The sequence below is a fragment of the Lepisosteus platostomus genome, chromosome 5 (genome assembly GCF_059453375.1).
Source record: "Lepisosteus platostomus isolate fLepPlt1 chromosome 5, fLepPlt1.hap1, whole genome shotgun sequence".
In the NCBI taxonomy this organism is placed as follows: Eukaryota; Metazoa; Chordata; class Actinopteri; order Semionotiformes; family Lepisosteidae; genus Lepisosteus; species Lepisosteus platostomus.
The window spans coordinates 25597744-25669233 of NC_142615.1; the positions used below are offsets into that span (position 1 = coordinate 25597744).

General features: G+C 41.6%; 3 protein-coding genes, 1 long non-coding RNA gene, 1 other non-coding gene and 1 pseudogene across 12 annotated transcripts; 3 read left to right on the plus strand and 3 right to left on the minus strand.

Annotated features, from left to right (window-relative positions):
• Nucleotides 1-1631: 1631 nt before the first annotated feature.
• Nucleotides 1632-19418, plus strand: LOC148665453 (uncharacterized). Its single transcript, XM_088631599.1, has 2 exons — nt 1632-2314; nt 14298-19418. Exons 1-2 carry the CDS (start codon nt 1735-1737, stop codon nt 16286-16288), a joined length of 2571 nt encoding a protein of 856 aa, XP_088487725.1. The 5' UTR covers nt 1632-1734; the 3' UTR covers nt 16289-19418.
• Nucleotides 19419-19707: 289 nt separating this feature from the next.
• Nucleotides 19708-19795, plus strand: trnay-gua (transfer RNA tyrosine (anticodon GUA)). Its single transcript is given in 2 exon segments — nt 19708-19744; nt 19760-19795. It is a non-coding gene; the product is annotated as a tRNA-Tyr (tRNA).
• A 3772-nt stretch (nt 19796-23567) lies between these two features.
• LOC148665455 (scavenger receptor cysteine-rich type 1 protein M130-like) lies at nt 23568-35094 on the minus strand (annotated as a pseudogene). The gene is made up of 18 exons (XR_015937119.1): nt 35068-35094; nt 34427-34862; nt 33543-33860; nt 32995-33027; nt 32829-32867; nt 32129-32443; nt 31390-31691; nt 28839-28910; nt 28297-28611; nt 28081-28113; nt 27856-27894; nt 27610-27753; nt 27224-27322; nt 26863-26934; nt 26132-26218; nt 25543-25629; nt 25147-25233; nt 23568-24194 (listed from the first exon to the last, which is right to left on the minus strand). The product of XR_015937119.1 is annotated as a scavenger receptor cysteine-rich type 1 protein M130-like (transcript).
• A 900-nt stretch (nt 35095-35994) lies between these two features.
• Nucleotides 35995-49030, minus strand: LOC148665456 (scavenger receptor cysteine-rich type 1 protein M130-like). Its single transcript, XM_088632890.1, has 7 exons — nt 48859-49030; nt 48596-48734; nt 44899-45164; nt 43839-44153; nt 42767-42994; nt 42372-42470; nt 35995-36635 (listed from the first exon to the last, which is right to left on the minus strand). Exons 1-7 carry the CDS (start codon nt 49028-49030, stop codon nt 36256-36258), a joined length of 1599 nt encoding a protein of 532 aa, XP_088489016.1. The 3' UTR covers nt 35995-36255.
• A 1749-nt stretch (nt 49031-50779) lies between these two features.
• On the minus strand, nt 50780-56703 carry LOC148665457 (uncharacterized). The gene is made up of 5 exons (XR_015936559.1): nt 56414-56703; nt 53815-54120; nt 52399-52713; nt 51327-51554; nt 50780-50882 (listed from the first exon to the last, which is right to left on the minus strand). It is a non-coding gene; the product is annotated as an uncharacterized LOC148665457 (long non-coding RNA).
• An 8272-nt stretch (nt 56704-64975) lies between these two features.
• Nucleotides 64976-69618, plus strand: LOC148665458 (uncharacterized). 7 transcript variants are annotated; one of them, XM_088631611.1, is made up of 8 exons: nt 64976-65087; nt 66102-66169; nt 66496-66582; nt 66814-66876; nt 67504-67596; nt 67885-67965; nt 68524-68892; nt 69337-69618. In XM_088631611.1, the coding sequence occupies exons 2-8, from the start codon at nt 66128-66130 to the stop codon at nt 69520-69522; spliced, it is 921 nt and encodes a 306-aa protein (XP_088487737.1). In that variant the 5' UTR covers nt 64976-65087; nt 66102-66127; the 3' UTR covers nt 69523-69618. The 7 variants fall into 7 exon arrangements, with proteins under 7 accessions (XP_088487737.1, XP_088487734.1, XP_088487731.1 ...); XM_088631605.1 differs by lacking the exon at nt 64976-65087 and adding an exon at nt 65446-65514; XM_088631612.1 differs by lacking the exon at nt 64976-65087 and adding an exon at nt 65462-65501.
• The last annotated feature ends 1872 nt before the right edge of the window (nt 69619-71490 follow it).

Sequence of the window (71490 nt, forward strand, 5' to 3'; positions counted from 1 at the left end):
AGAGTTGTTCACACTACACAATATACAAAAACAGACTCGAAAGTCCAGTACACCAAAAGTTGTATTGCACATTATAAATATATTGCACAAATCCCAGCATATATTGCACCAAAAAACAGTTGTAAACAGGAAAAAAACAGATGTAAGCAGAGAGTTTTATGTTTAGTCCAGAAACAGATCAATGTTGCCCTTGCCCAGAGACACAGCGGATGAACTTAAACTTCTTGCCATATGTAACCGGTACATGTGCTGGTACAATGGAATTCTTACTGACAGGAAGTCAGTAACAATTGTTTAAAAAAGTGTAAAAACACAAAGTACAGACAGTACATCAAGACAATATACTGTACAGACAGTAGGCAATGTACAAGTAAACAATGCAGACATGTAAACAGTGACTGCAGATGTGCGAAATAAGAAATTATAATAAGGTAGATGGTGTATGTGTGGTCCGAGGTGCATGGCCAAATGTTTTCACCAATCACACTGCTTGTGGGTAGAAGCTATTGAGGAATCTGCTGGTAATGTCTGTATGCTCTTGTATCTCTTGTACAGTCTTATGGCAGAAGGCACGAAGGGTCTTTGCAGACGGGAACGAGAGTGACTGCTCAGTTAATGATTGTTACGTTTGATTAAATGTGTTATAGCAGCCTATACTAGTGTTTATTTAGTGTTGGTTTGGAATGTTGTAGTCGTGTTTTAAGGATTGTTATAGTTCTGGTTCTTGGAAAACTCAGTAATTTAGCTAATCTTAGAGCTACTTACCTGCTTTAGTGCATGTCTTTTTCTATTGATTCTTTTAAATTAAAGGTATTCGAAAAGAAAAGCGATTTGTTTTGTAAAATGTTTATTTTATACAGGAAAGGCATGTGCGTTAAGTTGATCTTTTCGGAATGCACCGTTTGAAAATATAAATTGGGAGTTAGTACGGACAACTCCTGATGGATATTATATTACAAATAAAGTTAAAGAGATATCGTTTAAAATTGTTCATAGGTTTTATCCAGTCAAATTAGTACTATCTAAATTTAAGCATGAGTAGGATGAATTGTGCGTTTTTTGTCGGGCTGAAAGGGAAGTTGTTTTGGACGGACTTGCAGAGTTTTGTTTGTAGGCATTTAAAGGTGTTTTTTTTTAGGTTTAAGGACTTTGATATTGTACTGTGTAAGATAACTTTTTTTTAAAAAGTATTTATTTATAGCAAATTTATTAGTCATTCTGAGTAAATTTCACATTCATAAATCAAAATGGTCCAATAATACTCCCCTTTTAAGTACTTTTCAGATGGAGTTTAAATATTATTTAAATTCTATAAAAATGAAAAAAATGCTTAAGCAAGGAAAACATTTGATATATGTAAAAAATATAATTTACTTCGTTACCTCTGCCAGTTAATTTTTTTTCTGTTCGTGTTTTTTTTTCTCTTGTATCTGTTTCTGCTCCTCTAGTTGTATTTGTAAATTATTTACACATTTAATAAAAATAAAAAAAATGTCGACCGTATACGTTACACTATAATATAACGCAAACATCTATTCTGGACTATTTTTTTCAGATTTTTATTATTCGAATAATATTTTTGTGGTTTATAGCAACGGTCACTAAGGAAGTTCATCTGATAACCCGGAAGTCCTCTCTTTGACCACATTTCGCTTTCTGTGTTCAAGCCCACGTGTTTGCAGCCGCGGCAGCTGCAGGACTTGTCTGTGTCTTCCAGATCGACTCTGGAAAAAAATGGAGAATCTGTTGCTTAATCTGAAAACTGAGGCGCACTCTTTCGTGGAGACTGTGCTTAAATCGATCGTGCATGAAGTTTCGGAAGTTTTCCGAAACCGGACAGATGATTCCGAGAAGTCGATTGAACAAAAACTCCGCCGGATCTCTCAGGTTCTGGCGAGACGGGTCGTGATTAAAATCACGTCTGTCGACAACGGTTTCGGGGTCGAAATCGCGCAAATGAAGCAGGAAAACGAGCTTCACTGTTTCGTGGAGGTTTTGCTCAAATCGTTCGTGTATGAAGTTTCAGAAGTTTTCCGAAACAGGATGTCTGACTCTGAGAACGAGTTTCAAGACAAACTCCGCAGCGTCTCCCAGATCCTGGTGAGTCGGGCCGTGATTAATATCACACAGCGTGTGGAGGACAGTTTCGGGACAGAAATAACGCGAATGAAGGAAAACGAGACCTTTAAAGTGCGACTGCAGCTGTGGGAGAAGGAGTCGGGAGCAGGAAGAGATCAGGGACAGACGGATCATGTTGGACTCATGCCTCCCTGTGAAATCACTGCAGAAACAAATGAAGAAACGGAGCCGTCGGGTAAGTGCGATGACTTATGTAGTAATGTCTGTGTTTAAAAACGGTGTTTTTAACTTCCTCACTGTTGAATCTGTAGTGGAGAGATGCAGAGCGAAGTAGGAAAGGTTTGTGATGTTGCCGAGGGATTCTTTTCTGCGAACTAAACTAGTTGTGGTCTGGTTATATTCTCATTAAGGTTATTGCTGTTCTTTGAATGTGGCCAGAAACTCGGTTTTGTCTAAGTATTATTGAATTTGTCATCAGCTGATACACTTTATTTATGTGAAAACCAATTTAGGAGACTTTGGAGTCTTGGAAATATGTTTGTGGGCAGATTATTTATCGACGTGGCGGTAACTATCTCTTCTGTGCAGTGTTAATGTACCTTATTGTACATTAAAGCAGTGTCCAGTCAGCCAGTGTCTGTATGAACCCCTCTCTCTCTCAGTGCAGTGTTAATGTACTGGAGTGTCTGGTCAGTGTGTCTTTATTAACCCCCCTCTCAGTGCAGTGTTAATGTACTGGAGTGTCCAGTCACTGTGTCTGTATTAACCCCCCTCTCTCTCATTGAGGTGTTAATGTACTGGAGTGTCCAGTCAGTGTGTTAAATACTGGCAATTTAGACAGAACAAATGTTTTCGTGAAATTACATCCCCGACTGTCCTCTGCTGCCCTTTTCAATCTTCTGCTGAGCACAAAAGAGTCTTAAGAAAATGATTACAACTTTGTTCGGTCAGCTTCCCCTCCTAGACCCTGTTAATTGCTGCGATGAGTTATTGCTTTGTGCTCTGTTTTGCCGTCTTCTGAATATAGTCTGAGGAATACCCAGCGAAGAAGTGATGTAGCTGGTGTAGTAAAGCAGGCTTAATTATTATAGAACCACTAATGTCAAGACAGCGCTTGCTTTTCCCCCACAATTGGACACTAAAATATATTTTTTTATGGTTTTAATATGTGCATATTTTATGTAAAACAAAGTTACATAAATTGGACTACCTTCAGTTCAGGAGCAAGTAAAAGGTTTATTCCCTGCCGGAAAGAGAAGAAACAACATTTCAGCTGTTGAAGAAGGTTTTGACGCCTGAAGAAGGCTCCACAGCCGAAATGTTTCTTTTTTTCTCTTTTCAGCACAGGAATAAACCTCTACTTGTTCCTTTGCAGCCTACGCATGCTGACGCAACTCCCCACCTGAACTACTTTAAGTATTCATGCTGTATATATTATTTACATCTGTAGATTATGTGTTACTTTCAGATTCATCCTGTTTGTGTTCTAGGTTTTGATGTACAGATTTGATTTCGTCACCCCATTTTGATAAATATAATATTGGTTTACCTGCAGTATATTTTGTAGATGGAATATTTAATAGTAGATGTATTCAGTAGTACAAAGCTTTGAGGTCCTGCCTAGTTTGTGTTGAAAGAAAGCGAATGAATGAGTTATTTTCCCCAGACTGTGATTTGTGTACCGGGATAGTCGAGTTGAAATGTATTTAGTTACGCAAAAACGGCGGTATCACCACATTTTCCTTTGTTTACTTCGCCCATTTGGAGTTCAGTCTGCTAAAGACGAATGAACACAACGTGTCACTCCCTTTTGGTTCGGGGACATACGCGATGAGATTCAATTTCATCAGCCTGCGAATGGAGAAAGGAAAACAAAAACATATTTAAGAAATTCTGTCCACATGCACTGAAGTCCACACTTCTTACGCTGCGTCATGGAGGTGTGGACCTGGAGGAAGGGCTTAGGGTACAGTTTGGAAATTGGGACGTGGTCTTATAATGTTAGTGAATAGGGAGGACAAGTTACGCCATGAATCAATAAATGTGTGTTGAATGTCTTATAAACCCTCTTCACATTGACACTGGAGCAGGATTTGTGGCTGCTGCGGTTCGGAGCCTCGCATTGTCTTGCAAATGTGCTCATATGTGTGACAATGAACCCTTTCTCAGTCTGTCTGGGGGGTGGGGCTCAATCTCCTGTCTCCCTTCCTCGATTTAACATCTGATTCGTCCTCACTACCACTACGGGCTTAAGAGCTCATGAATTTAAAGTGAATATTTAACAGGCTGTGATATGTATATATAACCAATATAAATGTCAATATAATATACATATTACTGAGAAGTTATCATCAGTGAATGATTTTAAGATTTTAATGATAAATATCTATTGTACGTAGTGACTTTAAAATCTTTGTATATAAAATTTCAGATTAAAACAAAGTTTTTGCGTATTCTTTGCATATTCTTGTGTGTATATATATGGTTCAGCCACAGAACCAGGAGAACATGTCTCCTTCTTCTTATAATATTATTGTGGTTTTGTTTTTGTTACTGAGAGATCTTGGTACATAGTATATATATAAAACCATTTTCCATTGTAATTCAAGGTTGTGGATCGCTGAAAGTCTAACACACAAGAGAGAATGGTGATATACATAGAAACATTGGAATGCAATCCACTCACCTTTACTGGGGGCAGGTCTCTGCTGCTTCCATTCCTCATCAGAGCCACTACAGCCTTTTTCACAGGAACCGAACAATCTATGTTGTAACCACTCAGAACAAGGCACAAGATAAAAAGATGGTTTCCGTTTTTTAGGTAGTGCTGGATGTCTCTGCCTCAGAGGTGGTAGCACTGACAATGGCCCTCTGGGAAACACTATGAGCACCCATTGATATTCTCATACCTCCTATGTGTGCTAGGTGCTTCATAAGGAACCTGTCATCTCGCATTGGCAGAGTGTCATGCTTCAGCACTGATTGTATTAGGTTTTTGAAATCCGCCTCCTCATTGGCTGAACTTGCAGTAATGTTCACACTTTTGAAAAGTGGAACCATTAAGCCTATCCAGAGTGGGAGATAGCAAGCAAGCCTCGTGAGATGAGGAACAATCTCCGGTAGGAAATGCAGGTTATCTCTATCACCACTGTCCACAGCAAGGAACCTGCATTCTTCACAGATTTCTGTTACCCAGTCTTTCAATGCTGTCGGGCATGCATCAGGGGTACAATTTGGCTCTTGGTCCCCAGCTACACCTATTTTTTCTAGAACTTCATCAGAAGGAAAAGCATCGTATCCTTCTGCTATTTTTTTGTTCTAAGTGTGAGGTTTTAAGTGTGATCTTATCTGTTATGCATGTATACATTTATTCTTTGTTACCTTTGCAGTCCTGCAGCACTTGGGTATATTCTTTTGTCAGGTTATGTCTGGCAGCACAGCCTGAATGTTAGTACTGTTAAGCTCCTACCCTCACAGTGCCTGTAGGTGATGAATCCTGGAATGAAGGGCAAATATGTAGAATGAGTACTATGGTGCAACAACATACATTGTTTAAAATACAAAATACAAATCCTGTCCTCACATCGACTTTCGTAACCAAACAATGTGTAAAATGTTTAACAATGTCAGAATAAAAATGAACAATGCAGAGCTTTAATCCAGTACATTTCCTTGGTCTCTTAAGTGTGGTAACAGTGTAACACACCAAATGATGCAATTTTATACCAACTCTGTACTTCCTTAATATACTCTGTTGTGTGAGGGTATAACTTAATAAAGCTCACAAAACTCATTTTATCCTGTTCTATGCTCTGTGAAGGCAGACTTTAATCTATTGTCAAATGGTTAACTCTACTACATTTACTACAATAGTGGAATCACCAGTTTCGTGCCTGCTGCTTCTGGGACATGATACAAACAACGTAAACCGTGCAAACATTCCCAAAGATGCTCAGAACTTCAAAGAGGCAGGTACTTCAATGTGCATTATAAACCCCTCTCCTCCTCTACAGGTAATGGAACAATAGAAAGGCAACAGGTCCTTAATAAGCTATTGCATGCAGTAGGTCTGATATCTACTTTTCATACACAATTAAGAATTAACAATCAAAAATCACAAATATGTACAGATGCAGCCATTCAAAATGCGCGGTAAAAACCCGCGGTACAGTAACCTACCCACAAGCCACCGCGGGGCACCGGAGGGGACCGCAGGGCAAGTGATTGGCTGGCCAAAATGACCGACAGGGGCACTCGTGGTGCATTGGTTGGTAGTGCAAAGATTTAATCATTTAATGTCTTTACTGTGCACATTTTAATCCGCTTAGTTTTGAATATTTATATGGATTTTACCACTAAAGGGAAATTTTAGTAGCTGAGCATAAAAAGAAGAGGAGCATAACTCATCTGAAGGTCATAAACGATATTAATTTAGGAACATAAACATTACTGTATGTATGTAAACTGTACTGTGTATGGCTGGTCTTGGTAGTTTAAAGAAAAAATACACACCAGTCTTCCATTTCTCCCTAAACATTTTAAGCATGAAAGTTTTATGAAATGGTACCCAAATATGCGATTGCTGTATAGAATGAATTTTAATTTTAAAAAAATTATTTAACACGAACATTAAGCTGTTTACATCTTCCGCCTGAGAACAGTCACCAGTTGCTACCCAACGCAGAATGGTGATTGGCTGACACCATCTGACACCCCTCTGATTGGAGAAAAAAGACGTGCTGGTTTGCTATACATACTGTACCAGGAAGAGGATTTCTTTCTATTCAAAACGTGTATTTTAAAAGTTTAAGAAGTAAAAACCTTACAGCATACACAGATTTCTAAACTGATCAGGATCGTTATCTTTGTCTTATGCATAATAATGTTCACCGCTCTGTCCAGCAAATTAATAATAAACTTTATTTTATATAGCTTTTTAAACGAATAAGTAATTAGATTGCTCATAAACCTAATCACTTGCTTTTTCTTTTTATTTAGGCTCAGATTTCAACTATAGATCGTATTATTAATAACCATAATAACAACCAACCAACAAAAACAACCATATAAACATAATACCAACCAAAAACATAGATAACAACCACAATACAAAATCAAATAATCTAACCATTTTACTCTCGCAAAGTCCTCCAATTATCATAATCCCGCCCCTTATGCAAAACCAAACCTTCCTCCCATCTCAGTTTATCCTGTTTATCATAAACAAAATCCACCTCAATTTTCAACATAAAGCATTACACAAAATCAATACCTCAACACTCCATACTCAACAACGATAATTCACAAACAGCCAGAACATGTAACTACACATTCCCAAACAGACCTAATTTCCATAGCCCCGCCCCTTATGCAAAACCAACATCCCTCCCCTGTTCTCTCTCTCCCCTGGCAGTTGTAATTGTTTTTATTTCCAAATAAATTTTAGCAAAGTCATGTATTTTAAAAATCTCAACTTTCTTGGAAAAATGTCTTTTATGTAAACCATGTTTGCTATTAATTCATTCAGGGCTAAAATATGTCCATTGTCTTCTAATGAAAGAAGGGTTCCTTTCGCCGTAGTCGGGAGCCTAGCATTTAACTAGTAAGTACAGTATTTACTGGGTTTTTGAGGGGGGGGGGTGTCTTTTGCTGGAAATCTTGCCTCCTACTTTGAAAATACCCGTGAAGAGGCATTTCATGATGTACTTTTCACTGATGAAACAACAGTGGCTCTGGAACAGTTTTCAACCAAGACGTTTTATAAAAAGGGGAGATATGTACACGTTACTGAAGCTAAAAGTTTAGCTTTTGTCACTAATGTAAACACTAAATAAAGACATATAGAAATCCCTACGTTACAGACTGTATATGGCTGGTATTGGTAGTTTAAAGAAAAAATACACACCAGTATTCCACTTTCTCCCTAAACATTTTAAGCATCAGAGTCTTACATGTGGTTATTTCGAAAACGTTTGTACGTGCTCCTTCTTACCATGTACTGTTTACTGTTACTGACCATATTAAGTTTAAGTGCCTGTGGGCACTTTTCCTGTCCGTGGGGGGTGGACCGTCTTTCATTAGAAGGTTAGTCTGTTCTACTCTGAGAATGTAGAGGGGATGGAAAGTGCCCGCGGTCATTTAATTAGTATTAAAATCTTAGTTATCTTTCTAGTTCACAGGTTTGCATTTATAATTTAATTTTGAAAGCCACTGAGACATCAGGTACTACTGTTGTATTTATGAAAAAGAAACAAAACAAAAAACATACTAACAACTGTGCCATCCTACTCCTTAGTTAATACATTTTATTATTCATAAACAGTTAACATTGTTAGCAAAATATTTTGAATTATATTTAACCCTATTTTTTCTTTAGTTTTGTATTTAACTTATTATATGATAGTCAGACTTAATGTATATTTGAACAATGAAAATATATTTTTACAAGATTTTACATTAAGCACTTAAAATTAATATGGTTAATAATAGTAAACTGTAACATGCTGTAACAAGATCGGTTAAACTGCGAAGAAAATGCTTTCAGAGAAAATGTTTCAGGTGTGAAGAACATAGATCTCCAATGCAATTTCAACCAAACCTGTTCCCACACACCCTGCCCCCACTACCATTAGAATATACACAAACATTTTAGCGTTTCATTCTGAGCAGAAGACCCTCACACCTGAAGAGTGCTGGCTGTGACGAATTAAACCGGTTTTACAGGTTTCAATCACAGACAATGTGACATGGGACTCAGTAAAGTAACACACAGCGCCACTGGATTTGATAATACTGTACCTAACCAAAATCCGCAATATGGAAACAGAACCTGTGTAATTGTTGATAGATGATGTACTCGTAACATTTTTTCAAGACGAACTACAACATTTAAAAAATGACTTGTATGTACTTGATATCTCTAATCAATCCACGGGTTCCAGCACAAAACGAAACTAAAATGCATACCGTTTCGCGCTTCTTATTAGTTGCTCAAAAGTAATTTGACCGTATGAAATGCATAATATAAACCTAGAAACATATAGGTGAGCAGTACTTAAGCACTGTAGTATCGGTGTTAAGACATACCTCTCAAATACTGTAAATCAAGTTAAAAATATCTCAAGACCAATTCTGGTCGTAATGAAACCATGTTTCGTGTATGTTTTCTTTTTCATCTTGAAATAACTCATTTCTAAATACCTTTTTCACTGTTAACATCTTGTAGCAACTTTGCGACAAAATATACACACTGACAGTTCATCCTGCTACCAACATTAAATAAAACAAATCTTAAGATTTCTATATTTATGTCTTTATTTAGTGGTTTCATTCGAAGCTTACAATGTTTAGGGAGAAATGGAATACTGGTGTGTATTTTGTTCTTTAAAGTACCGAGACCAGCCATATACTGTATGTTTATGTTAAGATTTCCCTTCAGTGGTAAAATTAGATATGAATATTCAATACTTAAACGGGCACAGTTAAGACATTAAATATACATATACATATTGTATACAGTACAGTTTGCATACGGTAATGTGTTTGTTACGCGATTAAAAAATAAATAAATAAAAAAAACTGAAAGGTCCAGCACCAGCTGGATTTGAACACACAACCTGCCAGTTGGTAGTCACGCACCTAGACCAGTAGGCTACAAGACAGCTCGCATAAGCAGGCAGGCGAAACAGCCCTACACAGCCCTGCCGCGGTACACGGATATAATCATACCGTTATTAATTTCTTTAGATACGCGATTCCATATTATATTCCCTTTTAATCAAATTCTAAAAGTATGCTTGTTGACTCCGGTATCACGTTAGTTAAAGACTTCGAAGCTTACAATGTTTAGGGAGAAATGGAATACTGTGTGTATTTTTTTCTTTTCATGATAGGTGTCGCATTTTAAATCATTTTCGTAGTTAGAAATTATGAAACGCCCTGTTAAAAGCAAGGAAGTTTTTATGCCCGTTGAAGTAAAACAAAATGCCTGACAAAGTATGGCTTGGACAGATTCCAAGTGCTTGTACAAATGTGCTAAAGAAAGTATACTTTGAGTATACAGCTTGTCCAAAGTCATCCATTATTAATACTATTAGTAATATCTTCAGTAAAGGCTTTGATGCATAAATATTTCTGATAAAGGTAGGTTGTGTACTTTTGTCCAACTGAGCAATCTTGCTTTCATAAAATATACCAACATTTGAATGACTGATGATTAACATGCTGTAATACACAGTTCAAAATTAAAGGCTCAAATGCTGTACATGAGAGGTTAAGCTCCCCCTGGCGGTTTTACAAGGCGACGCCAGATAGTTAGTCACGTGACACACGTGAACCGCGTGATACCCCGGTGGGCGTGTCGCGGTATGCCGCGAAATACCTCACCCATTTTGAATGGCTGCATCTGTAGTGCAGTACGTGGAATATGACCGCTCAAGGTTTAAAAAAAATCAAGCAATTGATGAGTAGTTTAAATCCCCAGAAAGAAATAAGGATGAATGCAAAACACTGTTTATTGCTTAGAACTGAAATCTTAAACAACAAATCGTGGCGAGCTTTACACTTCTCTTTTGTTAGCTCCATGATGTCACCCTTTAATCTTAGTGTTCATGTGATGGCCGAATCCCTAGCTAGACCCATGGCCCAGGTATTATGGGAAATGTTTAATGCAAAGTATAGAGAAGTCCGATTAACACTCAAAAAAGTAACAAAAAATGAATTTCACCAAACCTGGCTTAAACTTCTTCCCAATTTTTACGTGATTATAATAATATCCTTTCAGTTACATAGTGCTTCTCTGGAAACCCCAGTGAAAGCGCTCTACAGGTAATGGGGACTTCCCTCCACGGCGTAAATGAAAATAATTTTTACATTGTTATGGATTACAGTTTAAGTGCACATCAAAAAGTCTCTGTATATGTAGATAGAAATTGATAGATTAATATTTTTAAGACCTGCCTACTCACGTTAACTGCAATACCAAGGCCCATCACCACTTCTTTCGTTTATGATATGTTTTTAAAGCATTGCATTCACCACTTAATCATTTCTGCTTTCACATCAGCAATTTCTAACATGTCAGAGATTTTTGGGGGTTCAGTTCTCCTTGTAACACTTACAGAAACAAAACATTATAATTTAAATTCAGAAGTGTGACAAATCCTTTCAGGTTTCACTTGCATGTGTAGAAATATCATGATAACGGCAAATGCAGCTTACTAATTTTTGTAGTATTTCCCGCTATATAAAAAGTTTCTCAAATATCTTTACTTTAAAATAAATTCATGGGAACGTCAACGTAGCATCATAATTACAGTATAGCATTTCAAGTTTGTAAAGTAACTTACGATTTGGAAGAAGAGGTCTTCGCCAGAGATGCAGATAATAAATCAAACATCAACTGCAAAGGCTGGGGTCAGCTGATCAAGAGATCACAATTGAAAGATCTGGTGGTCGTGAACTTGCGGTTTTATATGGTGCCGACGGCACAGAGTGACGTCACGGCCAGAAAAAGAAGGCGCTTTATTAAAATGTAAAACATCCACCCCCACCCGACCAGACAGAGTCGGAAAACAAATTGCATTCATTGTTTTCATCACATCCAGTAATTTAAGTACTGAGTGTGTTGGTACCTGTAAACGTCCTTGTAGTCATATCTGTGTATTCAGAGGTCAAGTTGTGCCCTCATGCTGTATTCTACACTGACTGACCAGAAACACATATAAAAGAACTGTGAGCTAATCGGTTCATGTTTGCGCATAAGAACCCCTGTAAATACAAACACGTGGATAATGCCAGTTTTTCAGAGAACCTAGATATATGTTCACTTCTGTTCTGTGAAAATAAAAATATTTTCCAATATTGCCACGGTGTTCATGTATGAGATGGTAAGACTCTTGTTTCTCGGATGTGTTATGAACTTGTGTAAACTTTGTACGTAGTGCCCCTTAAAAATAAAAGTCCTGAAGTCCTGGTTCCTTTTCACTTTGGCTTTGCATAAAAAAGAGCAACAATGGTTCAGAAAGTTGCAAATTCAAGTCTTTTTAAATACGTGGCTCGACAGACAGGTTGAATCTTCACACGTCCCTTGATGCCTGTTTATTTAAGAAGGAGACAATGCGAAACTGATTACTTCTTCAGATTTTTAAAAAAGGTCACCGCTATGAGGTATTAAGACTTGTTTGTTAAAGCCTCTTTGTAAGAATATACAATTTTGCTAATGTTCGCTTTTTAAGTCTACACCCGCAACTCTTCTAATTGGGGTATGATATTGGAGACAAATGTAATTTTCTTGTTCACACAAACGCATAGAAGATAATGATATTAAATGCAAAATCCACCACCGCCCCCCGTACCTGGGCAAACAGAGGAACAAAGTTGTAGAATTGTTACTCTCGCGCTGGTAACAGAGTGCTTGAACTCGGCAGACGGGGTTACTTGAGGTCCAAGTCACCGTGCATGGTCATGTGATCATCAGAAAAACAAGGCGCTATGTCACGGGAATGAAAGCAGCACAAACGCTATTTTTAACAACACAAACCGACACAAACATAGTACTAACAAATGAGGTAAGTTTCATTGTTTGTGCTGTCTGTAGGGGGGCAACTTTACAGAGCTAATTAACCCCCCTCTCAGTACAGTGTTAATGTACTGTAGTGTCCAGTCAGTGTGTCTGTATTAACCCCTCTCTCTCTCTCTCTCAGTGCAGTGTTAATGTACTGTAGTGTCCAGTCAGTGTGTCTGTATTAACCCCTCTCTCTCAGTGCAGTGTTAATGTACTGCAGTGTCCAGTCGGTGTGTCTGTATTAACCCCTCTCTCTCTTTCAGTGCAGTGTTAATGTACTGGAGTGTCCAGTCAGTGTGTCTGTATTTACCTCTCTCTCTCAGTGCAGTGTTAATGTACTGGAGTGTCCAGTCAGTGTGTCTGCATGAACCCCTCTCTTTCTCAGTGCAGTGTTAATGTAAATGTAATGTATTATTATTATTTCTGTAGTCTTACTTTTTACATGGTAGTTAGGTTTCTGACAAAGCTTGTATATCTAAAATCACATAATATTAGAAACCCCCTTAAACCCTCGTATTCCTCTATGCTTAAACAACCCAAATTGATTGCGAGTATACTAGACGTGTGTTTGTGTAGCTTAAAGCTTACAGCTTTAGCTTGAAGCATTTTTTTAGATCACATGGCTTCAGCTATCATTACTATGCTAATGATACTCATATATACATACATACCAAACCTTATGCTGATGTGGCTGTCTCTATTCTAATTGCATCTCTGACATAAGAACTTGGATGACTCAAAATGTCCTTCATGTTAACTGTGACAAGACTGAAACCATGCTTATTGGCACCACCCATCAACTTTATAAAACCCGTAAGAAACCCTATCTGTAGATGGTCTTGTACTTCAGCTTCAGTCTAAACTGAAAAACTTGGGGATGATATTTGACGTTCAACCCACATGCATAGAATGTTGTCAAAACATTTTAATTCACTTCAGAAATATTCCTCGACTACGCCCTATGTTATCACTAACTGTGGCTGAAAAGTGTTGTCTAATCTTGAATCGACTACTGTAACACTCTACTCTCTGGGGTTTCTAAATCACCATTGAAGAAACTCCAGTATGTCCACAATTCGGCAGCCAGAATCCTAACCAGGTCTAGTGCAAGTGTTCACATTACTCTTATCCTGGAGTCCTTGCACTGGCTTCCTGTCAAGTTTCCTGTCGACTTAACAATCCTCCTGCTCACTTATAAGGCTCTCCATGGCTCGGTACCTGTCTGAGTTATCACCCTACTCCCCACCTCACAACCTTCGCTCTTCTAATTCTGGTCTCCTTACTGTCCCCCAAGCCCGTCTACATTGTATGGGTGACATGGCCTTCACCTGTTATCCCCCCAAGCTCTGGAACTCTCTCCCTAAGGATATCGGAGAGTCACCTTCTATAAACTCCTTCAAATCCAGACTCAAAACCTTCTTCTTCAGAAGAGCCTTTATTTAACTGTTCTTTACCCCTCTGCTCCTACTGTAGTTAGTACCACCATCTACTGTCTCCTCTAACTGTGTATTCTCATCGTGCTTATATTGTGTATTTTTTGTTGTTGTCATTCTATAAAACGCTTTGAGAAGCCACCTTTAAAGGTGCTATATAAAATAGTTTTTTTTTATTATTATTATTATAAAGGTCTTGTTTTCTTGTCCTGTGTTTACAGGCTCAGAGGCCAGTACTCTCTCTGAAGCTGGGGAAAGGGCTCCTCTTGAACAGCAGCACAGTGAGGAGGAGTGGGGCTCCAGTCTGATGCAGGAGACAGTGCTCACTGCCGCACAAGAGAAAGAGAAACTCAGGGAGCAGCACACCGAGAGCAGACAGAGTGTCAAGGATCTGGACTCTGTGCCCACGATGAAGACAGACCCTGAGAGTGAGACTCCTGGGCTCTTAGTATGTGATGATTTTACAGAGATGAATAATCTGGACTCGAAAAATATTACACAAGGTTGTAATGAACTGGGCTGTGTCTCTGTACAAGAGCACAGTGAAGAACTGGATGTCTTTAATCTTACAGAGCAGGACATGGAGCCCCAGTTGATTGACTGTGCAGAGCAGCAGACTGATGTACCTGGTGAAGAGAACAGTGTTGAGATACAGCACCGAGAGGAGAGTCAGTACAGGGAGGAGCAACAGCAGCTCCTACAGGGCTTGATAATTAGGCCTTGTTCTGTTCAAGTGGAGAGACTGTCATTGCACAGTCTCAAACAATCATATGATCCCTTAGCATCTGATGACTTTACACACGGGTTTAATAATCTGGTTACTGAAAAAATCGTTGAAAGTTTTAATGAACTGGAGAGTGTGTCTGTTCTTGGGCAAAGAGAGGAACAACTGAATGAACTGCATGGTTTAAGTCTCAGAGAGCTGGAGATGGAGTCCCAGATGATTCACACTGCTGAGCAGCACACTGAGGGATGTAATGAAGAAAACAAATCTCACTTTCATCACACAGAGCAAGACCATTCCATGGAGCATTTGCAGAATAAGAGACCCCAGCACGATCAGAGGATGAGGAAGAATCACTCAAGGCCTTGCTCAGATGGAGTGGACAAACTGCCATTATGGCACAGGGAGGAGCAGCGTTTCTGTCAGTCTAGCATTTCAAAACCCTATCAGCACCTTCACACAGGAGAGAGACCGTTCAGCTGCAGTCAGTGTGGGAAGAGTTTTAGTCAATCACGCATCTTAAAACGACATCACCGCATTCACACAGGAGAGAGACCATTCAGCTGCAGTCAGTGTGGGAAGAGTTTTAGTGTGAAAAGCCACTTACAATTACACCAGCGCATTCACACAGGAGAGAGACCTTTTAGCTGCAGTCAGTGTGGGAAGAGTTTTAGTAAGTCAAGTCACTTAACAAGGCATCAGCGCATTCACACAGGAGAGAGACCTTTCAGCTGTAGTCAGTGTGGAAAGAGTTTTAGTCAATCACACATCTTAAAACGACATCACCGCATTCACACAGGAGAGAGACCATTCAGCTGCAGTCAGTGTGGGACGAGTTTTAGTCGGTCAGATGACTTAAAAACCCACCAGCACATTCACACAGGAGAGAGACCTTTCAGCTGCAGTCAGTGTGGGAAGAGTTTTAGTCGGTCAGGTGACTTAAAAACCCACCAGCACATTCACACAGGAGAGAGACCGCTCAGCTGCAGTCAGTGTGGGAAGAGTTTTAGTAAGTCAAGTCACTTAAAAACCCACCTGCGCATTCACACAGGAGAGAGACCGTTCAGCTGCAGTCAGTGTGGGAAGAGCTTTAGTCGGAAAAACCACTTACAATCACACCAGTTGATTCACACAGGAGAGAGACCATTCAGCTGCAGTCTGTGTGGGAAGAGTTTTAGTCACTCTTTTAACTTAATATCCCACCAGCGCAATCACACAGGAGAGAGACCGTTCATCTGCAGTCAGTGTGGGAAGAGTTTTAGTCAGTCAAGTATCTTAATATCCCACCAGCGCATTCACACAGGAGAGAGACCATTCAGCTGCAGTCAGTGTGGGAAGAGTTTTAGTCAGTCAAGTAGCTTAATAACCCACCAGCGCATTCACACAGGAGAGAGACCGTTCAGCTGCAGTCAGTGTCGGAAGAGTTTTAGTCGGTCAAGTGACTTAAAAATCCACCAGCGCATTCACACAGGAGAGAGACCACTGTAGCGGCAAGGTTTATTAAAATACAGGAATTAAGTTTGCTGCTCCCTTGTCAGTCTCTCTCCCTCATCTCCAGTGGTGCTTGATACAGAGAGGTCATTCCATTTGGTTCACATTTAAGGTGTTTTTGTAGCTGATAGAGTGTCCTGATAAGGAACAACTCCCAAAGCTGAGACACATCAGCCACCCTAATGAATGATCATCTCTGGTGCCTCACTGTCTGGGAGATTCCAAGGGAGAGTCTCATCCCAAGTGGTTTACAACCCCAAGGTCAGAGTTCATGGCTACTCATCCTCACATGGGGCACCAATAAATGTAGGCAACCATTGAGTGACCGTAGTTCTCCAGGTAAAACTCCAGGTCCTCCTGGACATCCACAGACTCAGCTCAGACAATCACGTAACGGCCAGTGTGTCCCAGTGCCAGGACTTTTCCTTGTTCTAAGAGTTGAGAATGGAGGTTGCCAGCGTGTAACCAAAGGATCCACCTGAGGTTAGCCCAGCAGCAAGCCTCGTGAACCCACCGCGAACGCTCACCTGATCAACGAGTGAACTACGGTCGGAACTGTGGACAGCTGTATATCAGTATTCAGAACTCGCGCTACATCGGGAACGAAACGGTCTTCTTCCTGTCTAAAGATTGTGACTTTTCTGTGTGCCAACACTAACTAGCCAGTCTTCAGAGAGCATCAGCAGCGCACCGCAGCAGAAATCTCTCCCTCCTTCTCCTTCTCTCAGGTCGAACCAGCACTGCCTTGCACCGGGCCACAGAGCGCCGATTGGACACGGCAACAGCCTGCCACTGCTTCTTTGTGTCTGCGGGAGATCTGAATCCTACCTCTAACCATATATGTATAATAGTCCTCTAAAGTTAACCGGAACTCCAACCATATATGTATAATAGTCCTCTAAGTTTATCCGTATACTAGAACTCCAACCATTTATGTATAATGAACATCTAATCACAGACGTATAACGATAGACGTATATTAGAATTGTAGTACTGTAATCCTTATATTTTAAAAGACTATTTTGCAGTTTTACACCTTGCACATTCAGTGGTTAACACATAGGTATCTATAAGCTCAATTCTGTGGATATGCTAACTTGATCAAAGTAAAAATGTAATGTAAAAACATTTTAAAAATCAACAAGCAATACCTTGACAAGACTGTGAACACACTTTCTCTGACATCACTGCCGCCTACTCTCCGAAGTTGGTTTATCTGGAAATAATATTATGTTAGAAATAATGTTAGAAGCTACTAGATCTTCATTAATTAACTAATGAGACATACCCATTTACACATTCAATGGAACAAACACATTTTCACATATTAACTGCTTTTTTGCAGTATTTTCTCAGTCTATAAATAAAAAGTGACCATTTTTCAAAGTAAAAAAAAATTGTAGTAACTTTTTAGAACATGAAAACACTTTATTTTGCAATTAAAGGATAAGCAAGATTATACATTAAAAACAGTAAGATCCACCAGGATTGCGAGCAGCTCAAACTCGGTCTCCCGGACAGTTGGCTGGAGAAGCTCTGTTCACAAGATGGGGCAGCAGGCCCGGCTTGGCTGGAGCTGTGGGTGAGACGTGCCCAGATCCGAGCTGGCATGGATCTGGGCACATCGGAGGCTGCCTTTCCTGCCCCAGAGATGCGAACAGCTGGACTTCTTCATCCGTCACAACTGTGTTTTCCCCAAGATGGTGCTGCAGTGCTTCCATCCTGGGGAGGACTTCTTCTGCCTGGTGTGCGTGCAGTGGACGGAGGGGCTGCTGCACCTCTTTGTCAGTTGTGATGGATTGAAGGATTTGAGGGTGTACTTGACAGACCTGCTGGATGGCCTGTTTCGCTCTGTTCGAGGAGCTGTTCTTGACGGGGTACCCTGGAAAGAGCTGTTCCTCTTTGGATACCGCGGGTCTGAGGAGGGGGTTAATGCCATTTTAGCGAACCTCCTCCTCAGCCTAGCGAGGGCAGTTGTCTGGGAGAGGGGGAACCTGGTGATGTACAATAGCCTGAAGCCAGACCTTGTCAGGCTGTACATCGCCAGGGTGAAGGACTGCTTCTCTCTCAGCCTGGCCTACTGCAGGGCTGAGAGGCGGATGGACGACTTTTGCAGGATCTTCTTAAAAAATAACATCTTTGTGGAACTGTGAGAGGAAGATCTGTACTTCAGGCTCTGAGGTGGGGGTGTCTCCTAATAGAGAAAGATAAGATCAGAATATATTTTATGTTTGTGGTTTAGGGTTGTTTTATTTATTTTGTTTTCTTGTGCCTTAATTAGCTTATTTTTTTCTTGAACTATGTTTTATATACAGATTGGATTGGTGTTGTAATTGTCAATTTCTTATTTTCTTTTTGTTTTTAAACCATTTAAATACTTTATTGCATTATTGATAAATGAAAAATAAAAAAGGCGTTGCGTTTAGGTTGCAGTTTCCCCTGGCGACATTTGTTCAAATCTCACTTCCGACAAAGAGCCTCTCTCGTTAGAATAGAAACGACAGAACTTCTAAGTAGAAAACATTTTCACATCTCACATTTCGTGAGTTTAATGTTAAGTGTCTTAGTGGTTGCCTCGGTGAATGATGGCTCTTCTCCCTTGCAGGGTGACGTTAAACTTCTTCAGAGGAGTCTCCCATGTACAGCTTTTCTTCATCAAGAGCCGAAGCAACAGAGACAGACTTCAAACTCAAATGAATTACTCCTTGAGTGTTTATGACAGTCTTTAAAAAGATGAGAGCAGGCGAAACCGTCTTTGGAAATGAGCAAATTTAGTTCGTACAGTGCTGAGTACCCCCGTTTGTTGCGCGAGAGACCGGGGTACGTTTCTGTGACAGGGCGCTGGTTTAATTTTTTTAATTGTTTGAATCAAATCTGAATGGCCAAGTGGTTAAGGTGTTGGACTTTAAATCCAATGGACAAATGTTAATGTTTAAACCCCCCTCCAGGTAGACTCTTATAAATATTCTGAAGTGATAGAATAGTTTGAAGATTTACACTCTATTTAAATGTCAATTTATTAAATTTCAGTTCTCCCCGGGATAACTGAACTCTCACAATCGCATACTGAAGGCTTTACATGCAGTAGCTATGTTGCAGTTTCTAATAAAGATGGAATTAAACTGTTTGTTTTGTGTCTCCCTGATCCACTTCTTGATCCAAATGAAATGTTTAATATGATCCCTCGAGAAAAAAAAAGTCCTTGAGTCATTTTCCACCTGGAATGATTGATGCCCCATCAAACCTTTTGTAATATCCCCGGAAGTTTATAAAGTAGAATCCTGGTTTGTGGGTTAAATTCAAGATAAACAAGACTAAGGAAACGAGTTGGAAACTTGATGTCGAACTGGGATTTAAATCACCTGGAACATTTCACTACATTGGGCAGTATGTGCCAGAGAGAAGCTCTTGACATCCCTTTGATAGCTCAGTTGGTAGAGCAGAGGACTGTAGTGGAAACAGTGGGGAATCCTTAGGTTGCTGGTTTGATTCCGGCTTGAAGGAAGGTGCTTTTTGTGTACTTTAATCAAAGAGTTAAAATAGTGAATCTTTTTCATTCAGACTTCGATCAAAAGCTCAATAAACGACGAAGCAGAGGCTCTTGTTCCGAATTCAGCTCACGTCTGATTGTCTTGTTTTGGCCAAGATCTGATCTTTGAATTCAGGGACTACTCTGTCTGCTTTGTAATTCAAAAGTAGATACAAATGTCATGTTTTTCGTAGATATTAAGGTGTTCTCTGTTTTCAAAGGATAGGTACTTAATAGGCTTTATGATTTGGTTTTGATTTTGAATCATTATATTATTAAGTTTGTGCTTCCTGTGTTTTTATCATATCGTGATAAAATATATTTTTTACACAAATGCTTACAAAGGCAAACACTGCACACATCTGTTTATACTAGCGGTGAACTGTACATTTTTATTTAGTACAAGCTACTACTGCACTTTTGGGAGTATTAACAGGTTCGATATAAGTGGCAAAAATATAATATTCTGACCCTGAAAGGCATTATACTCACTGAACTGAGAGCGTGTGACCGTGTACGGGCTTACAATTCATGAATATCAATGGTCAGACGCTTACAATGAGTGATGTTCGTGTTTTATATTATTTAGGAAATTTAAAAAAATCATTTTCAAACCTACAGCTTGAATGAATTTTTTTTAAATAAAAAAAAAGATTTTGTCTCTTTCTTGTAACTGTGCTAAAACAATTCAGATAATAATAATAATAATAATTGCTAACACTTATATAGCGCTTTTTCTGGACACTCCACTCAAAGCGCTTTACAGGTAATGGGGACTCCCCTCCACCACCACCAATGTGCAGCATCCACCTGATACATCAGAATACATATACAGAATACAGATACATCAGAATAGTTAGTACGTGAAGGTCACTGGTTTATATCCAGTTACGTGTATTGGGATTGAAAATAGACTTTTACATGGACTTTATTGGGTTTTAGGAATCAGGAAATTTATTTTTGCACATCTTCGACTACGATCAGGAATAACTTAGTGTTTTCAGTGTGTTGATTGTTTCTGCCTGTGATCTCGGAATCTATTACTTGTGCCTTTACATGTACAGTAGATACCTGGTTCGTGACTTAAATTCAAGGTAAACAAGACTAAGGAAATGAGTTGGAAACTTGTCCATTATATAAATGAACAGCACCTGAAAGCAAACGTTGGGTCTGGTTTCCTTTCTCTCCAGCATGAAATAGCAATCATTACAAATAGCACCAGCTAATGTCCAATAGGGTTAGTCATTTTAATTAACATGACTATACTGTAAGGTCCTGGTACATGGGAGTGGATTTCATCCACAATTAAAAAAGGGCAAATTATATTTACAGGCTTCAGACACTTTTTAATACAAAAGTGACCTAAAACTCCCTAACTTTCAGGTTTCCTTGAACCTGTGATAAAAAGGGGTCTTCCATTCTGTTATGTAACTGTCTCTAAAGTCGGACGTGGTGTTTCGCGGATGTGCAGTGTGCCTTTTCTCTTGTCGTGTTCAAGATAATTCGCTCCTGACTGCATGTTCTGTACTGCTCTGTTATTTCGTTCAGATTACCTATGTGGTGTACAGATAAAACTCAACTGCCTGGTGTATTTTCCTGGTTCAGCACCAACAGAACCAGAAAACACATCAGGTGACTTTGATATGATTTGAACATACAACCTTCTGAAGGGGAGTCAGACACATTACCGTTGTGCCACAAGGTCACTCCTGCTGAGTGATTTTAATTCCCCCAAGGAGAAAAATCAGCATCCCTGAATTTATTTTTTATTCTCTCCTGTGAGGAGCACCGCTCTTCCGAAGGGGTTCTCTTCTTCCCAGATCACAGATTATTCTTCCTGCACATCTCTTACACATAGACCAGACACACCATCTCCATTAACATCTTCACTATATCTATAGATCTGACCCGCTACAGCCCCGATATTCCTGGACAGGATATTTACCACCAGCCTCATGAAATTCTCTTGCGAGGATATAGACATAAGAATATTTGTGTTTGGTTAAAAAAATGGTGTAAATGGCTGTGAAAACATTCACAGTGTATTTTATACACAAAGTAAGTGTTTTCGTAACTCTGAGATGTTTCGTGAAAACGTTACTGGCGTGCCAAAATCGTTTTTGAACTTCAAGCTAACTTCCCCGCATTGTAGCGCAATTGGTCAGTGTGCAGCGCTTATACAGTGGTGTTCTGCAGAGGTTGTGAGTTTGATCATCACCTGGAGCAGTCTCCGTTTTCAGCTGCAGAAACTTTCTTTAATTTAAGTCGGTTCTTGTGTTACTTTTTCCGATCGATGGAGCTGTATTAATGCAGGCACACCTGCTTCCACGTCAAGTTTATCGTTGCTCACAAACCAACACACTGCAGACACCTCTGATATTGTCACTGCTTTTGGGCCACATGTTCCTCCTGTCAGCCTACCATGATCATACACCTATAGAAATATTTCTGCTGTAGTACAGGAGTGAACAAACGAAACAAAAGCACACCAAGTTTAAAAAGGTCTTCCTGAAATTCCTCATATTTGAGCCAGCACTAAAATATTTCATTCGGGTTCACCCAATACATCAGTATTTGCAGGGGAATGCTGTCACACATGAAATCTTATTTGGTTCTGAAGTTTGAGAGGTATATTACAAAACGAGTGGGTGAATAGAAAATGAAACAGGGGTCACTTCGTAGGCTTAAATGAAATCCAAGCAGCATAAAAACTAATGAATTTTAACAATGTAGAACACTCACAAATTTCATTGTGCTGCACCTTTCTCCTGCTGCTTTTATAATTTGGTCTTTCACATTTTAATGCCCATCTTACCGAACATCTTTTCTCAATTACAGACAGCCCAAACAGTTATTAAGGCAGAAATCAAAGGCTATCTAATTTTTCCTTTCTGCTAAAGACATTGAAGTTTTTGGGAAGCATTTTCCTTGTCCATTAAATTCTTGCTAAGCAATTTCTCCGTTTTCCTTTTATTGTGATTGTCAGCGAGTACAAGACTGGAATAATGCACGACAGGAAAAGTTTAGCTATCGGGAGTGACATTTGAACTGAAGCCTACACTTAGAGACCAGAGCACATGAGCAACATGAAAAAACAAGAGTCCTTGAGTGTGGCACTTTAGACCACTTAACCATCCTGCCAGGCAGCAGAGGGTGGTGTGTGCACCCATTGCTTTGTCAACTAAAAATCAGGGCAGATTATGCTAGAACAACAGAAGGATTATTAAACACTACCGATAATTATTTTCCTCTTATTACAGAGATTTCTACATTGCAAGACATTTGATGACTCAGATAAAGGAATGTCATGGTAAACAAAACAGGCAAGGATAGGGTTCAAACCCACAAACTTCAGTTTACAAAACCAACACCTTACCACTTGACCCCCACACCTGCAGTTCCGTATTATTTCCCATCAAGGCTATCACGTTTTTAAAATAAAAAAAATAATCTTTGTGTACAAATTGCAATGAGGGAATAAAACAAATATGATTATTACTGTTGTTCAAATTAATTCTACTGAAATTGATTAAATCGCGTGGAGGCAACAACAACAATATCGTGAATCTTAATAAGGAAATATGGGGCAGCAGTGGGATTCCCAGTCATGCCCTCAAATTTAATCCAGCCAATTACCAGTTACCATTCATAATGGCTTTTCAGCACTTGTAGTCTGACTTTGTGGTGTTATGACGCATGGAAGCGACTTCTTTGGCACTCTGAATATAGTTCTTCTGTAGAGCAGGCTTCAGACTCAGCTAATAGCGCCCGTGTAGATATTTTATTTTTACCAGAAAATGCATTCCGAAACGTATCTCTCCTGTTTTAGAAAAAAACAGAAACAGAGGAGTGAAGTGGACTCAGGTCACAGACAGTGTCAGTGTGGAAACAGTGGAGTGAAGTGGACACAGGTCACAGACAGTGTCAGTGTGGAAACAGTGGAGTGAAGTGGACACAGGTCACAGACAGTGTCAGTGTGGAAACAGTGGAGTGAAGTGGACTCAGGTCACAGTGTCAGTGTGGAAACAGTGGAGTGAAGTGGACACAGGTCACAGACAGTGTCAGTGTGGAAACAGTGGAGTGAAGTGGACTCAGGTCACAGTGTCAGTGTTGAAACACTGGAGTGAAGTGGACTCAGGTCACAGACAGTGTCAGACAGTCTCAGTGCTCAGAGCTGCTGTAAGACTGTGTTGGTAAAACTCTTATGTGTCTAGACCTGCAGGAGGAGCTTGTCCCAGACAGCCCTGTCAGTCTCACAGTACCCATCCTCTCCCTGAGACTCGTCCCCAACGTCATCGTAGTCAGTCCTGTCAGGGGCAGGGGCTCCTTCTTCAGAAGGCAGAGTGGGCGGGACCCTGTCAGTGTGGGGGACACCTGGCAGAGAGACACAGATATAATAGCTGATATAGAGTCATTCCTGTCCATCAGCTGTCCTCTGCCTGTCTCCGCTGAAGAGATAAAGCTGCTTAAAAAAAAGAATAAGACCTTCAGTAACATTTCTCTCTTTGTGAACCTGGATGCTACAAAATGAATGGTAATCTATCTCCCTGTTCTAAAAATGCTCCCACTAACCAGGAGAGGCAGTTTTTAGCCAAGGGAATCTCAGAACAATTAAAGTTTCTAGAAACAATTGAATGGCAAGCTCTCTTAATGAGGTACAGATATTAAACACCAAACTGGTCTTTACATTTGATCTGGACAAGGAGTTCTCACCTTTTGTCTTTCTTGGACTATTAATTGACACTTAATCATGCAACCTAACTTAACTAAAGTAAACCGATGTAAACGTTATGGTTGCTTTGTTCACTGAATCTCACATCCCTACATCTTAGCATACATCTCCTTGCTTTGAAGGCCCGGAGAATTGGAAATGTTGACAATAGCCAGGTGTATCTAGATTTTTTAAAACACTTCCATAGTCACAATAGTATAGTGAATGAACGTTTTAAGTCGTTGTAATAATCAGAGATTGTAACAGTACATTGTAAGAGTATTTGCTGATTTTATGAACCAATCTAAATAAACAATATACCATTTATTGATAGAAGCATTACATGATCTGCAGTGATACAAATGTCTGTTAGTGGAGTAATGGTTGGATTAAACAGAATAGTTTTTACAATATTGTAGTCAAAAGCCTTGAAGTAAGTAAGTAATTTTCCATATATAATTGTATCTTTTAGGAAGAATTGATCATTTAGAGCTCTTCTCTTCCAGTTAGTGTTTATTTGCTGGTGTGAAATTAAGTTGAAACTACTTTCTACTGACAGAGGTTAGTGCAGGCTGGTACAGGGCATACTCATGAGTCTTATTTATTATAACTCACCTGACACAGTGTCTGGGCTCTGGGGTACAGTGATGGCATCGTCATAGTACTCTGGAGCCTCTTCTGTCACAGAGGACATCAGCTCCCCTGAACCACACACTGTCACACATCAGATTTAAAATTAAAGAGATCTGGCAACCTAACTCTATAATACATTTCAAGCTAATTTCAGATTTTTATTGAGATGGTGAATAACAACAGGGCCACCTTAATCAGGACAGAGAGAGCAATGCTGTGAACCTTTGTGAAACATCTAAAGAGTTTCATCTGGACACGGGCATCAGAATAACCCAGAGAATAATCCAGTGTGATGAGCTGTGTAGTGCACAGAGAGAGCCAGACTCATTGGGATTGGTGCAGGGTTTCTCTCTGTAGGACTGGACTGAAATGACTCACCTGAGAAGGCATCTGGGCTCTGAGGTACAGTTACAGCATCATCATAGTACCCTGGAGCCTCTTCTTTCACAGAGGACATCAGCTCTCCTGAACCACACAGAGACAGGTTTGCTGTTACATATCAGATTTAAAATACAGGAGACTTGGGAATCTGATTATATAATACATTTCAAATTAACTCTATTTTGTTTAAATTAAAATGGTGAATGACAACAGAGTAGCCTGTTTCAGAACAGAGAGCAATGGTGTGAATCGTTGTTAAATATCTGAAGAGGAGCTGGAGAATGGCAGCAGAATAACCCAGAGAATAATCCAGACCTATTCACTTCCATAATAAATATAAAACTATTCCTAGATTTGGACTTATTTGGGCGGAGTGAAGATACTGAAGAGGAGCTGGACACTGGCAGCACAGTGACCCAGACTGATAGTTCAGAGCTGAGAGCATAGAGAGTCAGTTTAATGTGACCGTTGCTGAGTAAATGATAACTCTGTATTCTGAGGTTGAGATAAAAGAGAGAATAGAGAGAGTCAGACTCACTGGGTTTGGTGCAGGGTTTCTCTTTGGGACTGGACTGAAATAACCAACCTGACAAAGCGTCTGGACTCTGAGGTACAGTTACAGCATCATCATAGTGCTCTGGGATCTCTTCTTTCAGAGAGGTTATCGAGTCTCCTGAACCACACAGAGACACAGAGAATGTACACTTCAACTCTGACTTACTTCACAACAGTGCTGCAATCACTTTAAACACTGATGTTCATAAGAACTGCAGAGTAAAATGTGTTTTCCATGTAGTTATAGTAAAGTGTAATTCTAAATGCTTTGTGAGATAAAATTAAGACAAGACTCCAGGGTGAGTCTTATAAACAGCCATCAAGAGAATCTTTAATAATTAAGTCAGGATGTTGGTGTTAATATCTCATCTGAAAGGTGGTTTCTCCTGCCTTCAGTTTCCCAGTCATCATTCTGGGACAACGATCCTGAATTCTGCTCCTGAGGGAAATGGTAACTGTTGCATCAACACTAGTTAGAGCTGCATCCTAACTATTCCTTAAAGGTATCCTCTCCCTCTACTGATAAAGACTAGTTTTGTTTTGTCTTAGCCTCTGTGATCTGTTAAGATCAGGCCAGCATTAGGCAACACTGAAGAACAGAGTTAATAAGGTGTCAAACAACAGAGGTTACAGTATATTTTTCAGATTCAGAATTTTCTACACAAGTTCTCTAGATTTCAGCCTGGTTTGGGATGAGAGTGAGTACTGGACTGAAGACACCCCCACTCACACACTGAGCCCCCTGACTCCATCTCCCCTCACCTGATACTGGGTCTCCCTCACTGTCCTCCACATCATCGTATCCTGAGGGCAGCTCGTCAGAGAAGAATCTCCCTGTGAACAGGAGGACAGATCAGTAATACCTGCAGTCAGACAGCAGCCTCACTGTCCTCTACTGGCTGTTCCCACTGTGTGAGAAGCCAGAGTGTGAAAAGTAACACAGAGTTTGTTTTTAGATCAGGGACAGTGCTGTGCTGATTTTCGTTACTCATGTTGACATACCTCTTGAGAAAGAAACCACTGTCTGAAACCAGTGTGGTGAGATATTCTACAAGTGTAAGTCCTCAAATCTTCCTCAGAGGGTGGAGACCAATCACACCCTCTGTACACTCTCTCCACTCACCTCTCCTGGGGGCGCTGTAGGTTCCCTCTCTGGCCGGTTTGTGCTCTATTTCCTCATAAACAGCATCATGATAGGGTGTGTGTGCTCCCTTAGATAGGGCTGTGTTAGGAAACAAACACTCAGGGTTAACATGCAGTGAGGGGAATATAAGGTATTTAATTGGGTGCTAAACCTTTTCTTGGGCATCTGTGCACATAAATATTATATTATATATTATATATTATATATTATATATTATATATTATATATTATATATTATATATTATATATTATATATTATACACATCTGCAAATTTCTACAGATCTCCATCTTAGAGTAAAATCCACATATCAGTTTCATGTGAGTGATAGTACTGACCACCAGAGGTCACTAGTTCCCTCCCTACCTTTCCTCAGCTTCCTGTTATGGATCAGCTGCCACACTAACAGGGCAAACACCACAAAAAGCAGAGCCCCCAGTGGCAGGAGGACCGGGAGCGAGACGGAGAGGCCTCCCAGCAGCTGTGTCTGGGGTGTTGTCCTGGTGCTGCCTGAGGGAGAGGGACACAGATCAGAAAATAATCTTCTGTGTTTTAATCTTTAATCTCAGTAGTGATCTCATCTGGACAGAGATTAGAAACTGGAGAATTTACCTGTTTCCACAGAAGAAGTGCTGGTGGAAGTAGGAAGAGCTATAATAGAAGATAAAATGTTTTTTGATGAGGAGATTCACAATAATTCTCTTTATTTCTTGACAAAAATGAAACAGAGAGGCTATAGTTTATAGAGAGCAGTACTTCTGAAAACCATGCAGTTTGCCAGCAGCATCATTTAGACAAACCGAAATGTCTCTTATTCCCTTCTGTCAACTGCATTACCTGTTGTCACTGGATGACTTTGAGATCCCCAACCTGAAAAAAAAAGGAGAAGGGATGGGTCGAGATTCAGAGAGTATTTAATAGCCATAAGGGCTCATACTAATTGTATTTCTAATAGGCAGAATTTGTGTTGGCTTCTTCATTATTATTTACATCTGTATTCCTGTACTGAGAGCAGCCCTGAACACGCTGGGAGCTCCAGCTGCTCCCACTCACCTGTACAGGTGACCCCAGCGTCCTCCTTGTGCAGACAGTCGCTCTGTCCCAGGGGAGGGTGCCAACAGTCCCACAAGTGAAGCTCACTGCCCCTGCAGTTCACCTTGTCCAGCCAGATGGTGCCATCCCCTGGTCCAAATGATGCGTTTCCCACTGCACTCACTGCATCTCCACAGCCCAGCTGTCTGCAGACCACCTGGGCATCCTGCAGGTCCCAGGAATCATCACAGACTGTCCCCCAGGAGCCATTGTGATAAACCTCCACCCTCCCAGAGCAGGCATCTCTTCCTCCAACCAGCCTGAGGGGCCAGTAGTCTAGAGAACAAAACAAATCTGATTAACAGACATAGAGATACAGTACAAACCCAACCAGCCTGAGGAGCCAGTAGTCCAGAGATTGTTTTGACACATCTTATCAACATCAAAGCAAAATACATCTCGACTACTGTCTGGTTTAGAGCACTGACTTTATTTGTTATTTGTGAAAAAAATGTAAGAACTGATTTATTTTATCAACATACAGATACATTTTGTAAACTCACTTGAACATGTGTCCTGGCCTGAGGCTGTGGAACAGGATTTGAAACTCCGGGGCACAGACTTCTTCTCTTCATCTAAAAGAAGGAAAACCCTGTTAATTTAAGATTAATAACTTTTATACTGGACATGAAGACATTAAGGAACAAGTAATAGGTTTATTAGGCTGCTCCCACCTGAACTATGATGACATTAATGAGTATTGAAGAAAGATGTGAAGATGGGGGTTTGAATTTAATCCTTTCTGTATGAGGTTTAGACTTCTAAGTCACAAGCTTGGGTTTATGGCAGGAAAGGGGGTTAACTGATAAGGATTGCAGATGCAAGCTAGGAACCCCCCTGGGTGTAATCTTAAACTGACCATTTGTCCAGAACATCGTAAACTGGCCAAATACCATGAACCCCCCTCTTTACCATCAGACCGAGTGACGTCAGAAACGGAGAAGAAAACACTATATAACCCAAAAGTTTGTAACAGTACGGCGAACAATACTTCGGTTTTGTTGTTTCTTGCGGGAAACAAGACTTCGGCTTTATTGTTCCTTGCATGCAATAAACTCATCTGTTTTACTTCATCTCGGGATCAAGAACCTTATTTCTTCTGTTACAACAGTATCATGTCTGAGTATGAGAGTATGTTAGCTGCAAGTATGAGTACTCATGCAGTCATTACATCTTCTTTTGTCTTTCGTAATATATATTTTTTACTTTCATTTTTTAATGTGTTGTACGGATTCTGTATATAACACATATTGCTTCTTGAAAATGCTGTGACTGCCAGATCTAAAACAATAAAATAGGAAAACTGTGTGAATGTCTGAAGACATTTGTAAGGCATATTGCTTGGTAAACTGCTGGATTTAAAGTTCCATACTCTGGGATTAGGGATTAGAAACTCTGGAATCTGCTCATAAAACTAACATTCAGCACTTTTTGACAGCTCACCCTATTTTTTAATTAGCAGATTGTTTATTCTTTTAAACTGGAAATAATCAGTAATGGATAAGACTAAACTAACATTGTGTGACTCAAAATAAACACCACATATACAGAACATTATTTGCTAGGGATAAGCAATATAAAATCAGCAATCAATTCACTTATACAACTATTGCTATTGCTCTCTGGCAACAGTTACCGGTTGTGTACAGATCAAACATTTTGGCATCATTTCTCTTCAATGAGTCACTCTTGGTGTTATGATAACAACGAAGAGCGACTCGGCCCAGAAACAACTAAACGTAGCCAGCAACTGTTTTTTGAGCGGAGACAAACATTTCCCTCTTAGACTTGCTTATATCGTTTTCAACATGTTCAAACACGTTCAATTCCCTTTTTTTTAGGCAAACAGAGGGTCTGTTATCGGTCATTTCTGGGATAATGCGACAGGAACAGAGACATGTTACGAGCTTTGCATGTGGTAGAGCTGTGCATTTAATGGGGCTCGGTGTGTTACAATGTCATTAAAATAAATCACGTCACGCCCCTCTGCTGTATGGACGCAGTCCATCCTCAGCTTCACCTGGTATCTGCGTGAAAAAATCCCCCAATGTTGATCCCAATGTTTCTGCAGAGATCAAGAACAAGGGGCAGATTCCTCGTTTACGCATCGCGAATCCTTAATCCTTTTTCTTTGAAATCCAGCACGGAAATGACAGAACTACTAGCTTGATTAACTAACCAAAAAAAAGTCGCCTACTAAATGACTACAGCTCATCTGTATTCAAAACAGGTTTCCATGTCAACCACTGTAATAAACAGCATACGGCCACACCGCGACGGTTTGGAGCCAAGCCAAATAATGCTGAAACAGCACAGCTGCAGCGATGTCTGGGCAAAAAGGTAAGAGATACCAGATCGCCTTTCACGTCTGTTGGGCTGTGTCCAGTTTTGTACTGTGGAGAGTAATAGTTGTAACAATAGATGGTGTGAGAGAAATCTAGCCCTGACATCAGGTTCCTATGCCAGCAGCCATATCACCCTGCAACTCACCACTGGCAATCCCCCCCCCACTGAAACTCAGCAGGTGTGAGCTTGGTCAGTACCTGGATGGGAGATCCCTGGGAAAAACTAAGGTTGCTGCTAGAAGAGGTGTTAGTGGGGCCAGCAGGGGATGCTCATCCTGCGGTTTATGTGGGTCCTAATGCCCCAGAATAGTGACGGGGACAGAAAAGTGGAGTGTCCAGAAAAGCACTATGTAAGTGTAAGCAATTATTATAATTATATTTTATTATAATTAAGACATTTAAAATTCTCTTGAACCTCAAAGTATTTTATCTGTTTTTTCTTTGATAATAATGACAGGCATGTTAGTCTGATTGTAATAAAAGCCACTAGGAACAGTTTTTGTGAAACTAATCAATTATTGACGTATTTAGGTGACAATGTTTTACCCACCATTTTTGTGTGAAGACAGATTTATGTCAAATTAGGTTCTGAGCCATCCCACCATAATCTTAACCTTCAACGTCTTGCTGTCCAACACAGGCCGTGGACAAAAACAGTGAAACACTGGGCTATCTATTTAATTTATAAGTCATGATCTGGAGTCCTTACCTGAGCAGGTGATCAGAGCCACTTCAGAGTCTGTGCACTGGGTCTGATTCCAGGCAGAGGAGGGGCAGTGCCACAGCGTGGAGTCGTGAGGGCGGCGTTTAAATTCATCAAGCCAGTGAGGAGCGGAGTCCCGTCTGGGGGCTGAATCGACGACACGCCCACTCTTCCCACAGTTCAGCTCCTGACAGACAGACTCACTGTGTCCTCACTCATGCTATTTGAGCACACGTTGCCCCAGGTGCCATTGTAGAAAATCTCCAGCTGACCAGAACAGCCCTCGGCCAGTCGCAGCTCCTTGAACTCTGGGGACATACAAGTGGACAGACTGAGAGAACCCTGCTCTGAACTGACACAGACATCTAGATTAAAGACCTCAGATAGAAACAGTGTGTCTGCTAAGTCTATTGTGACACTAGAGGATTTCATAATCTTTTCTTTTCTCCAAAATCATATTAATGGAACGGAATGCTCTTTCTCAACAGAAAACAATACATTGGTAACTTTTTTTAAATCAATGTCAAGCATCAGTCTGGCACTAGTATCTCTTTATTCTGTAAATTACAATCCAAATTGAGAATCTTTGGATTATTATGTCAAGCACCCTATTACTATTACAGTAATAGTATTATTTTCACATTACTGTCCCTGTTCTTGTCTTGACCAGGAGATACTGTACAATACTCCTGGTAGTTAACACCCTACGGTATGAAAACGTCATGGTGTGATATGAGTCCTGTACCTGAACACACCACTCCCACATCCTCCTTGTGTCCACAGTCATGTTGTCCCCACCCTGCTGAGGGACACTCCCACAGAGATGACTCGTTCCCCAGACAGCCCACTTTGTTCAGCCAGATGGCTCCAGTTCCCTGGCTGAAGGAGGCTGGCACTGGAGCACTGAGGGCCGTCCCACACTGGAGCTGCCTGCACACCACCTGAGAGTCTGCCAGGTCCCAGGAGTCATCGCAGACTGTCCCCCAGGAGCCATTGTGATAAACCTCCAGCCTCCCAGCACAGTCACTACCTGCCCCAACCAGCCTGAGGGAGCGCTGGGCTGGGAGAGAGACAATACCCAGTGATATAAACACATATACAGTATACAGTATATATAAACATTACTGACAGTTGGTCTAGGAGCAGAAAATCAGAGGTAAGGGGCCAATGGTCAGAAGTCAATGCAGTACTAAGAGATCACTGTGACCTCTAGTGGGAGATAATTTGCTGAACATCAGCTAAGGGGCAGCAGATGCAGTGCAAGCAGCTTTTATGTCCTGCTGCCTCACAGAGCCTGACTGTGTGTGTTAGAGAGGTTGAGAGGGACAGTGTTGAAAAACTCCACACACACCTGCTGCCTCACAGTGCCAGAGTTTGAAATGAGTAACAGAGATGTCAACGCACACTGAGAGCCCTGGAGATACAGAACAAGGACCAGTTCATACCTGGTGTTACTGAGGAAGGAACAGAGGAAGATGGGTAACCTGTCAAACACATAGAGAGGGAAAGCAGTGTGAGCTATATGTGAATCAAACAAGTTAACATCAGTAATGAAACTAAAATTAAAACAACACTGATTAATGACAAAATTAGTCATTATTCTCCCTTTACCTGTGCCAAGTGAATCATTGCTGCTTTTCAAGTCTGTAAAAGAGAATGAAGGAGCTCATTACTGTCCACAGGAGTGATGTTTCACCAGTGAAGTGTCAGTTGTGTGGCACAAAAAATACTTCGATAAACCTTGACCTCCGGATTCCCTCTTTACACTAGTACAGCACCCTGCATAATTAGGCTCTGGGTTAATGGATTAATTGCAGAGATCAGGCATTAATTACAATATACTGAGTTCCAGGACATTCTTTCATTGGTGATCTGAATAACAAATATACACTTGATTTCTACTCCTCACTGTATTTGTATGCACTGTATATATCTACTCTTCTGAAAGAAAATTACACAGCAACCTAATAACCACTTTGGAGAAATTTTGAGTTATATATGTTGATAATACACTGAAATGGATTAAGAAAAGAAATTCAAACATCTCTATCCTTTTACTGCGGTATGTAACAGAGCAGTTATTCGGTCAACCATGAAGATAGTGTGCTGCTGTGTATAAGCAGAGGGGGTGTCATTGTGTTTTATCAAATGATTCTCACCAGAGCAGATGACTCCTGCGTCCTGTCCATGAGAGCACCCTGCTCTCCCCCATGAAGAGACAGCACAGTGTGAGAGACGGCTCTCATTGCCCTGGCACTCAAACACATCAGCCAATACTGGTCCACTGCCCTGTCCAAACCAGGCCTGTCCTGGTGCTGCTACAGCCTCCCCACAGCCCAGCTGCTGGCAGAGAACACTGGCATCTCTCAGGTCCCAGTAGAGATCACACACTGTCCCCCAGTCCCTGAAGAGCCACTGTAACTCCACTCGGCCAGAGCAGGAGTCTGAGCCGTTCACCAGCCTGAACCCTGTGTATCCTGCAGACAGGACAGGGGGAGAGCAGACAGTGTCACAACACAACGAAATCTCCCTGCAACATCTAGCAGTGATCCTCAACTCTGCCTTCAAGTATACAGTAAACCTTCAATAGAGTACTAGTGATCAATAGGACTAGAGCTCTTTACTGATTAAACCCACAGTACAGACTCAGACAGAGATATAGTGTTGATGAATGAGGCGTAGACAACTCTTCACTGATTAAACAGCTGAATTCAGGAGCAAAACAGAACAGGTCTAAGTTATATTTATTTTTATTTTTTATTTTAGAGAACAAAACGAAACCATTTTACATATAATAACTATTACTCAGCCTTACTTATATGTTTCAAGAAAAAAACTGGAGGAGATACTCAGAGCCCCTGTATCAAATAACACAGGGCTGCTGTCCCTGCTGTATTGGCATTGAATCAGGGGAGGACAAGCTGCAGCTTTATATTGCAGTGACTGACGGAATTTGAGGGTTGTTTCTCTTTCCTTAACTTCTGTTATTTCAATTAGGAACTTCAATAAAATAAATAAATGGAATCAATTATCCTGCTCTTACCGAAACACACCAGTCCCACGTTGTTCTCGTGCGTGCAGTTCTGTGATGTTGTGGATGACTTTGGACAGGAGAAAATCTGAGATTCGTTGCCCTGACACTGGAGCTCCTCTGTCCAGACCTCTCCCCCCCCCTTCCCGAAATGAGCCCCCTTCAGCACCTGTGAGGGAACCCCACAGTCCAGCTCTCGACAGACAACTTCTGCATCCTGCCAGTCAAAGTCAGAGTCACACACTGAGTCCCAGGTCTCTCCGTGCTGCACTTCCAGTCTCCCAGAGCAGAGATCACTGCCTCCAACCACTCTGACCCCTTGATGAGCTGGAACATCAGAAGAATAACAGAGATCACTGTCCTTGACCAGTCTGACCCTTTGATGAGCCGGAAAATCAGAACAATAACAGAGATCACTGTCACTGACAAGTCTGACCCCTAACAGGCACTTTGAGGAAGACCTGGACTGTCACAGCTTGGCACTGCTGGAGCAGGACTGTCTGACCTGGGCACTGACAGACACTCTGGACAAGACCAGGACTGTCACAGCCTGGCACTGCTGGAGCAGTACTGTCTGACCTGGGCACTGACAGACACTCTGGACAAGACCAGGACTGTCACAGCCTGGTACTGCTGGAACAGGACTGACTGACCTGGGCACTGATCGACAATGTAGACATGACCAGGGTTGTGCTTCTCCACGTGAAAGCAGGTCTCAGCAAAATACACACTGTCATTTATTTCAGCACCATTTACACACACCTGGGACTAGCAGTCAGCTCCTGGCTATAGTGCATTGCAAGAAAATTCAGGACCATCAAATCCCTAATGGTATTTTTGTTGAAGGTGCCAATCTTTAAATTTTAATTCTCCATCTGGAGTTAATTCCCCATCTTCAGTATAATGCCGCCCATATTACAATAAGACAGAGCAGCTAAGAGGTTAGAGGACCAATCTTCAATAGCAATATCATCGAATAACTTGACAAAGCCAACAGAAGTTGCTCTTTTTAATTTCTATTTAGGTACAAATCAGTATTGAGAACTCATCCCACAATTCCATTCTGGGCTCATCTGTATCAGACTGATAGTTACTCCACCACCAAGAATCTGCCCCTGGGCCAGCTGATACAGCACCTGGACACAGCACTGAGGTCTACAACACTGAGCTCACAATACCATGAAAACCCATTAAAATATACCTGAAATTCACCGGATCCACTGACACCTGACACCAAAATACCATTAACACACCTGAAATGACTGACCACATCCACTGACAGCTGTTGAGAAGGTATTTCACCCCACAGCCCACTGGAACCCATGCAGACTCTCATTTCACCAGTGTTAAAACAATATAGACACAGTGAAGCATTTACAGACTCAATGACCACAAACAGGATGAGCTCAGAATGACAGAAATAGAGACACTTCCTGTTGTCCTGCTGTACAAACACATGAAAAAATGAGTTTTCTCAAACTGAAGAGTCATGTGCTAAATGTATACTTTGTCCTTAATATGATTATGGAAATAATTATCAGAAAAATAAATATTATTTATGACATATATTTATTCCCTATATTTATAATTGCTATATAATTCATGTTTTATTAGGATATATATTTTTTTATTAAGAATATTCCTTGCTAATAGTAGACAGTAAGAGAGCGGGAGCAATAACAGTAGAGAAAAAGTAAAAGAAAGGTGGTTGAAATTTATTATAGTTTGGATTTATAATAAAGACACACAGTGACAGTGAGGAGTGTTGTCAGTGAGAAGCTCTCAACAGGAGAGGAGCAGTGGGAATGGGAGGATGGACAGATGGATCATGATAATGGACTCTATATCAGTGGAGGAGTTTTAAATGTCTCAGTATTGGAGACTGGAGAGAGTCTGTGTCTCTTACCTGAACACCTCACTCCAGCATCATAGCTATGAGGAAAGCTATACTGTTTCATTTCACTTTTACCACACTCCCTCAGTGCAGACTCTGACCCGCTGCAGGAAACAGCACCCAACAGGATTGATCCAGACCCTGGTCCAAAGTGAGCTCCTCCTCGTGCTGAAACAGCAGATCCACAGCCCAGCTGTCTGCACACCACTGCAGCATCATCCAGATCCCAATTAACACTAAGTACTGTTCCCCACTCTCCTTTATAGTGAATCTCCACTGTCCCCTCACAGGGACTGGCTCCATTCACCAGCCTCACATCAGCTCTGCCTGGAGACAGAGAAAAGTATTATTACCATATCCAGAGGATATTTAACATAGGAACAAGTAAAAGTTTATTCCATACTTAAAAGAAAAGAAAAGAGACTCAACACTTCAGCGCTGGAGCCTTGTTCACATCCCAAGAAGGCTCCACAGCCACAACATTCTGTCTCCTTTCAGCATGGAAAAAAATCTTTACTTTCTTTGCAGACTACGCATGCTGACACAGATACTTACTTTAACTAGTAGAGGATATTTTGTATATTTATATTTAATGTATATATTGTATATATATAGTTCAGGTGGGTAGCAGCATCAGCATGCATAGGCTGCAAAGGAACAAGTAATATGTTTATTCCATACTGAAAAGAGAAGAGAGAAAACACAACATTTTGGCTGTGGAGACTTCAGGTGTGAGATCACTTCAGGTGTGGTCTTAAATCTGAAGAAGGCTCCATGGCCGAAATGTTGTTCTCTTTCTTCTATTTTCAGCATGGAATAAACTTATTACTTACATATATATAGTATATTAATACATTTTCAAAATATGTCATATAATTAAAATTTCTTTAACCTGTTTCACTGGATTGCTAGTCCATCTGCCAGTGAACAAGAAACAGAGGACACGCAGAAAATGAAACAAAGAAGGTCTACTAAATCCACTAAGTCATCTTCAGTAAAATACAGAAAGTCCGCTCTCTGCCATTTCAGACCCTGACTGTGTGTGAGATACTGGAGAGTCTAGCACACAGTGACTGTGTGTGAGATACTGGAGAGTCTAGCAGCACAGTGACTGTGGGTGAGATACTGGAGAGTCTAGCAGCACAGTGACTGTGGGTGAGATACTGGAGAGTCTAGCAGCACAGTGAGTGTGTTTTAGATACTGGAGAGTCTAGCAGCACAGTGACTGTGTGTGAGATACTGGAGAGTCTAGCAGCACAGTGACTGTGTGTGAGATACTGGAGAGTCTAGCAGCACAGTGATTGTGTGTGAGATACTGGAGAGTCTAGCACACAGTGACTGTGTGTGAGATACTGGTGAGTCTAGCAGCACAGTGACTGTGTGTGAGATACTGGAGAGTCTAGCAGCACAGTGACTGTGTGTGAGATACTGGAGAGTCTGGCAGCACAGTGACTGTGTGTGAGATACTGGAGAGTCTAGCAGCACAGTGACTGTGTGTGAGATACTGGAGAGTCTAGCACACAGTGATTGTGTGTGAGATACTGGAGAGTCTATCAGCACAGTGACTGTGTGTGAGATACTGGAGAGTCTAGCACACAGTGATTGTGTGTGAGATACTGGAGAGTCTAGCAGCACAGTGACTGTGTGTGAGATACTGGTGAGTCTAGCAGCACAGTGACTGTATGTGAGATACTGGAGAGTCTAGCACACAGTGACTGTGTGTGAGATACTGGAGAGTCTAGCAGCACAGTGACTGTGTGTGAGATACTGGTGAGTCTAGCAGCACAGTGACTGTATGTGAGATACTGGAGAGTCTAGCACACAGTGACTGTGTGTGAGATACTGGAGAGTCTAGCAGCACAGTGACTGTGTGTGAGATACTGGAGAGTCTATCAGCACAGTGACTGTGTGTGAGATACTGGAGAGTCTAGCACACAGTGACTGTGTGTGAGATACTGGTGAGTCTAGCAGTACAGTGACTGTGTGAGATACTGGTGAGTCTAGCAGCACAGTGACTGTATGTGAGATACTGGAGAGTCTAGCACACAGTGACTGTGTGTGAGATACTGGAGAGTCTAGCAGCACAGTGACTGTGTGTGAGATACTGGTGAGTCTTGCAGCACAGTGACTGTATGTGAGATACTGGAGAGTCTAGCACACAGTGACTGTGTGAGAGATACTGGAGAGCCTAGCAGCACAGTGACTGTGTGTGAGATACTGGAGAGTCTATCAGCACAGTGACTGTGTGTGAGATACTGGAGAGTCTAGCACACAGTGACTGTGTGTGAGATACTGGTGAGTCTAGCAGCACAGTGACTGTGTGTGAGATACTGGAGAGTCTAGCACACTGACTGTGTGTGAGATACTGGAGAGTCTAGCACACAGTGACTGTGTGTGAGATACTGGAGAGTCTAGCAGCACAGTGACAGTGTGTGAGATACTGGAGAGTCTAGCAGCACAGTGAGTGTGTGTGAGATACTGGAGAGTCTAGCACACAGTGATTGTGTGTGAGATACTGGAGAGTCTAGCACACAGTGATTGTGTGTGAGATACTGGAGAGTCTAGCAGAACAGTGACTGTGTGTGAGATACTGGAGAGTCTAGCAGCACAGTGACTGTGTGTGAGATACTGGAAAGTCTAGCAGCACAGTAGTGTGTGTGAGATACTGGAGAGTCTAGCAGCACAGTAGTGTGTGTGAGATACTGGAGAGTCTAGCAGCACAGTGACTGTGTGTGAGATACTGGAGAGTCTAGCACAGTGACTGTGTGTGAGATACTGGAGAGTCTAGCACACAGTGACTGTGTGTGAAATACTGGAGAGTCTAGCACACAGTGACTGTGTGTGAAACATTGGAGAGAGCATGCTATTCTGTGCTTGTAGGGAACTTGGGTTTCCAGGTACCTCAGTTAGAAACATCTTTCCTGATAACGGTGCATTTTATGGATAGGGATATAGGCTCCCATTAATCTTGTGGCTTCCAGAGAGAGAGGGAGAGAAATCTAACTGCAGGTTACCTTTTATTTAAACGACATTAAGAGTTTAATGCATAGTGAAGAAAGATACAAGATGTGAAGAAGGGGTTAACTGCTTTTTTTTTGCACAAGGACTTGACTTCTTGTGACCCATGACATTCCAGGCTTTAAGTTATGTCAGGAATGGGGGTTAACTGATAAGAATTCCAGATGCCAGCTAGAACCCCCCCCCAACGAAGGAAACATAAAACTGACCATTAAGAGTGGTCAAAGCCTGGGGGACTGTCCGAACACCGTGACCTCTCCCCATTACCATGGAAACGAAGTACGACAGAAGCGGACATTTCGTGCTATATAAACCCGAAGTTTTGTACCTGTATTTTGAACAATACTTCAGTCTTATTGTTCCTTGTGTAGTGGTTTTGATGGGTTTACTGAGACAATTATTAATTGTAGCAGTAATCACGAGGTTGTTCGTCGGGGCTTTTAGAAAATCAATCGTCAGAACAACTAACAACGCACACACACGGGTTCAATACACGGGATACATTTATTAATATAACTGTGCAACAAACATATACCAGTCTGCCTGGATACGAGCGGCAGACCTTACGGTGAGGGTTATCAATATACAAGGTATATAATCTCGAAGAGATGCAAACACAAAGAGATACACAACAGAGAATATATGTCAATATATATCGTTCGGTTACCAAATCGCTAATCAGTGTTATTACCCACTGTTACTCTAAACTCGGAAGTGAATACATTACTCATGAATTAAATTGATAACAACTGGTGTTGAGGTACAATTGAATTCTCGAGACGCAATGTAGAACATGGGGTTTACTTATCCACTGTGTTTGGATTTGGAATTTCCCGGCACGAACACCAAACCAGCTGACAGGCTCTGTTGCAGCCTCTGTTGCAGCGGTTGTCCAATGGGCGTTGTGACGGCGTCCTCTGGCTACCGGCCAACCAGTCGAGGTGCAGCTCGGAGTAGGACGGGCGGAGGAATCTGACTGCGGCGCGCAGGGCAGTCGTTGCTCCGAGGGGATCTACCAGCAGTCCAGCTGGCTAGTAGAAAGTCTCTATGCACAGAGTGTGACCGCGAGTCCTCACAAGTCACTCTTTTGCCTGGGAAGAAACTGGTTCGTTCCCGGTCCAGCGCTGCTTCTGAATAAGCTATTCAGGTTGTCGACGAGGGTCCAACTGTAGGCTGCCGTTGATCAAGCGGAGCATTCACGTTGGTAGAATTCTGAGTACGTACGAGATCCTCGGCCTCGCGCTTAGAACAAAGTTCAAGTCCTTTTGCAGACAACAGCAGTTGTCACGTGATTGTCTCTGAGGATGCGCGAAAATGGCCAAGGAGAGCCCAGAACTGAGCTTGCGCTCCCTTTTTGATCAAGACCCAGATGTGTGCTGATTGGTTGAGAGTTTGGCGGGCATTGTAGACCCACGTGGTATTACCACGCCCTGCCAGTCCCTGATTGGTTGGTCAAGGTGAGATATGAGTCACTTAGTCCTGACACTTAGAAATGCAATCCAGATGTCCAACTCGCACTCCCTAGACAGATAGGCGCCAATGGCTGACCATTGATCATGATAGCCAGGCTTAGCTAAGTGCATCCCCCTTTGGGAGCTGGTTTCTTATCACAAGAAAACATCTTAAATCAGCTTGCATGAATTATTTCTCTGTGGCTGCACCACAGAGATGGAGGGTGAGATGGGGCCTCTTTTAGGAGCATACCAACGCTTAATTCTGTCTTATTAACAAGCATTGCCGCTACACTTGCATGCAATAAACTCGCTTGTTTAAACTTAGTCTCAGGTTCCAGAACTTATTTGGCTGTTAAGTCAGTAGAAACAGTCAAGGGTTTTCTGGGTGAGCAGAATGTTAGGCCTCTGAAATGCCTTGTCTGTAAATACTGTATATAAAGTAGCATGTTTTGTTGTGTGTTGTGTCATTGTTTTAAACTATGAGTCCTACCCCATTTGTAACAATATAATGTAACTTTGTGTGTTGTATGTTTTGTGTCTTATGTAGTTTATGGTAATAAATATTTGTTTAACTATGTGTGCCTAAATTATTGCTCTTCTCAACAAGCTGTGCTGGAGAACAAAGTATTCACATTCCTCTAATTATACCAGCCACTTGGGTGTAGAATTGACTTACAAGGCGGGGGTTATGAATAATTATTTCACTGATCAACTAAACCACTTGTCTATTCCTGTTTTTTACCAGTTTCATAACCTCCTATCTGTAACAATAACAATAATTTGTTTCTAGCCTTTACCTGTCTGCATCTTATTAGTCAATGCACAGCAAGGCTAATTAGTCAAGGCTCAATTTCATACACAGCACATTCCTTATGAACCAGTTATTTTTATTTTTTTCTGCTTATCCACTGGGATGTGAAGTTGTTCTGAGACTTCCGGATAAGTAATTACAAATTAAAGCCCTAGAAAAATTGGGAGAATAAGATTCCACACCCTTTAGTAATAGGAATTGTAAATTTGTGCTGATGTAACCATTTGCTTTCCTAATTACAGTGTCCAAGTTAGTTGTTTTTTTAAGCTCCAACTGTATTCAATTGTTGTGATTCTGATTATTTCAAAATAAAATAGTTGTTCCTCTTCATCTTAAAGCACAGTCCCAATCATCTTTGGAATTTGGTATGTTGTGGGAAAAGGCTGCTAAGGCTGCTGAAAGAAGGATAGTCTTTAGAGGAGATATTTAGGGGCTGGGATGTTTTTTTACCCTTTGTGTTTCTTTTTAAAAAGAAGGCAAGCTGTCAGCTGATGTTGCAGTGACAACTGTGATTCTCACTTAAGAGTGGAAAGGATGCCGAAGATGTCAGACTGAGTACATCTCTCAAGGAAAGTTCTGACAGAAGGACCTGTATGTTTCGGTACAGGAGGTGAATTATTTAATTCTGTCTGGATATAGTTTCACTTTGGCTGCCTGCTCAGCTTGCTTTAGTCAGACCTCCTGGCTCCAGTCTGCTTCTACCAGGGCAGTGCAACAGGTATCACAATATGAACGTTAAACTAATAAAAAAAGACAGCAAATTGACCAAATGGTTCCTACCTGAGCAAAGCAGGGACACTTCCTGTCCAGCACCACAGTTGACTCTCTGTGGAGAACTGCAGTTCACCAGGTGAGACTCGTCCCCAGAGCATTGAATACCTGTCAGACACACATCACTGTCACTGTCCTATACAGAGAGTAATTACAGACTTGTACTACAGAGCACTGAATACCTGTCAGACACACAGCACTGTCACTGTCAAATACAGAGAGGAGTTATAGACTTGTACTACAGAGCACTGAATACCTGTCAGACACACAGCACTGTCACTGTCCCATACAGAGAGGAGTTATAGACTTGTCCTACAGAGCACTGAATACCTGTCAGACACACAGCACTGTCACTGTCCCATACAGAGAGGAGTTATAGACTTGTCCTACAGAGCACTGAATACCTGTCAGACACACAGCACTGTCGCCAGTCTCATACACAGAGTTCTGGTGTATTTGTACTAAAGAGCCACAGCCCAGCTGTCTGCAGACCACAGAGGCCTCTCTGTAGCCCCAGGAGTGCTGGATGAGTCTCGCCCAGGTCCTGTTGTAGTGAACTTCTACCAGGCCATCACAGTGACTCTCTCCTCCTGACAGCCGGACTCCACCGTCTACAGCTGACAGGGAGGAATCTATAAAAATTAATAATCATGTTAATTTTCAGTCACACATTAGTAAAATAAAACAAACTCACAGAGGGGTTATCAGAAATATTTTTTGTTTGTACAATTAACTTGATACACCACAGCTTATTATGTCACAACATACAGTAGTGTTTTAAAAATAGTCATCATAATTTTATGAATGGTCTTGCTTAAGAAGTTTGCTAGGAGATCAAATTCTAATATCACACTTACTCTCTCTTCTAATACTATAAATATATAAATATTCACTGGCTGACAACAGCTCTAGTTTCTAGGAGGGTTGTGACAGCACTGGGTAGGTGAGCTCAGCCCACATGTGGGGAGTTGGGGGTTGGTTACCGGCCAGCACCTCAACAGGTGACTAGGACATTAAACGAGCACAACCTGCAGTGTGGACATCTGTGGCAGAAAGGGCTGTGAATGAGGAATGTGAATGTGGACTGACTTGTGTGAACAGTTACACAGGGTGGGTGGAGCTGGAATTAGCTCCAGGGCTCCTATAAAACAGCATGAAGAGGTGGGTAGTGGAAGGAAAATAGAAAGCAGATAAGGATGGAATAAGTGGATGGATCTTGGGATTACAGTTGTGCTGGAGCTTTGCGGAGGTTAGGGCAGTTTGAAAAGTGAGGAATGTTTGGTGATTCTGGTAAGAAGGCTGCTTTTAATGGCATTCTGAACAGTAGGTCTACTGTGGCTGGCTTGGAGACCAAGACCATGTAAATGGATTTGGTTACTTCATGAGTAAGTGGGACAGATTAAGATTTGACATCTTACTGATCCGTTATTTAAAGCTGTATTAATTCTGAAAATGTAAATATGTGTTGATTCTTACTAGAACAAATGACTCCAGCTTCCTGCCCATGAGAGCATGCAGCTCTGCCCCATGAAGAGAGAGCACACCAGGAGAGATGGGTCTCATTGCCGTGACACTCAAAAACATTAACCCCTCTTGATCCATTGTCCTGTCCAAACCAGGCTTGTCCTGGAACTGCTACAGCCTCCCTACAGCCCAGCTGCTGGCAGAGAACAGTGGCGTCTCTCAGGTCCCAGTACTGGTCACACACTGTCCTGTATTCACCGCGGTACTGCAGCTCCACCCAGCCAGAACAGGAGTCAGGGCCACCCACCAGCCTGTAGGCACTGTATTCTGCAGACAGGACAGGCGAGTCAGGAGCTGTACAATATTAACATCACTCTAGTCTTTATACAAAGGACTGAGGACTCAGGAGCTATACAGCATAAACACACTGTTATCTTTATAAAAAGACAGGGGAGTCAGGAGCTGTACAGTATGAACACAATGTCATAATGATTGATTTTACAGTGTGTTGATTGTAGAATAACTTCTCATAATTATACATACTTATTGAATATTTAAGTTCAATACACAAGAGTAATTAATTATCTTTCGCACTGTGACAAAGATGAATCAAGCAATGTGGAAATCACATGACCACAAGACCACTGCCTGCTGCAGCTCACTGACTGATCCAAAGATATTAGTCTGGGGCACAATATACAGTGCCCTGAGATACAACAGACAAGAAAATAAAAAAATCTAAAAAGTGACAAAATGTATTCTAAAGAGGAAGAACATGCTAAATAAAATAAAAATCAGAATTATTTGTCCTTACGTATTTGATTAAACCAGATGATGGTGCTGTAGAACAGACAATGTTATCAAAGATAAGTGGGCAAAGCTATAAGGAAGAGATGTAATTAGCTCACACTGCTCAGAGTGAGACATTGATGTGTTTAGCTGCAGATCAATTCAGACAGCAGTGCTCTCACCTGTACAGACCAGGCTGGTGTCATAGCTGAGGGAGCAGCTCAGAGTGAGATATTGAAGTGTTTATACAGCTGGGGATTAGTACAGACAACAGTGCTCTCACCTGTACACACCAGGCTGATGTCACTGCTGTGAGTACAGCTCTGATGCTCCCTGGTTGAGGTGGGACAGTTGTGGATTCTGGTCTCATTTCCCTGACACTGGATCTCCTCTGTCCTGATCAGCCCCTGCCCCTCTCCGAAATGAGCCCCTCTCAGCAGCTGTGCTGGAAATCCACAGTCTAGTTCACGGCAAACGACCTCCGCGTCCTTCATGTCAAAGTCGGCCTCACAGATCGTACCCCAGGATGGCCCTCGCAGAACCTCGACTCTGCCAGAGCAGAGACTTCTGCCCCCTGCTAACCGCACTCCTGACATGTGACAAAGCAATAATACAAATTTTAACAGTATTACAGCACCTTAACAGTGTGCATAATTCAGTATATGAAAGTAAAATAAACTCTGAGAAATGACAATGTTTTGATGTTTTAAACATTTGCAACCTTTTAACATTTAAAAGAGCTTGAAATCGTCATTTGCATTCAATCTAAAAGTTTGAGAAGTATTTCAATTAGCTTGGTCACATCAGAAAATATCTCTTTTTCAAATTTAATATGAAGAGGGCAACAAAGCTGCAGGGAGGAGGTGCAGAAGGACATTCAGAGAGTTAGACTGAGGCCTTAAGAGAAAATGAAGGAGGACTGAGATCAAGACAGACAGCAGGAGCAGCTTCTGGAGTCTTAACGGCAGTTAGAGAAACTGAAGCCTCATGAACATTTATGAACCATTTAAACTACATCACCATAATTCCAGGTGGTGCTGTCTTCAGGAGTGTCCTGAAGAATATTTTTATATGTTCCACCTATGGAACATATAAAAATAGAAGGTACAGGACTGTCACAGCCTGGCACTACTGGAGCAACATTGTCTCACTTTGGCACTGACAGACACTCTGGACAAGACCAGGACTGTCACAGCCTGGCACTGCTGGAGCAGTACTGTCTGACATGGGCACTGACAGACACTCTGTACTGGACAAGACCAGAACTGTCACAGCCTGGCACTGCTGGAGCAGAACTGTCTGACCTCCGCAAATACAGACACTCTGGACAAGAACAGGTTGTGTTTCCAGCACCAGCTACACATACAAGGATCTAACAGTCATCTCCTGGCTACAGAGCATTGCAAGAACATGAAGAAACCTCAGTGACATAATGGCAGAGAGGTTAGACGTCCAGTCTTAAACAATAAATCTGAAATTATTATAATACTCTACTGAGCCCAACAGAACTGTTCTAATTCATTTTTATTTATATGCAATGTTGTGCTGACGGCTCATCTCTGAATTAAATCTGGGCTCGTCTGATCCAAGCCGAGAGTCATTAAACCAGAGGAGACCTGCTAAGACAGAATCAGCCCTGGGGCCAGTTAGCACTGTAGACAGACACACATCCCACTGCAGCACTGAGCTCCACAATACTGAGCCCTCAACACCATTAAAACACACCTGAAACCAGATCCACTGACACCTGACACCAAAATACCATTGAAACACACCTGAAACTGACCAGATCCACTGACACCTGATACCTGACACCTGAATACCATTAAAATACACCTGATACTGACCAGATCCAGACAGCCGACACCAAAATACCATTAAAATCCTCCTAAAACTACTGACCAGATCCACTGACACCTGACACCAAAATACCATTGAAACACACTTGAAACTGACCAGATCCACTGACACCTGACACCTGACACCTGAATACCATTAAAATACACTTAATACTGACCAGATTCAGACAGCTGACACCAAAATACCATTAAAATACTCCTAGAACTACTGACCAGATCCACTGGCTCCTTTCACCAAAACACTATTAAAACACACCTGAAACTGACCAGATCCACTGACACCTGACAGCAAAACACATTCAAACACACCTGAAACTATGACCAAAACCACTGACACCCAATGCCAAAACACCATTAAAGCACACCTGAAACTGACCAGATACACTGACCCCTTGACCCAGTTGCTGGAGAAACAGGATGAGCTACAGGTTCAGAGAGATAGAGATATTTTTATCTGTCCAGCTGCAATAACACACAAATGCAGAAGACATTTCCTAAATTGAATACACAGGTGCCTGAACACTTCCACAATTAAGAGCGATAAATATTTAATAGTCTAGAAATAATATTCACAACATATAACTCATTTACACTTATAATACTGTATAATTAATAGCATATGATATTTTACTCAACTATAATAGTCATTTATTATTTTCACACTATTGATAATCATAGATGGTAGTAATAAGAGGGAGCATTAACAGTGGCAAAAAAAGATTCGGTGAAAAGTGAGAAGGCATTGAAAATCACGTGGTTTTGTGGCCAGACTGCATTTTAACCAAATTACAAAAGTCACTACTCTGAAACCCATGACATACTGATCGAGAGTTCAGGATTCTATTTGTTCAGGTCAGATAGTCACATAGTTTATTGTCTTATGAGAGTCAATCTTGTGCTTCAGCCCATCTAGCAGGTGGACTGTAAAACTGTCTCCTCTCTGCTGACAGACAGGAGGAGTATGTCCTGCTACTGCTCTCAGACTGAGTCTCCTGTTTGTATTTCTACCTCCGAGCTTCACACAGGTAGAAAGAAACACAGTGACAGTGAGGAATGTTATCACAGCTCTCAGCAGGACAGGAGCAGTAAGAATGGGAAGACAGATTGATCATGATGATTGACTCTAGATCAGTGGAGGAGTTTTAATCTCAGTGCTGGAGACTGGAGAGAGTCTGTGTCTCCTACCTGAACACCTCACTCCAGCGTCGTCATTGTGAGCGAAATTATACTGTTTCACTTCAGTGTTTCCACAGTCTCTCAGCACAGACTCTGACCCTCTGCAGTTGAACCCGCTCAGCAAGACTGATCCAGTCCCGGGGCCAAAGTGAGCTCCTCCTGGTGCTGAAAAAGCAGATCCTCAGCCCAACTGTCTGCACACCACTGCAGCATCATCCAGATCCCAGTTAATACTAAGCACTGTCCCCCACTCTCCTTTATAGTGAATCTCCACTGTCCCCTCACAGGGACTGGCTCCATTCACCAGCCTGACATCAGCACTACCTGTGGAGAGAGAGATAAGTACTTAATACCAGGTCTACAGGATATTCTGTATATTTATGGATATTCCAAATATAACACATAATTTAACGTTGTTTAACTTCTTTGATGATATTGGTAGCAGCACAGTGACTGGGGATGATAGACAGACAGATAGGTACTTTATTTATCCCATGTGGGAAATTCAAGTGCTACAGCAGCCAGGCACAATCAACACAGTACAGTGCAAATGTGGTAATACAGTAATATAATACAATAAATTTTAAACAATTGAATAATTAGAAACAAAACAGAAAAAGCGTACACAAAACAGTATGAATTAACAGAACACAAGGAAGATGTAATACACAGTATAGATATCACACACTCCCAAGCACATTGCACAGAGTAGGTAACTATTGCATAGTTGTGAATAATAGTTGTGAATTCCACTTCCAGGTATTGCACTTCTGTAAACCAGATGTAGACAGAACACCTGTAAAACAGAGCACCAGTTGTTACAGAGGAATCAGGTTTCAGGTGTACAAGTATGGTATCACAACAGGTCAGTGTTGCCCCTGTCCAGACATACGGTTATTGGGTTGTAAAGTCTTACATGATCTTCTGCAATGCTTCCTGTCACACCGTGGTAGGATCAGCCTGTTGCTGAACATGCTCTTCATTCCAACAAGCATGTCATGGAGGGGGTGGGAGACATTGTCCACGATGGATATTAATTTGGACACCTTCTTGATGAGCTTGTTCAGCTGATTAGCATCTCCCACTCTAATCCCAGAGCCACAGCACACCACTGACACTCGCTATGACAGACTGGTAGAACATTAGAAGCATATCACTACACACATTGAAGGACCTGAGCCTCCTCAAAAAGTAAGGTTAGCTCTGACCCTTCCTGTAAATGGCCTCAGTATTGTTGGTCCATTCCAGTGTGTCATCAATGTGGATGCCCAGGTATTTGTATGAGTTAACCATCTCCACGGCACTCCCATGTACACAGACAGGAGTAGGTTGGGCCTTCTTCCTCTTGAAGTCCACCACCAACTCCTTGGTCTTAGCCATGTTGATCTGTCACACCACTCCACAAAGCTTTTGACCAGTCCTCTGTACTCTGTCTCCAGCCCACCCTCAATACATCCCAGAATTGTAAAGTCATCTGAGAACTTCTGCAGGTGGCATGACTTCAAGTCACTGTGTGTGAGATACTGGTGAGTCGGTTGGTCTCCTGTGGAAGGTGATGAGGCGTCGATTCCGGGAAAAGGACCATAGACAGGATTCAGGGAAGACACACAGGGTTTATTGGTGTTCACAGTGAAGTAGGGAAGTTTGTGCAGATGTGTGGGGAAAATCCAGGGAAGTTCAAGTGGAAGTCAGGAAGCAGTCCATTAGTCAGTTGCCGGGAGATCCATCAGGAGACGCAGACGAACAGGAACACAGGCGAGAATCCAGGAAATTAGGGACTCTCTTATAAGGCTCAGTGGGTCAGGGAGCGGAAACAGACCTGGGCCCTGGTGGTAGGCGGGCCATCGGGCTGCCATGTACCAAAAGCACATGAGCCCCGAAAAGCACGAAGGCATAAACTTAAATATGAAAACTAAAACAAGGCACACCACGAAATAATGCAAGTAATTTAAAAGGTTAACATGAGGAGGTTGGAGTGCCCTCTGGAGGAGAGGATGGTGACCGTAACAGACTGTGTGTGAGATACTAGAGAGTCTACGAGTACAGTGTCTGTGTGTGAGACTGTGACTTCAGAAAGCTGCAAGTTGTGTTCTTCTATTTTTTGGAGCTGTGGTCTCTACAGTTGCTGTGGTGTAAGAAAGTTGAATTCATTATAGCTATTCTGTTGATTTGTGCATCAGGAAACCATGTGTAACAGCTACATGATATTAGTAGACTGAGTAGCAATCTGTATCAGGTAAGAGATTTAAACACTAATGAGGCACATTACTCTGAATAGTGTGCTTTGAAGATGAGAGAAGAATATACAAAATATTAACAGCACAAAACAGATTCTCAGTAGTAATTCATTTTTAGTTTAAAGTATGTAATATCACTTCCATTTTACATCACAAATCATTATACTATTTTTTACATTACACAGTATTTTCTCTAGAAATATTAAACATATCAATAGTTTGTTGATAGCCTTTCCCGTCAGGATCTTAATGCTCAATTTATACACAGCACATTCCTTATGTACCAGTTAGATTTAATTTTTTCTGCTTATTCACTGTGTTGTGAAGTTGTTCTGAGAAATTCTGGTAAGTAATTATAAATTAAAGCCCTAGAAAAAATGGTAAGATATGATTACACACCCTTTAGTAATAGCAATTTTAAATTTGTGCTGATGTAACTTTTTATTTTAAATTGTAATTCTTATTTTTTGTTAATCTCCACCTGTGTTCAATTGTTGTGATTTTGATGATTTCAAAATAAATTAGCTGTTCCTCTTCATCTTATAGCACAGTCCCAGTCATCTTAAGGATTTGGAATGTTGTAGGAAAAAGTCTGCTAAGAGTTTAAATTTGTTAATTTTGTAGACTTGGTTTTGGAAAGAAGGAGGGTCTCTAGAGGAAATAATTAGAGGCTGGGATTATTTTTTACCTCTTTCTTTTTTAAAAGAGGGCAAGATGTCAAATGAAGAATTGTGAATCTCACTGAAGAGTCTGATTGGATATAGTTTCACTTTTGTCTGCCTGCTCAGCCTGCTTGGTTCCAGCCTGCTTCTACTGGGACAGTGCACCAGGTATCACAATATATGTATTTGGTTAAACTTATGAAAAAAACTTCAAATAGACCAAATGGTTCCTACCTGAGCAAAGCAGGGACACTTCCTGTCCAGCACCACAGTTGACTCTCTGTGGAGAACTGCAGTTCACCAGGTGAGACTCGTCCCCAGAGCATTGAATACCTGTCAGACACACATCACTGTCACTGTCCCATACAGAGAGTAGTTACAGACTTGTACTACAGAGCACTGAATACCCGTCAGACACACAGCACTGTCACTGTCAAATACAGAGAGGAGTTATAGACTTGTACTACAAATCACTGAATACCTGTCAGACACACAGCACTGTCACTGTCAAATACAGAGAGGAGTTATAGACTTGTACTACAGAGCACTGAATACCTGTCAGACACACAGCACTGTCACTGTCCCATACAGAGAGGAGTTATAGACTTGTCCTACAGAGCACTGAATACCTGTCAGACACACAGCACTGTCACTGTCCCATACAGAGAGGAGTTATAGACTTGTCCTACAGAGCACTGAATACCTGTCAGACACACAGCACTGTCACTGCCCCATACAGAGAGGAGTTATAGACTTGTCCTACAGAGCACTGAATACCTGTCAGACACACAGCACTGTCGCCAGTCTCATACACAGAGTTCTGGTGTATTTGTACTAAAGAGCCACAGCCCAGCTGTCTGCAGACCACAGAGGCCTCTCTGTAGCCCCAGGAGTGCTGGATGAGTCTCGCCCAGGTCCTGTTGTAGTGAACTTCTACCAGGCCATCACAGTGACTCTCTCCTCCTGACAGCCGGACTCCACCGTCTACAGCTGACAGGGAGGAATCTATAAAAATTAATAATCATGTTAATTTTCAGTCACACATTAGTAAAATAAAACAAACTCACAGAGGGGTTATCAGAAATATTTTTTGTTTGTACAATTAACTTGATACACCACAGCTTATTATGTCACAACATACTGTAGTGTTTTAAAAATAGTCATCATAATTTTATGAATGGTCTTGCTTAAGAAGTTTGCTAGGAGATCAAATTCTAACATCACACTTACTCTCTCTCCTAATACTATAAATATATAAATATTCACTGGCTGACAACAGCTCTAGTTTCTAGGAGGGTTGTGACAGCAGTGGGTAGGTGAGCTCAGCCCACACGTGGGGAGATGGGGGTTGGTTACCGGCCAGCACCTCAACAGGTGACTAGGACATTAAACGAGCACAACCTGCAGTGTGGACATCTGTGGCAGAAAGGGCTGTGAATGAGGAATGTGAATGTGGACTGACTTGTGTGTTCAGTTACACAGGGTGGGTGGAGCTGGAATTAGCTCCAGGGCTCCTATAAAACAGCATGAAGAGGTGGGTAATGGAAGGAAAATAGAAAGCAGATAAGGATGGAATAAGTGGATGGATTTTGGGATTACAGTTGTGCTGGAGCTTTGCGGAGGTTAGGGCAGTTTGAAAAGTGAGGAATGTTTGGTGATTCTGGTAAGAAGGCTGCTTTTAATGGCATTCTGAACAGTAGGTCTACTGTGGCTGGCTTGGAGACCAAGACCATGTAAATGGATTTGGTTACTTCATGAGTAAGTGGGACAGATTAAGATTTGACATCTTACTGATCCGTTATTTAAAGCTGTATTAATTCTGAAAATGTAAATATGTGTTGATTCTTACTAGAACAAATGACTCCAGCTTCCTGCCCATGAGAGCATGCAGCTCTGCCCCATGAAGAGAGAGCACACCAGGAGAGATGGGTCTCATTGCCGTGGTACTCAAAAACATCAACCCCTCTTGATCCATTGTCCTGTCCAAACCAGGCCTGTCCTGGAACTGCTACAGCCTCCCCACAGCCCAGCTGCTGGCAGAGAACAGTGGCGTCTCTCAGGTCCCAGTACTGGTCACACACTGTCCTGTATTCACCGCGGTACTGCAGCTCCACCCAGCCAGAACAGGAGTCAGGGCCGCCCACCAGCCTGTAGCCACTGTATTCTGCAGACAGGACAGGCGAGTCAGGAGCTGTACAATATTAACATCACTCTAGTCTTTATACAAAGGATTGAGGACTCAGGAGCTATACAGCATAAACACACTGTTATCTTTATAAAAAGACAGGGGAGTCAGGAGCTGTACAGTATGAACACAATGTCATAATGATTGATTTTACAGTGTGTTGATTGTAAAATAACTTCTCATAATTATACTGTAACGCCCTCGCCTGGTGGTGAGGAGGAAGCGCCCCTATGCGCTCGTAGTACCGCTGGGCATGCTGGGAGTGGTAGCCGGGAAGATTCTGAGGGTCAGCACGATGACCAGCGGCTGACCCTACCTGTGTAAATAATGTCCTAGTAATTCTAGTGCCCTGTGTAGTCCTGTAAAAGTAGAGTGTGTTGTTAGGTAATTACCACCCTAAATGTGTGTACGTGTTCGTCAGTCTCCTCATGTGTGTGTAGATCCTGTGTTTGGTTTTGGTGTGGTTGTAAAATAAAGCCAGTGCTTGGTTAATCGCGTCTCCACTGTTCTTTAGTTCTGAAAAATAACCTGCTAAACGCTACAATACATACTTATTGAATATTTAAGTTCAATACACAAGAGTAATTAATTATCTTTCGCACTGTGACAAAGATGAGTCAAGCAATGTGGAAATCACATGACCACAAGACCACTGCCTGCTGCAGCTCACTGACTGATCCAAAGATATTAGTCTGGGGCACAATATACAGTGCCCTGAGATACAACAGACAAGAAAATAAAAAAATCTAAAAAGTGACAAAATGTATTCTAAAGAGGAAGAACATGCTAAATAAAATAAAAATCAGAATTATTTGTCCTTACGTATTTGATTAAACCAGATGATGGTGCTGTAGAACAGACAATGTTATCAAAGATAAGTGGGCAAAGCTATAAGGAAGAGATGTAATTAGCCGACACTGCTCAGAGTGAGACATTGATGTGTTTAGCTGCAGATCAATTCAGACAGCAGTGCTCTCACCTGTACAGACCAGGCTGATGTCATTGCTGTGAGAGCAGCTCAGAGTGAGATATTGAAGTGTTTATACAGCTGGGGATTAGTACAGACAACAGTGCTCTCACCTGTACACACCAGGCTGATGTCACTGCTGTGAGTGCAGCTCTGATGCTCCCTGGTTGAGGTGGGACAGTTGTGGATTCTGGTCTCATTTCCCTGACACTGGATCTCCTCTGTCCTGATCAGCCCCTGCCCCTCTCCGAAATGAGCCCCTCTCAGCAGCTGTGCTGGAAATCCACAGTCTAGTTCACGACAAACGACCTCCGCGTCCTTCATGTCAAAGTCGGCCTCACAGATCGTACCCCAGGATGGCCCTCGCAGAACCTCGACTCTGCCAGAGCAGAGACTTCTGCCTCCTGCTAACCGCACTCCTGACATGTGACAAAGGTGGAGTCAGAGGATTTATACAAAATTAAATAGTATTACAGCACATTGCAGTGCACTTAATACAGTATATCAAAGTAAAATTAATCCAGAGAAATGAAAATGTTTAGATTATCTGTATTCGTTTTTAATCCTAATCTTAAAAGACCTTAAAATCATCATTTGCATTCAATCTAAAAGTTTGAGAAGTATTTCAATTTGCTTGGTCAAATCAGAAAATATCTCTGTTTCTAATTTAATATGAAGAGGGCAACAAAGCTGCAGGGAGGAGGTGCAGAAGGACATTCAGAAAGTTAGACTGAGGCCTTGAGAGAAAATGAAGGAGGACTGAGATCAAAACAGACAGCAGGAGCAGCTTCTGGAGTCGCAACAACAGTCAGAGAAACTGAAGCCTCATGAACATTTATGAACCATTTAAACTACATCACCATAATTCCAGGTGGTACTGTCTTCAGAACACTCCTGAAGACAGCACCACCTGTGGAACATAAAAATAGTAGGAACAGTTACCTGTCATTCAGTCATTCAAAACCTGGGCTCATAGAGTCCAGAGAACAGGACTCGCAGCCTGGCAATATTGGAGCAGCATTGTCTGACTTTGGCACTGACACACAATCTGGACAAGAGCAGGACTGTCACAGCCTGGCACTACTGGAGCAGGACTGTCTGACCTGGGCATTGACAGACACTCTGGACAAGACCAGGACTGTCATAGCCTGGCACTGCTTGTCACAGCTTGGCATAATATGACAACTCACTTTAGCTGAGGGTTAGATATAGCAAAGAGAAACAGACCACAATGAAGTATAGGGTCAGTTACCACAGCCTGTAAGTAGAAACAGCATTGTTCTTCATGTATTTACAGTATATATTGGTTACATAGGTGTGCATATGTGAATTTGTTTAATGTACAGTGCCTACATATTCTTTTCTATTTTGTAAAGGGGTGAGCATGTGGAGACAAGACAAGAATATGATTCCTGTCAAACCCATGGAGAATGATTTGTCATCCTCAGTCAACTGTAAGGTGACATTTAAAAGCAGGAAGCTGTATAACCAGAGGAGATGGGAGCAGAAGAAGGGACTGATCAGTTTTGAGAATGATTTTTAAGAGTAACTGAGCTGGTAAGCAGCTTAACTTCCTGTTGTATTACTTCATGTGAAGATGCTCAGTCAACACAGAGGAGTTTAGCTTTTACTTTTTGGTTGTGTTCTTGGGTTGTGTTTCTTGTTCTGTAAATAATGAAACACTACTTTGGAAATGAAGGCTGTATTTGTATTTTTCCAAAGAGCTGCCTTACAGCACTTGGCTTCTGGGTTTTCACTAACTTAAAAAGTGTTTTTTATTTTCTCAAACCTCATCCAGAACCCAGTGCCCAGCAGCTGCCCTGGAAGACACAAAACATAGGGGTAGGGACATTTTCCCCGAGAGAAACAGAGATGTTATGTTAGATTCTTGAGTTGTTTTCTAAGAGTGTGAATATTTTCATTATGTGTTGAAAAAGGTTACATATGTACACTGAGACCTGAGGGCACCTTACCTAAAGGATTGCAGGAATATGGAACAAGCTATTCAGAAATCCCAGCTTTCTTCAAGAAACAGATCAATCAGTAGATCAATACTATCTACCACGGAGACTGAAAAGTCTACTCTTAAAATTCTTAAGAATTCTTTTTTATTCTACAGCGTTTAAACAGTGATGTAAATATTTTATTTCACTCATTCTCAGATAATGTGGTCATTGTTCTAATGGCTATAAATACGGCAGAAAAAAGCAACCTATGTTCAATGCCAATGCTATAATTCTTTGCTGAACACAGCTCTTTGAATCTGAATTTAATAGTAAGAGAGACAGACCAGAACTATGAGTGAAAATGATGCTGATGATTTAAATGGAGAACAAACTGGAGTTCAAAATCAAGACCAAAAATACATTAGTTCACTACAGATCTATATGTCACACACTTTTACAACCTTATGATCAAACCCTGTTCTTTGGCCTCATTATTGGTCAATTGTAAAACCAAACAGAAAGCATACAGGTGGGGTTTGGGTCCAGGCAGTTTTCAAACCATATTCAATATCTTTTCTGCACACTGCAGGAAATACAATCCAGAAGGAGAAAAGACACAAAGTGACAATGAGGAGTGCTGTCACAGCTTTCAGCAGGACAGGAGCAGTGGGAATGCGAGGATGGACAGATGGATCATGATGATGGACTCTAGATCAATGGAGGAGTTTTAATTGTCCTCAGTGCTGGAGACTGCAGGGACTCCTACCTGAACACCTCACTCCAGAATCATAGGCATGAGGATAGCCATACTATTTCACTTCATCTTTTCGACAATCCGTCAGCGTAGACTCTGACCCTCTGCAGGAAACTTCATCCAGGAGGACTGATCCAGACCCTGGTCCAAAGTGAGCTCCTCCTGGTGCTGAGACAGCAGATCCACAGCCCAGCTGTCTGCACACCACTGCAGCATCATTGAGATCCCATTCATAACTGTTCACTGTCCCCCACTCTCCATCATGATACACCTCCAATGTCCCCTCACAGGGACTGGCACCATTCACCAGCCTCACATCAGCACTGCCTGCAGAGAGAGACAATACTTATCACCATGTCTACAGTATATTTTTATTTATACTGTATTTGAAACAAACCAGTATATTTTATATTAAGGTAACAAAGGTCTATTCCATGCTAAAGGGAAAAGAAAAAGATATGCTTTGGCTGTGCACTGCCTGGAGAGAGAGAAACAAACACTTATCACCACATCTACAAGACATTTTATGTTAAGCCATTTTGGAAACACACCTGGTATTTCTACTTTGTTTTATTTGTTTGACTGGATGGCTAGACACTCCCATGGAAACAAGAGAAGTCCACCAGCAGCCATCTCACCTCTCCCTCTACACACCGGTGTCCAGATCCTGTTATATATCTATCTGTCCATATCGCTGTTTGACTGCAGAGGGCCTGGACTTGTGTTCCGCTGTGGTCTCTACTTTAGACAGTGACTGTAATGACTGTGTTCCTGGGTTTCTGGGAGCTGTGGTCAGAAGAGTGGACAGTGTCTCTAATGACTGTGCTCCTGTGGGTTTGGAAGATGTCAGTACTGCAATGGACAGTGGCTTTAATTACTGTATTTCTGATTTTTTTTAGGTGCTGTGGTCAAGTGGTCAGTACATTGGACAGAAGATGTAATGTTTGACCTCAGAGGGCTGGGACTTGCATTCCTGTGTGTCTGGGAGCTGTGGTCAATGTAGTGGGCAGTGTATTCGGGAACCTGTAGTCACTGCAGATGATATTGGCTTTAATGACTGTATGGCTTCAGATCAACAATTTGTGTCTGTGTGTTTCTGTAAACTCTGGTCACTGCAATGGACAGTGTTTGTAATGATTGGGATTTTGGGAACTTTTGTCTCTACATTGGACAGTGGACAGTACAGTGAACAGTGGCTGTAATTAATGTTTCTGGGAGCTGTGGTCAGTACAGTAGACAGTGGCTGTAATGACTTTGTTCCTGGTTTCTGGAAGCTGTGTTCAGTATAGTGGACAGAGGCAGTAATGACTGTGTTCCTGCGTTTCTGGGAGCTGTGGTCAGTACAGTAGACAGTGGCTGTAATGACTTTGTTCCTTGATTTCTTGAAGCTGTGGTCAGTACAGTGGACAGTGGCTATAATTATTGTATTTCTGATTTTTTTAGGTGCTGTGGTCAAGTGGCCAGTACATTGGACAGTAGATTTAATGTTCTGCGACTTGTGTTCCTGTGTGTCTGAGAGCTGTGGTCAATGTGGTGGGCAGTGTATTCTGGGATCTATAGGCACTACAGTGGACATTGGCTTTGAAGACTGTATGACTTCGGATCAGCAATTTGTGTCTATGTGTTTCTGCAAGTTGTGGTCACTGCAGTGGACAGTGTTTGTAATGATTGGGATTCTGGGAGCTGTTTTCTCTACATTGGACAATAAGAGTAATGGCCACATGCTTTCAGAGGGCTAGGACTGTGTTCCTGTTTTTCAGGGGTTTTGGTCACCGCTGTGCTCAGTGTTTGTAATGACTGGGATTCTGGGAGCTGTTTGCACTACAGAGGACTGTAACGGGAGCCAGTCCAGGTATAGTTCAGGACCCTATGCAGACGGCATAATCCGGATGAAAGTGGAGAAGGACAACAGGGAAAAGACACAGAGGATCAGGAAGGGTTGACAGACAGGGGTGCGTGACAACGGTGATCTCTTGCTCAGGAGGGGCGTGGCGATGACAAACAGCTCCAAAACAGTCTAAAATGGGGAAAATCTGGGGCACAGTTCAAAGTCCAAAACTGGGGGATCCATCCAAGATGAAACAGACACAATTAAAAACCGGAATCAGGATCCAGAACGGGATCCGGGACAGGGACAGGAAATAAAACCAGTATGATGAGGCCAGGCGCTCCGAGCCCCGGTCTCAGATGGTCAGGACGCTGTGATGAAGCCTATACCGTTGGGTCTCTCCTGGACCGGGTTTCCGGGTGTCCAGCTCTCAATGCTGAGCCAGTAATAGCGAGAGCATCAGGCTTAAATAAGGAGGGGCAGAACAAGAGACAGGTGCATGTAATGAGCTAAAATACTAAAGAGCCAGAGCACCCCTAAGAGGAGGGATTATGATCGTGACAAGGACAGTGAATGCAATGACTACGCTCCTGGGTTTCTGGATGTGCTGTTCACAATACTGCACACTGGCTGTAATGACTGTACTAGACAGTTACTGTATTGACTGCAAGTCCTGGGACTCGTGTTCCTGTATTATTGGGACCTGTGGTCACTGTAGTGGACAGTGGTTTTAATGAATATGTGAGATTAGATAGTCCAGACTTGTGTCCCTGTGTTTCTGGGAGCTGTGGTCTCTACAGTGAACAGAGGCTGTAATGAGTTCAAAAGACCTGGATTTGTGTTCCTTGGTATCTGCGTGCTCTGGTCACAGTGGTGGGCAGCAGTTTTAAAAACAGTAATCAGTACTTTGTGTCTGTTTTCACTACAGTGCACAGTGAGTGCTAAGACAGTGCTCCTGGGTTTCTGGATGTTCTGCTCACTATAGTGCACACTGGCTGTAATCACTCTATGTCTTCTAACTGCTGGGACTTGTGGTCCTGTGTTTCAGGAAGCTGTGGTCACTGCAGTGGTGAGTGACTGCAATGACTGTAGAACATCAGATGGCTGGGACTTCTGGTCCTGGGTTCCAGAATGTTCAGGACTCTACTGGGCAGAGACTTGTACTGACTCTGTGTCTTCCATATCCTGGAACTTGTGCTCATGGGTCTCTGGGAGCTGTGGTCACCACAGTTGTCATTGTGATGACCCTAATGACTGTAATGACTGTAATGGATGTAATGACTATGTTCCTGAGTTTCTGGGAGCTGTGGTCACTACAATGGTCAGTGGGTGTAATGAATGTATGTCTTCACAACCTTGAGGGTTCTGTTCTTCTGTTTCTTGGTGCTTTGTTCTCTGCTCTGGACAGTAGCTGTAAGAACACTGTTCCTGGGTTTCTCTGAGTAGTGGTAGCTACAATGGTCAGTGGCTGTAATGACTGTGTGACTTCAGAGGTCTGAGACTTGTGTTCCTGTGATTCTCCAAGCTGTGGTCACTGCAGTGGTTGACAGGTTGTGCTGAAATGTATGTGAAGTGTATAATCTCATTCTCTTTGTGTAATAAGTGCATGATGTATCTCCAGGATTTACATGTCAACACCTAAATTTAACACATTTGACTGATTAAATTATATTAAAGAAAAATAATTTTGATAAAATAATACCAGATACGTTCAAGACAAACAACAATACTGACACCCAGTGTATTACTGTGATGTTGTCCTGAGAAACTGCTTAAAAATCAATACCCGAGTCCTGTGGTTACGAATGTCTAATGATTGCCTGTTTAATATTTCAATATTTAATTTGTATTACCCATACTTATATCCTTGCATTTGATAATCATTTCTGATTTCTAATGTACACAGAATAAATAAAAAACATTCTTATTAAAACTTCTAATATAAAGAAAATTACCACTTTCATTTGTTACTAACCTAAACACAAATTAAATTATTTAGATGTGAAATATCATTCAAATCCTGTATGAATATGAGCCACGACTTCCTGAAGATTTTAAATTCTTCTTGAAGTGCCACAATGTCCTATAGCTGTTAAATTATCGCTGTTACACTGCAGCTAATAATGGCACACTATCATACTAATAATTGTTCACAATTGATGTTAAAGTCTGTATTTTATAACTTATAAAGCAATAAAGATTGTAACCTTTATCAAGCTGAAAAGCTTTATCAGGCACAGCAAGCTTGGTCTACGTGAACGAGATAATACCAATATCAATTTTATTTTAACGTTATAAAAACTACAGTTGCCAATTGTCCTATGATTCCAGTATTTTACATTTTAAAAATGTAATTGTATGTCTTTAAAATGAAGAATTCCCACTCATTACTTCGCATCATATTGGAACACCTTTTCTTAACACTAGAGGAAATACTTGCTTTCACAGCAACTCTCAACGCAACTAAAAGACAGAAGCCTGGACAGTCTGAATACACAAGAGACATAACGGCAGCATTTTAAAAACAGTCTTGTCCAGTCTTTAATAGCACACTTATCTCAATTAGTACATTAATCTGTAATCAGAAAACATCAGTGTTTTAATAATGATACAGAATGTAATACTATATTTCTATATATATATATTTCTATTAATAAATCAATCTGTAATAAATTGTGTCTCAGTAATATTCCAGTCATTAAGAAAATACTGATCACTATTAATACATCAGTCTGCAATAATAAAATATCTGTCTCAGTAATACTCCAGTCTTTAAAAACACACTTATATGTAAGTGCGTATAATGCAAGTCTGTAATAATATCATACAGAGGCATCAGAACTGAACACACTAAAACAATAAACAAACCCAGGGTAAAGATTTCTAAATCACCCTGTATGATAGTATTAAATAAGTATTTTCTGATTTCATGCAAATGAAAAATTTCTCACATGTTATAGCATATCACCCAAATTATGTATAATTTATATAGAAAGTTTATTTTTAGAGTAACAGATACGTTAAACGACTTTTTGAAAGATTTTATACACTAAATATTTTTACAAATTATCAATAAAGGGTGATAATGACTAACCTCTGCTGTACACAAGGAACGTCAATTAATAAAACCCCAATGCTGTCACAGATCTGTGACCCCAGCTCTCCCAGTGTGTAATAGTGAATTACTGTGTAATATATTACTAACATGTTAATATGAAGTTAACTGACATTTATACTGGAGACATGAATGACTGAAGAGAGACTACTTCCATTCATCAGAGTTATGCTAGTTGCATCCATGGTGTTCTGTATTTTTAAACAATAAAATTACTGTACGCTGTTAATTATTTTTGAAACTTTCAAGCCCAGAAAAATAAATCATTTAGAACACTTTTTGATAAATTCCCACAATGTTTCAAATTAAAATCTCTCACCTAAGCTAATTTTTACATTTCCTTTTTGCTCTTTATCTATCAAAAACTACAACCTTATGAATAATTTTACATTGATAGAGATTAAATTATTATTAAAACTGATGCTTTTAAAAATACAATTGTTCTAGCAATCAATTATTTTCCTGAGTTTTAAAACCAAAATTAATGTAATGAATTAATTACAATATCAATATAAAGTTTTAATTTAATTTTAATAAAATATAATATAGTTATAATTTTAATATTTTTACTAAATCACATAGAGCCGAATTCATATAAATTCAAATAAAAATAAGTCAAATAAAATATCCACCTAAAACTCCAATCTCCAACTAAAACTCTTAAGAGCAACCAATTATTCCTCCTCCCTCACAATCCAAGAAAAAATAAATTACAATATATTTTACATTTTTTGGAATTTTAATAAATTCCATTCTGAATTCAAAATAAAATACAAAGATCTCAAACTAGAACTATTCTAAGCAACCAATTATTTCTCCTCACTTACAAATCAAGAAAAATAAAGTTATAATATACTATATATTTTTTTAATTTTACATCAGTTTACATCAATATGATTTTTACATCAAAATGTAAATGTAAATTTCTTGTTTCTTTTCCATTTAAACTTAAATTGTTGTTTGTCTGCCTGTTGGAGAAGACAAGAGAAGACTGGTCACTTACTGGCTGAGCTGTGCAGCACCAGGACAGCGAGAGAGAAGATGGATAGGCAGCTCTCCATTGTCATCAGGACAGAGCAGCTGAGACCCCTGTCTTCACCCCTGAGCTCACAGGGTAACTGAGCTGCTGTTTCGCACCCCAGACCCCCAGTAACAACACAGCCCCCCGCCCCGCCAATCACACACAGCACTGCCTTTTCAGACTGAGAGCAGGAACCTCTCACACATATATATCAGAGCCACATCACTGCTTCCTCTCCCTGAAGACACTCCCAGCAGCGCGGAGAAGAGGAGAGACAGGAGAAGCTCTGTGTCTCACTGGAGGCAACACAGATACAGATACAGACAGCAGGGCTACAGGTGCTGCAGGGGCAGGAAGAGATCTGATATTAAACTAAAAAAATTGTAGACAAGTATTATATTTTTAAATCAGTATCAAGATAATCAATTATGTATATATGGTCCTGTAATTCCTGCTGTCTGTATCAGGAAGTGTCTAGTGATTGGTGTCCAGAATGTGGTCCTTTGTGCGTTGCTGTCTGTTTCAGGCAGTGTCCAGTGACTGGTGTCCTGAATATAGTCCTGCGTGCCTTGCTGTCTGTGTCAGGCAGTGTCCAATGACTGGTGTCCTGCAGTGACTCATAGAGTTGTTGTGTCTCCAGACAGAAATGTCTTCTGGTCATGGTCAAGGGCAGTGTGAGGACAGCCTGTGCTCAAGGTGGCAGTGAGGTCATTCAGGTCAGCACAGGAATATGGAGACAAGGTGGACTGAAGAAGAACTGGCTGTCCTGTGACTGTGATCAATAATTTAAATGAAAAAGAAAGAAAAGCCCAGCAGTGATTGTTCCTTATGTACTGAGCCTGTTGGACAGCAGCTCTTCCAGTTGACTCCCTCAGACCCTGAGTCTGTCTCTGTACAGCTACAATCCAAACAGATGTTCCAGCCCCTCCAGTTGTGACCCCAGTGTCTCTTTGTGTGGAGCCGACTGCATGACTGAGACTCTCTAACAGCACAGTGGAGCTGAACTGATACTGATGGACTGATACACCCCAGTCTGAACAGTGTGAAGGCACAGCCCACATCCTCTTCCTTATTATGATAGGTAGTAGGAGCAGCAGTAAAATATTAGTAGTAGCAGTAGTATCAGTGGCAGCAGCAGTTGTGGTAGCAGTAGTACCAGAATGGAGGCTGACTCTCAGAGCCCAGTGTCAGTATGAGGAGAAGCTCTCAGACCTGACTCCTGCCAGAGCCTCTGAGCCTGAGTGGCCATGAGCCCTGAGCTCCTCAGCAGCTGAGAAAAGCCTCCTGTCTCCTGAGGTCACAGTGTGGTTGAACACCTGCGCTGTCTTCCTGCTCCTTCTCTTCTCTCTCCCCTTTCCTGTCTCTCTCGCTGTGTGTGCTCTTATCTGTCCATCTCTCTCTCCTCTTCTCTCACTCTGACAGTCTGTGCAGAGTATCTGAAGGGGTTGTAACATTGATCGGCAAAGGAAAAGACTTCTCAGAGGCAGAATAATAAAAAAAATCTTTATCTCCTCTCAGTCAGATTCACAGCTCAGACTCACACACAAGCTCTGGGTCCTTCAGTACTTTACCCAAACTCCTCCCTCCTGAACACACAGAAGCTCATCTCCATCCTTCTCTTTATCCTGACAATCCAGAACCAGAGGACATTGAGACAATCAGTGCTGCTACATGAACAATATCAGACAGAACAGCCTGGACTCAAGTCACATCTCCCCCTTTTCTCCTTCCTCACAGCCTCTTAGAGACAGAGAAGAGCGCCTGGTTCTCCTCTCCATGAACAGGGCTCAGGGGTCACTGATCTGGCAGCTGTGAGCTCTGTTCCAGGTCAGAAGCAAGAAGCTTCTATTAACCCTTTCCAGGCCCTCCAGCCCTTCAGTATTACTGCCCTGATTCATTGTTTTTACTGTAAGTCAGCCTCCATCCCTCTGTCAGAAGTGTTTTACTGAAAATTGAGCAATATGTGATTATCTCTTATTATTATTTTTACTGATTTAATGAACAGCAGTATTGCTAATCTTATAAGTGTAATATGATTATTAGCAGCAGCAGACTGATGGTCTTGTCTACAATAGTGACCAGTTGACCAGTCTGTAGCTCTGAGCAGTGGGACTCAGATCACACAGAAGACCTGTCTGTGTGTTAGTCCACACCAGCCCTGGGATTCAGCGTCTCCCACACGTCTCTCACGGAGTCTTATAAATATACAATTAAACAGAGTCTGATAACAATTATACAGTTAATTAAATCACCAAACTGAGTGGAAATAAAACCAGGAGATGATGCTCTTCAACCTTAAAAGCGTTTATTACAGGGACTTGTGCCCTTTCTCTTCTGCTCTACCGGAGTATGCTTTACAACGCATTAGTCTGTGAAGTAAACTATTTTTTTTGTTTAATAAATTGTATTCCTCGGTTTGTCGGTCTCCTTCTCCAGCTGTTATGAATCGCCTCTCTTCACAGCCTGGTGTTTTTTTCTTTTGGAGATGATACAGTATATCTGTAAGAAAAGCCCCCCGGGCTCCGGACAGGAGTCTCCTCCAGTGGAGACGCGCTCTGCTCTGTCAGAAAGAGCGCTGTGACGTCACAGACACCAGCCAGAGCGCCGGGATCAGAGAGCGAGACCGCTGAGAGCACGGAGGAGAGATATTGATAACTTATGTATCGACAACCACTTAATTCAACTAAAAAACCTTAGAATCATCAATTAACTTCACCGATTGGTGAGTACTGATTATTTTCTTTCTTTAAATTCTTTAAATATCTAGAAAAGAGTCAATACAGCCTGTATCGATCAAATACAAATACCAAATGCGTTTAGTGTTCATAATGTTCAATCCCAAATTAAAGAATGATTATTCAAATGATTGTTTAGAAATTGTATTCTAGAGCTTGAAAATTATATTCCAAGTTGATAAATTTGTGTAGGTAACAGTTTAAATGCATTTTTCCACTGTTTACAAATTATAAGTATGGTAACCACGGCGACACGTGCCACTTCACTGTGCCCAGCTAGGTGTCTCGCCTTCGTCACAAAGAGTGGTTTGACGTCACGGACTAATACTAATGCGAGTGTATTCATATTTAATATTAGTGAGAGTACAATCGGTAGCTTTAATATTAATGCTAGTGTTCATGTCAGTATTAATGGTGATTGCGCTTCTGATAGTTTTGATGCCAGTATTCATGTTAATATTAGTTATAATTATAGAGTTACTGTTAGAGTATTTACACTAGTAGTCATGTTCGTTTTAGTGATAGCATTACTGTTATTATTAGTATTAGTAGTGTATTAGTAGTTTGTGTCAGTGATAATGATAGTGTAATTCTTAGTGATAGTGTTACTGTTTTAATGTTAGTGGCATTTGTGTTAGTGTTAGTTATACTGTATTTGTAGTTATGAGTGTTTGTGTTTTTGTCTGTGTGTGTGTGTTGGTGTGTGTCTATAAGTATTTGTAGTCTATATGTGTGTATGTGAATGTGTGCGAGTATGTGTGTGAGTGTCTGATTGTGTGTATAAATGTATGTCGTGTCTGTGAGTGTGTGTTGTGTCTGTGTGTGTGTCTGTGAATGTGTGTCTGTGAGTGTGTGTAGTGTATGTGTGTGTGTGTAATGTCTGTGTGTGAATATGTGTGGGTGGGTGTCTGTCAGTGTGTGATAATGTGTGTGATTGTGTGGGTGTATATCTGTGGGCTTGGGCTCCACTCGTGTGTCTGACAGAAGTGACCCATCAACAGGTGTTGAGGTCCAGAGTCGCCTGAGAATGGAACCACTTTCTAGATTCCAGACCAACGTCCAGAGAGCTGTGAGTGCTCTGTTTTTATCACTATTACTAGTAATGACAGCAGTAGTAGTATTAATATCAGAATTAGTATTAGAATTTGTAGTCATGGTCATAGTAGTAGCAGCAGAAGTAACAACAGTGGTAGTTGGATTATCCAAGCACTTACTCCAGGAACTACAGTATTACACATTTATACTCTATTTTCCAGGTATGTTTTGTAAAGTGCTTTGATGTTCTGGATTAAAAGGCAAAATATAAGACAAAAATTGATAGATTGATTGATTGATGGACTATGAGAGTGAAGTCTGGTCGAACTTGTTTGTCTAACTGAACTGTCCTGTCCACAGATGTCAACAGAGGTGAACAGAGAAGATGTCCAAACTCACCAGAGACTGGAGACAAGTTTGAGAGTCAGGCCCCAGACCCAGAGAGCTGTGAGTCCACTGCTGGTCTTCTTCATATTGTGATTCTTCCTCTTCTTCCTCCTCCTGAAATAAAAGCTCATCGCAGTAGCAGGGCTCTGTTGTCTTCTCTTGAGGAGGAGAAAGACTCTACCTGACAGTGTGTGCATCTGTTAGTGTGTGGGAGTGTGTGTCTGTGGGTGTGTGTGCTTGTGAGTCTAGTCCAGCCCGTGTCTGTAACAGAACTGTGTCTGACATCCCCAGATCAGGAAGGAGGTAACAGGAGACTCAGCCAACACAGGAGCCAAACCCAAGACCCCAAGAAAAGCAAGTCTGCATTATTATTATTATTATTATTATTATTATTATTATTAGTAGTAGTAGTAGTAGTAGTAGTAGTAGTAGTGAGAGGGTGAGTGTGTGTGAGGTTGTGTGTGAGAGAGGGTGAGCATGTCTCAAACTCCATTCCTAGAGGGTCTGGTGAATCATCTGGTTTCCTGCCCAGAGGTTTTGGTTACAAAGTTGATCTAATTTTTTAATTAAACAAAAAATATTCTAATACTGTACCTTTATCCAGACCTTAAATATCCAACTGTGCCTTGAATATTTTGAGTCTTCAACAGTGAGAGACATCAAAATATATTATTAAACACATTATTTCCACATCTTCTTATGAAAATAATTAGATTAATTGTTTAATTGGCTAGCCCCGTTTGGAAAGAAAACCTGGAGATGCACCTGGCTCTCCAGGGATTGTGATTGGGCTTGAGACCCCTGGTCTATCAGAACTGGCCCCTCAATAGGGATGTTGGGGATCATGAAGCTGGATAGCTGAGGGCTGGACACTGCGTCTGGATCGAGGATGACAGGCCACTGTCATGTAGGGTCATCTTGGCCCATGATGATGATGTGTGTTTGTCTGACTGGCTGGTAACTCTGTTTTCTCCTCCCCAGCACCGCCTGGAGAAACTCACTCAAGTTGAGAGAGGAATGGCCGAGCAGAGAGAAGGGTGTCACACCGAGACCTGGGGCAGATCCCACAGGAACGTGAGTATTGGCTTCAACAACATGGTTGGATAGCTTGTTCCACGCACCCACCTCCCTCTGCATACAGTAGTGCCTCCTGTCCTGACTGTAGGGTCTCATCCAGCTCTCTCTTAAGATAAGCCACCCTATCGGCTTCAACAACTTGGCTAGACAGCTTGTTCCACACACCCACCCTCCTCTATGTAAAGAATACTGTATTAATACTGTTAGACTAAGAATAAACCTGTACTGAGACACAAACTTGGTTGGCTTCTGCTGGTGAGACTAAAGCAGTCAACTTGCTGACAGGTCTTGACAGAGGTGGATGTGACCCTGAAAGGCCGGAGAGGGGCAACCTATACTGAGGCACTGAGCAAAGATTCTTCCAGTGTAAGACAACCAATGTGTTCTGCTCAGGATGATGATGGTGATGCAGATGGTAGTGTAGATAATGAAGGTGGTTATTATGATGATGTTGATGGAAAGGTGTTGATGATGATGATGGTGGACATGATGATTGTCATGATGAAGAAGGATATGGTGATGAAGATGGTGGAGATCATTTATTAGAAATGTGATGAAGATGATGGTGACGAAGATAGTGGAGATTATAATGGTGGAGGTGTTGATGATGGTGACACAGTCATGCCTGTGTGTGGCTGTGTGTGAAAGGGAAGGTGGGGTTGGATCAGGTCTGCTGCTGTCATCTGATAAGACTGTCAGAGGAAGAGGGAGCAGACTCCCCCTGCGTCTCACCCCGGGCAGCCGAGAGCTGCAAGTCTGTGAGCCTGATATGTCTGTGACATCTGTCGAAAGTTTGGTTTCAGCTGCAATGTTGGTGACTGTGATTGCTGGGAGACCAGGGGCAGGGCTTGGTCCTCCTAGAGAAGACCCTCTCAGTTTTCTCTCTGTCCTCCTCATGCCCTCTCTGTGCCCCTGTCCCCTCAGGCCAGCCAGCCAATCACCAGGCAGGAGACCGAGACCCAGCTGTGGAACTACCCTAAGGGCCCGGAGAGGGATCTGCAGAAGGACAGGGCATGGACCTCCTCCTTGGCAGCCCACATACCCCATTGCTCGCCCCCTCACACACCCCCTCACCCACCCCCTGGTACACCCGCTCACCCGGGCCTGACCCCAGCGGCCCTGTGGCGGCTCAGGGAGGGCCTGCAGGTCGAGCTGAAGGGGCTGCTCCAGGAGGAGGAGATACGGGTGCGGACCTGGGCTCAGAACATGATATCATCTATCCAGCTGGACTGCCTGGCGCTGTACAATGAGCTCCTGCCTGACTTTGAATCAGAGGGTGCATACGCGGGATTGGTAAGTCCCTTAAACCCCTCCCCCTTGCTTGAATCACACTGAGGTATGCAGGGGCTGGGGCGACTCACCTCTCCAAGACACCTGCGTCATCCCACTCCCATTTCACCTCAACATGGTTCTGAGAAAATCTCCTGTCCCCAAGGGGAGAGAGACAGGAGCCGGCTGGGCCTCCAGCCCTCTGTTTATTCAAGATTATTGCCTCAGGAGGTGGGTGAGGTGGAAGACACACTGTCTACAGATCACCACTAGGGACAGCGTAAAGCAGGGGGTGAGACTCTTGATCATGGATAAGGATAACAGTGGGATGACTCCCCCTCTCTTGACTCACTGCCTACTGATGATGTTATGTCACTCCAGCTCCTCCTCATGGTGGTGTCTGCAGTCAGGCAATTTGGAGAATTGTTGAGGGATGATGATGAATATTCACCTTTCTTGTTCTCCCAGGGCACAGGAATCATGAAGCAGGACAACTATGAGGAGGTGAAAGAGGCGCTGAAATCCTACTTCGAAAATACAGTGGCCAGGTGTGACTTATCTGAGGTGAACAAGTGCTTCCGCCAGGCTGCAGCTGAGCTTGACCTTATCCTGCAGAAGTACCTGGGAGATGTTGTGGCCGAGGTCTGTGAATAGCAGATTTATTTTGATAAAAGACATTTCTCATCCCCTTCTATTGTTGGTGTCTATTTCATGTAAAGGATTTGACTTGAAAATAAAATGTTTAATCGACTTACAGGGAGTCTTCTTTAAGATGTGTATCGGATAGCTCTCCACTGTCACTTTACTGGACTTTTGAAGTAACCAATCTACAATGAAAATATATACTGCACATCTTAAGGAACATGAAGAGAAATCCGTGTGCTGATTGTCACCAAAAATGTCACAAATTAACCGCCAAACTGTTTAACATGTCCAGCCACCTCTTCCTATTTTGCAGTGATTATAATTCTTTCAGTTTCTTCTCTTGTATTTTCCTTACTGTTTCACTGCCCCCTTTCCCCATGTGGAGATTGATCCACAGACGAAACCCTGTTTCACCATTTGTTTGTTCAAAGTCTTTGGACTGACTTGCGACTTGCAAAGTCCCAGTGGCACAATCAGTCAGTGTGCACAGCAGAGCCATGGCGATGTTGTGTGTTCACACCTCACCTGGAGCAATGGCACCTACAGATCATATACAGCTTAACATCTCATATACAGCATTTGAGCTATTACCAGAAAACGCCTGGTTTTGAATCCCAGTCACTGCTGAGGGACAGTCTTTTTACAATTAAGAATTTAAATTGCATAATCTTTAGATTTTTAATAATTTGAAACTGTGTATTACAGAATGTCAATCATTAAACATTAAAAAGTAGGTATATTTTATAGAAGAAAGATTGCTCTTGTGGACAAAAGTACACAACCTTCCACCTTCATCATAAATATTTTAATTATGCATAAATATTTTATGCATCAAAGTCTTTAACTTGGTAACTTAAATGGGTTCTGGTTTTAACATGCTTGTTCTAACATTATTAAGCTTATATTCTGTAATTCATAAAAAGTTATAACGTTTTATCCTTTTCTAAGAATACATAGTAAAAACACCACTTGCTGTTATTGTAAAAAAATACATGTTGTAGTGATTTAACATCACTTGATAGTTATATTAATATGGGATCGTGTAACTAATCACAAGTGGACGTTTTGGAAACATTTTGACATTCGTTTCTTTTAAAAAAAACTTCTTTGTCGTTGTAGTGGTAATGAGCACTGTAATTGTCACGAAAGCTTTCTTTCCGGCCCCTATGCGGACGACACAATCCGGGGTTGAGTGAGGAAACACAGGGAAAAAGTCATGCAGGATACGGGAATAAAAACAGGGGGGCGTGTCCATGGAGTGCTGGCGGTTGGGGAAGGTGTAGCGAGGCAAACAATCCGGGGACGAGTCCAAAGAGAAGCCCAAAAAGAAGGCAAAAGTCCATGGCCAGGAGATCCATCCAAGACAGGAGATTAAAAACCAGAACCGGGTCGGGACCGGCAAGGGGAACAGGAACAGAAACTTAAAACCATGACGGAGCCAGACACATCCAGGACCCGGGCTCGCATGATACAGGAACCAATGCAGAGCCCAGATTGGCGTCTGCGTCTGGCTTATAAGGGGGAACAGAAAAGGGGCTGGAACAAGGGACAGGTGTGGGGAATAAGGCAAACAAGGAAGGTGTAACGTTGCCATAGCCGGCCCAGGGACGCCAAAATGTAATGTAGTGTGCTCTCTGAAGGCACCAGTTCTGTAGGGTTTGGGCATTTACCGGGACAATTATTAATTGTAGCAGTAAATCACAAAATTGATTCTTTTGATGGCTTTAGAATCCAACCATGCGATATAACTCAAACAACGCGCACACACAGGTTCTAATACAGGAGGATACTTTTATTAATACATAGAATAAGCATGTAAACCTAACAGATCTTATCGAGAGGGTTATCAGAATACAAAAGATATATATATTCAGTCAGTTACAAAGAGTTACATATATCAAGAGGACATACGTTCAGTATATCATTCATTAAGACCGTTTCGTAAATGCACTTGGTTATAACTTCTACATTAGATAC

Coding starts and splice junctions, on each gene's coding strand:
- LOC148665456 (XM_088632890.1), bottom strand. CDS start 49,030: ATGGCTAAGACCAAGGAGTTGGTGGTGGACTTCAAGAGGAAGAAGGCC. Junction 44,154..44,898: donor CATCAGCCTGGTGTGTACAG/GTGAGAGCACTG, acceptor TCCTGTCTGCAG/AATACAGTGCCTACAGGCTG. Junction 42,471..42,766: donor CAGTGCTGTGTGTCTGACAG/GTATTCAGTGCT, acceptor TGTGTCTGACAG/GTATTCAATGCTCTGGGGAC.
- LOC148665453 (XM_088631599.1), top strand. CDS start 1,735: ATGGAGAATCTGTTGCTTAATCTGAAAACTGAGGCGCACTCTTTCGTG. Junction 2,315..14,297: donor TGAAGAAACGGAGCCGTCGG/GTAAGTGCGATG, acceptor CTGTGTTTACAG/GCTCAGAGGCCAGTACTCTC.
- LOC148665458 (XM_088631611.1), top strand. CDS start 66,128: ATGGAACCACTTTCTAGATTCCAGACCAACGTCCAGAGAGCT. Junction 66,877..67,503: donor AACCCAAGACCCCAAGAAAA/GCAAGTCTGCAT, acceptor TCTCCTCCCCAG/CACCGCCTGGAGAAACTCAC. Junction 67,597..67,884: donor GGGGCAGATCCCACAGGAAC/GTGAGTATTGGC, acceptor ACTTGCTGACAG/GTCTTGACAGAGGTGGATGT.